The 71,523-nt window shown below is 47.6% G+C and overlaps 1 protein-coding gene and 1 pseudogene across 1 annotated transcript; both read left to right on the top strand.

Moving 5' to 3' along the window:
- The window catches only part of LOC136635839 (zinc finger protein 585A pseudogene), an 8,739-nt pseudogene extending 1,266 nt beyond the window's left edge, over window positions 1-7,473 (top strand).
- A 17,413-nt stretch (window positions 7,474-24,886) lies between these two features.
- LOC136635840 (zinc finger protein 850-like) lies at window positions 24,887-67,508 on the top strand. Its single transcript, XM_066610960.1, has 6 exons — window positions 24,887-24,970; window positions 25,453-25,535; window positions 28,503-28,629; window positions 30,447-30,557; window positions 36,488-37,877; window positions 63,571-67,508. The coding sequence occupies exons 2-6, from the start codon at window positions 25,512-25,514 to the stop codon at window positions 66,515-66,517; spliced, it is 4,599 nt and encodes a 1,532-aa protein (XP_066467057.1). The 5' UTR covers window positions 24,887-24,970; window positions 25,453-25,511; the 3' UTR covers window positions 66,518-67,508.
- Window positions 67,509-71,523: the final 4,015 nt, after the last annotated feature.

Here is a 71,523-nt window from a genome sequence, read left to right as displayed (position 1 = left end):
CAGGGAGAGCTGTGATGGTTCATGACTCTTCAGCTGAACTTATTGTTCTCTTCTCCTTCCCAAGGGCAATTTCCAGCCACCAAGCCTGACCTCATTGCCCGGCTGGAACGAGGGGAAGATGCGTGGGTGCCCGATGCTCACGGACTGGATGAAGAGGCCTCTGGCTTTTGTTGGGGTAAGCGATCAAAACCCAAAATAATAATGCAGCCATCCCTTTAGTGAAACATTTCAACTTGAGTTTTATGTCATTGTTTAACATAAGAACATGAGAAGAGCCCTGCTGGATCAGGCCATAGGCCCATCTAGTTCAGCTTCCTGTACCTCACAGTAACACAGGACAGCAAGAGACCTGCACTCTGGTGCCCTCCCCTGCATCTGGCATTCTGAGGTAGCCTACTTCTAAAATCAGGAGGTTGCACATACCCATCACGGCTTGTAGCCTGTGATGGAACTTTCCCTCCAGAAATTTGTCCAATCCCCTTTTAAAGGCATCCAGGCCAGACGCCATCACCACATCCTGTGGCAAGCAGTTCCACAGACCAACTACACGCTGAGTAAAGAAATATTTTCTTTTGTCTGTTCTAACTCTCCCAACACTCAATCTTAGTGGATGTCCCCTGGTTCTGGTGTTATGTGAGAGTGTAAAGAGCATCTCTCTATCCACTCTGTCCATCCCCTGCATAATTTTGTATGTCTCAATCATGTTCCCCCTCAGGCGCCTCTTTTCTAGGCTGAAGAGGCCCAAACGCCGTAGCCTTTCCTCATAAGGAAGGTGCCCCAGCCCCGTAATCATCTTAGTCACACTCTTTTGTTCCTTTTCCATTTCCACTATGTCTTTTTTGAGATGTGGCGACCAGAACTGGACACAATACTCCAGGTGTGGCCTTTCCATCGATTTGTACAACGGCATTATAATATTAGCCGTTTGTAATGGAAGATCAGAAGATCATCAGGTGGATGCTGTGGTGTTGATAGTGATTCCATGTTTTGACAGCTGGCTGAGAGCTCTGGGAAGGGCAGGGCTGGCTCCACAGTTGTAATCAGTCAAGGCCAGTGGAGACCTGGTTGGACACCTGAGCTTCATTTGACCTTGATGGGACTTTGAATGAGCTAAGGAGGTAGCTCACAGCTGAGCTGTATTTGCACTTAATGGGACACAAAGGATAAAAGGCAGCTTGAGAAGGACCAAAGGAGCCGGGAGAAGCAGGACGCTGATCCAGCCAGAAGCGGGATGCTGACCCAGAGGGAGAGCCGGACGCTGACCCAGCCAGGAGCAGGACGCTAACCCAGCCGGAAGCCGGACGCTGACCCAGAGGGAAACCCAGAACCTGACCCAGAGGGAGACGCTACCTGACCCGGAGGGAACCAGACCAAGAGGGCTACCTGACCCAGACATACAGGAGAAGGGGACTGCCAGGACTCTGCTGGAGGACACAGAAGAGAGGACTGCCAGGACCCTGCTGGAGGAGACACACTGCTGGAGAGGAGGGACTCTACTGCAGAAGACTGGACCGGGAAGACTGGACTGTGCTTTGGAGACCAGATTGGACTTGAATTGGAGGCTTCAGACCTTTACCCACTGAGTTAAGTGGAGTTTTGGGGAGGGAAAGCCTCTGGACAAGAGGACTTGCGGGGAGTGTCTGTGTTTATAGCAATAAATTTGGGTAGTTGCTATAGATAAGGAGTTCTGTGTTCATTCCTATACACACCACAGTGGTTGTTCTAGAGATAAAGAGGGTGTTAGCCAAAAAGCGGGCAATAGAAGGGAGTTGAGATATTTGGACGGGACAAATTGGCGTAGTCGGCAGGATTTGAAAATTAGGTTAGGACACCGTTTTGTTCTCAATACCTTTGCTAATGATCCCAAGCATAGAATTGGCCTTCTTCACTGCTGCCGCAAATTGGGTCGACACTTTCATCGACCTGTCCGCCTCCACCCCAAGATCTCTCTCCTGATCTGTCACAGACAGCTAGAACCCATCAGCCTATATGTGAAGTTTTGATTTTGTTCTGGAAGAACTGCCGGATCCTGGCCCCATCTTCTCCTGCCTGCCCACCTGCCTTCCGCAAGCCCCCCAGACTCCTGCGCCGGCCTGGAAATGCCAGTGCAAACTTATCTTCCTCCATCACTGCGGAGGCTAAATGCAAGCTCTGTGGTCCGGTGCACATTCCTGCACTAGCCTAGCTTACTTCCACAAAGGCGCAAATAGGCTTTACAACACATTTGCGTCCCTCCCGGGCCAGTGCAAAGGACTTGCGTAGGCCCAGGGTGCCATTAGGATTGCACCATAAGTGTGCTTTCTCCTTCTTTTACTCTCTTCCTCTGTTTAGTTTGGGCTCCTACTCTCAGGTGAACTCTGGTCAACTCAGAGTGGACCTGTTTAGACTTCAGCTTTAGCGCCCTGTCCAAATTATGCCTTCCTGCTTTGATGGATTGATGGCCCTCACTTAGCTCCTGTGTCCCAATTTACTGGACCTTTAAATTATGTTCTAACTTAGATTAAGTTCTAAATTGGGATAAGAATCAGGTAAATTTAAATGAAATAAAAAAAGCTTCCTTTCCTCTTTTTCCTCCTCTGTTTTGTTTACTTTCAAAGTGCCTCTGCCTTGAGCTCTTACTCTCCAGTAGACTCTGCTGCCCCTCAGAGTAGGCCTATGTAGACTTGGGATGTAACTCCCTTAAGAATCAGCTCCCTGTCTAAAGTCTGCCTTATTATTATTATTTTATTAATTTATCCCCCACCTTTTTGCCCAGCGGGCACACAAGGTGGCTTACAAACACCTTAAAAATACATTTAAAAACAATTTACAATAATTAAAAATCTAAAAACAAACAAACCCCATGGATTTTCATATAAAAAGCAAGAATGCCAGCCAGCCTGTCAACAATTAAAAGCTTTTGAAATAAAAAGGTCTTCAGTCCACGCCGAAACGTTAACAACGAGGGAGCAGTTCTCAGTTCTAAGGGGAGGGTATTCCACAGTTCGGGGGCCACCACCGAGAAGGCCCTCTTCTTGGCCGCCGCCCCTCTCACATCTCTTAGTGGCGGCACAGTCAAAAGGGCCCCCCCAGATGATCAAAGAGCACAGGCAGGATTGTAAGAAAGGAGGCGGTCCCTCAAATACCCTGGACCCGAGCCGTAAAGGGCTTTAAAAGTCAGAACTAGCACCTTGAATTGGGCCCGGAACAGAACCGGCAACCAGTGTAGCCACCGGAGCAATGGCTCGACAGAGTCAAACCGATGTGCCCCAGCAACCACACGAGCAGCTGCGTTCTGTACTAGTTGTAATTTCCGGACTGTCTTCAAAGGCAGCCCCACGTAGAGCACATTGCAATAATCTAATCTAGATGTTACTAGGGCATGGGTTACTGTGACCAGGTCTGCGCAGCTCAGGTACGGTCGCAGCTGGCGAATCAGCCGAAGCTGAGCAAAGGCTCCCCTGGCTGCTGCCGCCACCTGGGACTCCAGGAGCAGCTGTGGACCCAGGAGAACCCCATGCTGCAGACCTGCTCCTTCAGAGGGAGTGCAACCCCATTCAGAGCAGGACGATAGTCCAGCACCCAAGCTGTGGATTTCCGAATCAAGAGCACCTCTGTCTTACTGCTTTTAATTAAGTAAGCACTTAAGTATTACTTTTATTGTGCTCACCCAGCTCCTGTGCCCCAAATTACTGAACCTTAGAAGTCCTTCCTCAGGTGAGATGAAGTGCTAACTTTAGGTAAAGCTAAATTTGAAAATTGATTTAAGGTTAGAAAACTGAGAGTACACTTATCTTCTCTTACTCCTCCTCCTCCTGGTCTTCCTCTCCTAAACATAGAGAGTACATTTGGCTTCTCCTTCTCTTCCTCCTTCTCCTTGTACAGATGCTTAACTTGCTTTGTCTTACTTGGCACTTTGTTCCAGGAAGCACTTCATTCCAGGAGGCCACCATTCCTGTCCTGCCTTTCTGGGAAATGATCCGTTTATCTTAAATTCATGGCATTTGCAAAATAAACTACACTAGACCAGTCCAGTGCTTCTTAAACCTTTTCCCACTGGGACCCACATTGAAAGTGACACTCTGTTGGGACCCAGCTTTCTGAGCCTTAAGAAACAGTTTCATATTACCAGCCATTCAGGCCTCTGGTTTTTTCCTTTTAATATGATGAGGGGAGGATCCACCTTCTGGAGCGTTTGTAAAGCTCCACGTTTATCGGATCAGGACTGTACTCCTGGCCTTACTCAAGGCCCTTTGCCTTACCTTCAATAAGAGCTGAGGTACACGCACCAATCTCCTCTATGGAGAACTCGTGCAAGGAAAGCGCCCTACAGGTAGACCACAGCTGCGATACAAGGACATCTGCAAGAGGGATCTGAAGGCCTTAGGAGTGGACCTCAACAAGTGGGAAACCCTGGCCTCTGAGCGGCCCGCTTGGAGGCAGGCTGTGCAACGTGGCCTTTCCCAGTTTGGAGAGACACTTGGCCAACAGTCTGAGGCTAAGAGGCAAAGAAGGAAGGCCCATAGCCAGGGAGACAGACCAGGGACAGACTGCACTTGCTCCCGGTGTTGAAGGGATTGTCACTCCCGGATTGGCCTTTTCAGCCACACTAGACACTGTGCCAGAACCACCTTTCAGAGCGCGATACCATAGTCTTTCGAGACTGAAGGTTGCCAATACAAAATACACGCACCAATCCACGAGTAAATGTGCATCACTCAGTTTCACTTTCCATAGAACTCTAAACCTTTTGCTTGTCAGCTTGTGGGCGGGGGTGGAGAACTTCATGCTCAAGAGCTTGTTGGGGACTGTGTTCACAGAACTGAGACCATTTTGGTAGTATTGCTTCCCCCTCAGCCTGCTCTTCAGTGTTAACTAAGGTAGGTTTGCATACTCATGAGTAAACACGTACATGCTGCTCTGTCTCTGTGGGGCTTGATACATTTATCTTGTCAGCTATCAGCTTCTCAGTTTCATAACTGACAGTTATGAAAATCAGTTTCAAAAATCATACTGTCGCCCATAGTTTGGGAACCATTACACTTGAATAATTAACTCTTATCAGTGAATCAGTAAACAAAAATACTGAACTAACCAAGGACTGGGCAGAGGCTGGCAAGATTCTGCTTTGCTTGCCACCAAAACCCTGAATTCCACAAGCAGAACCAATTGCAAAATAGTGAATATATATACACAGAATGCCTCTGAGGACAAGGACTTAGACATGCCATTTCTCTATTCATAAGCTGAAAATATTTTCTTTTGTTCCAGGAAGCAGCAGACCAGATAATGAGGATCAGGGACAGCCCCACTGGATGTTTTCAAAAACTGTCATGCATGAGGTCCAAGACGTGACTTTCAGAGACCAAGACAGAAGAGAGAAGAAGGAGCAAAGATGGACAGGGAAATGGAGAAATCAGTGGGAAGCTTTTCAGGGTGGAAATGTCTTCCGGGTAGAACCAGAAAAAGAAAATGGAGAGAGCGAGGAACAAGGCTCTCAAGGTGCAAAAACTTTCAAGAGTACATCAAAATTGAGAAGTCATCAAAAAAACTACACAGGGGTGAAGAACTATAAATGCTTGGAGTGTGGAAAGAGCTTCATGTGGACCAAAACACTGACTGTCCATCAGAGAATCCACAAAGGGGAGAAACCATATAAATGTTTGGAGTGTGGAAAGAGCTTCAGTCAGAAAGCAAACAGGACTTTTCATCAAAGAACCCACACAGGAGAAAAGCCATATAAATGCTTGGAGTGTGGAAAGCGCTTCAACTGCAAGAAAAGCCTGACTTTGCATCAAAGATCCCACACAGGAGAGAAACCATATAAATGTTTGGAGTGTGGAAGGAGCTTCAGTCAGAGATCACACCTGGCTGTGCATCAAAGAACCCACAGAGGAGAGAAACCCTATAAATGTTTGGAGTGTGGAAAGAGCTTCAGACAGAGATCACACCTGGCTATGCATCAAAGAAGCCACATGAGAGGGAAACGCTATACATGTTTGGTATGTGGAAAGAGCTTCAGTCAGAAAAGAAACCTGACTTTTCATCAAAGAACCCACACAAGAGAAAAGCCATATAAATGCTTGGAGTGTGGAAAGTGCTTCAGGTGGAACAAAAGCTTGAATATGCATCAAAGAACCCACACAAGGGAGAAACCTTGTAAATGCTTGGAATGTGGAAAGAGCTTCAGTGAAAACAGCAGCCTGACTGTGCATCAAAGAACCCATACAGGGGAAAAACCCTATAAATGTTTGAAGTGTGGAAAGAGCTTCAGTCTGAACAGAAATCTGACTGTGCATCAAAGAACCCATACAGGGGAGAAACCCTATAAATGCTTGGAGTGTGGAAAGCGCTTCTGTTGGAACATAAGCCTGACTTTGCATCAAAGAACCCACACAGGGGAAAAACCCTATAAATGCTTGCAGTGTGGAAAGAGCTTCAGTCAGAGCTCAACCCTGACTGTGCATCAAAGAAGAATCCACACAGGAGAGAAGCCATATAAATGCTTGGAGTGTGGAAAGCACTTCAGTTGGAACAAAAGCCTGACTGTGCATCAAAGAACCCACACAGGGGAGAAATCCCATAAATGCTTAGAATGTGGAAAGAGCTTCAGTGAAAACAGCAGCCTGACTGTGCATCAAAGAACCCATACAGGGGAGAAACCCTATCAATGCTTGGAGTGTGGAAAGAGCTTCAGTCTGAACAGAAATCTGACTGTGCATCGAAGAATCCACACAGGGGAGAAACCCTATAAATGCTCTGAGTGTGGAAAGAGCTTCTGTTGGAATGTAAGCCTGACTTTGCATCAAAGAACCCACACAGGGGAGAAACCCTATAAATGTTTGGAGTGTGGAAAGAGCTTCATTCAGAAAACAATCCTGACTTTTCATCAAAGAATCCACACAGGGGAGAAACCCTATAAATGCTTGGAATGTGGAAAGAGCTTCAATCAGAACTCAAAGCTGACTGTGCATCGAAGAACCCACACAGGGGAGAAACCCTATAAATGTTTGGAGTGTGGAAAGAGCTTCATTCAGAAAACAAACCTGACTTTTCATCAAAGAACCCACACAGGGGAGAAACCCTATAAATGTTTGGAGTGTGGAAAGAGCTTCATTCAGAAAACAAACCTGACTGTTCATCAAAGAACCCACACAGGGGAGAAACCCTATAAATGCTTGGAGTGTGGAAAGAGCTTCAGTCAGAAAACAAACCTGACTTTTCATCAAAGAACCCACACAGGGGAGAAACCCTATAAATGCTCCGAGTGTGGAAAGAGGTTCACTGAACGTCGAAAACTAAATGTGCATCAAAGAACACACACAGGGGAGAAACCCTATAAATGCTTGGAGTGTGGAAGGAGCTTCAGTCAGAGCTCACACCTGGCAGTGCATCAAAGAAGCCACATGTGAGAGAAACCCTCTAAATGCTTGGTGTGTGGAAAGATCTTCACTCAGAGTGCAAAACCGACTGAGCATCAAAGAACCCACACAGGGGAGAAACCCTAGAAATGTACCAAATGGGGAATGCACTTCAGTCAGAGAGAGAACCTGAAATTGAATCAAAAGGAAAGTGTTAAGTGTTTCCTTAATCAAAAAGATGCAGTTATATTGGAGAACAGTAAAGAGATTAATACAAGAGATTGCTGAGTTTGTTATCCCTTTGAAAGCAAAATTATTTTTTGTTTATTATTATTTTAGATGTTATAAAGAAAATGATGTGTATTTAGTTATGATGGTATTAACAGTTGCTAGAATTTTATAAGTTAGATATTGGAATGATTTTAGAACTTCAATAAGAGATGAACTGATAGAAAAAATAATGAATATCGCGGAAATGGACAACTTTCAGAATTATTGTATTAACAAAAAAGATACAGATTGAGCAATGGAAGCCATTTTACACATGGTAGAAAGTGGATATTTATAAAATATAATATAGGGCCTTTTGAAAAATTTATGATGTATGATATGGATAAATGGATAAATGATAAGAGAAAAAGTAGAAGAGAAATTAGAGTAGGAGATATACTGTGATTAATTAGCAGAAGTGGCATATGGTATTCTGCCCTCCCAAAATATATGTGTATGTTTGTATTGTTTTGTATTGTTGATGTAATGTATTCTTGATGGTTGTGATAAAAAAATATAGAATAGAAATTAGGAATGTCTAGTTTATACTTGTACAGATTAAAATAATACTCAAGCATACAGTTGTGATGTTCCCTGAACCTTCCTCTCTCAGAGCAATAGAGAGATCATATAACAAAACCAATTGGACAAAAGGAGGTAGCTCTTCACACAGCGTGTAGTTAGCCTGTGGAATGCTTTGCCACAAGGTGTAGATAGGGTCACTGGCTTTGATGGCTCTAAAAGTGTTGTCATCCACGGAGTGGCCGTTTGCCATCACCATGCCAATGTGTTGCCAATCAACCAGTGTGATGGCACTTGGCATCAATGTCACTGCCGGGGCTGACTGACTCTACTGACCTAGAAAGACGGGTTTGGGGGCCCTCGTGCCAGTCAGTGATGTATTCAGATCTTTCACTTCAAGGCTAAAAGCTGGGAGCCAAAAAAGGAGGAGATGGTGGGGTGTGGGGATGGGGCAGGAATTTCAATAACTAGAGGGAGTTATAAGAGTGGAAGGAGTGAGCAGGGAGAGGGAGATCTGAGAGAGCTGCAACTGAGGACAGAGGCACACAGAAAGGGGGAAAGGAGAGGAGGAGGAAGTCCAAGAAAGAAGAGGGGGCATGCATCAGCAGCAGAGAGGGAAGTGTCTCTGCTCAGGTGCATGGAGGTTGCATATGGTCATCATGGCTGGTGACCTCTACAAAACAGTCCAATTGCCTTTTAAAGCCATCTAGGCCAGGTGCCATCACAACCTCCTGTGGCAAGTAGCTTGTAACAGCTGGTCCAAGGTCTGGCTGCCATCATCTTCTGTCTGCTGTCTGCTTTCCAACTGAGCTGTTCCCAGGAGAAGTTGGACTCGGAACAATGGCGAGAAGCCACACAGGTGTCTGAACCAGGAGTGTCAAACTTAAGGCCTGGGGGCAGGATGTGGCCTATGGAACATCTTTCTCTGCCCTCTGGGTCTCCCAGTACCACTGTCAGCTGCTGAGCTGTGGTGAGGTGTCACTGCTGAAAGGGCAGCCCCACAATAATTGGGCTCTCCCATGTCTTGAAAATATGATCAAGATTTGCGTATTTTCTCTTCTGTCATTTGCAGCTAAGCTCCTGAGTGAGTAAAAGTGCTAATTTCTGGTCATGATCTGCTTAATGACATCACGACGTAAGCACAACCACCTCTTTTTCCTATCCTCTCAAAGCTCCGAAACAACGAAGTGAAAAAAGTGAGGCCAGGGTAAGCTGCCTGTGAATGAATTCAATTCATACAATTACTCTAACAAGTTCCTGAGTGAGTAAAAAGTGCTAATTTCTGGTCACAACCTGCTTAATGACATCACTTACAGTCTGCAGCAGGCATCACGAATGCTATTTTATGCAACAAGTTTGACAGCCCTGGTTTGGACTTTGAGAAGTCCGTCAGCCAGAATTCTGGTCAGACATCTGAGAATCAATTTGGGCGAGAAACCACTCGGTTGCTCTTTGAGTGCGGGAAGAACTTCAGTCAAAGCTCCTTCCTGATGGCCCATAACCCACACAGGTGAGCATCCATGCCACTGCTCAGATTGGAAAAGCCTTCAGCTAGAGCTCTGACTTCTGACAACATCAGAGAATCCACCTGGTAGAGCAACCATTTTCAACCACTGTGCCGTGGCACACTGGTGTGCCGCAGATGATCTGCAGGTGTGCCATGAGAGTTTGGGGCAGGAACATTTGTTAGTATGGCCCCTGGGGGGTGCAAGCCCCTACTGTCAATGGGTGTGCCTTGTCAATTGTCAAAATACTGATGGTGTGCCTTGACAATTTTAGCACCTTGTCAGTGTGCTGTGAGATGAATAAGGTTGAAAATTGCTATGTCAGACTGCACACATCCTACAATACAAGGACAGAGCAAGTGTACAGAACAAAGAGAAAGAAGCTAATGCAGTCATGTCTCTTTAAGATGGACATTTTCAAGAAAAAAGGCAGGAAGAAGGCAGCTCCTGCAAGAATTCATAGTCAAAGAGAACAATGTAAAACAGAAGCATAACCACCTCTTTTCCTGTCCTTTCAAACTTAAGGAGCTCCTAGAGAAACAAGGAAGGGAAAAAAGTGAGGCCAGGGCACTTGTAAGCTGCCTGTGAATGAATTCCAGGGCATAGAATTACTCTAACAAGCTCCCAGCAAAAGGTCAGCATTGTACCCCAGCATTGCTGGGGTGTCAGCACAGTCTGCCATGGTTCTGCTCTCTCAGGAGGAAAGGGCTTTTTGTATGCTTTTAAGTACCAAGAGATGGTTTGAGCGAAGCAGCAGTCGTGTCCTGCTTGCCGCTTGCTTTCAACAGACAAAAAGGGTTTCCTGACCGAGGTGAAGAGAAGCACACCAAACAGATCTTGGGAAGAGCTGGGAATTTGTCCCAGCGAGACTCTCGTCCAACTTCCTTGGGCAAGACCCTTCGCCTTTTGTGGAGTCTTTCAAAACGATCATTTAATGTTTACAGTCATTGGGGAAGGAGAACAGTTCTGAAGAAAGGAATGCTGTGAGGAAATTGAGGATTCCAACTTGGGGAGATATGAATTAGAGCCGCGATTTTCAACTCCCTGGGCTCCCTGGGGCATTTGGTGGGCCACTGTGAGATACAGAAAGCTGGACTAGATGGGCCTATGGCCTGGTCCAGTGGGGCTCTTCTTATAAATTCTAACTGGTGTTCTGTAGCAGGTGGGTGTGCCATGTCTGCAGGTGTGCCACAGGAATTTGGAGCACAGGGGTGGAAAATCTGTGTGTAGGGGCCTTCCCCTGGAGGGGCCTGGAACAGGCTTGTTCCTCCCCAGGGAGGCCTCAGATTGGCTGGAGGGAGAGGGGGTTCCAGCACCCTTATCCTCCTCCCTAGCAGAGCTGCCAAACCTGGCCTAGGAGCAGGAGCTGTTGACCTCACAGCTCCCTGCTTCACACTGACTGCCTCTCATCCCTGGCCTCCCTGTTTTATGGAGCAAGCCTGCCCCCTTTGGCCCCTCCCCTTCCTCCAGGTGGGGCAGAAAAGGCCTTTCCTGTTCCTGGCTTCTTTCCTTCTGTGTTCCTTGTTTGCCCTGCCAGTGCCCTCTGGCTGGTTGAGGTGAGCCAACCTGCTTTGCCCCCTGTGGGGGCAGTGAAGCCTCCCCACCCTGGGCATGGGGTGCCTGCTCCCAGGTAAGTCGGGGGTCAGGGCACCTGGGAGGGGCCCCGACACACACACCCCCTGAGAGAACCGTTGGGTCTGCAGGGTCCCTGTCTTCAAACAGGCGGGAAAGGCAATCTGCGTTTTTGTGGAGCGCTCCCTTGCGGTGTTGGATCATGAAGGAGAAGGGTAGCAATGCCAGGTACCACCGCAACACTCTGTCGTTATGGTCTTTAACACGGTGGATCCACTGGAGGGGTGCATGGTCCGTGATAAGCACAAAAGGGTTGTCCGTGAGATAGTATTGCCAGGCAGTGACAGCCCATTTCACGGCCAGAACCTCCTGCTCTATCGTGGCATAGCGTCGCTCCGCAGGCTGCAGTTTGTGACTGAGGTACGCCATTGGTTTCTCCCCTTCTGGGTACCTTTGTGCCAGGACTGCTCCCAGCCCGGTGGCTGAAGCGTCAGCCTGGATGATGAACGGCCTGCTGAAGTCGGGGCTGTGCAACACCGGGTCCTCCAGCAGGGCTTCCCTGGAGGGCCTCTGGAGTCCACGGGACGGTCACCCGGGCAGGCCCCCATAAGAGATCCGTCAAGGGGCTGGCTCGGGTGGCGAAGTGGGGGATGAAGCGGCTGTAATAGCCAGCCAGTCCAAGAAACTATCGTAACTGTCTTTGTGAGCAAGGGGTGGGGAAGGTCCGTAAGGCCTCCACCTTCTGTTGCGGTGCCACCCTTCCCTGCCCAACCACGTGTCCTAGGAAGCGCACAGTTGTGGCGCCCAGGAGGCTTTTCTTAGGGTTGGCCCGCAGACCTGCCCCCCGGAGGGCATCCAGGACCTGGTGGAGGTGGTCCACATGCTCTTCCCAGGTTCGGCTAAAAACCAGTATGTCACTGATGTAAGCTACGCTGAAGGCACGACATGAGCTTAACACGCGGTCAACCAGCCGCTGGAAGGTGGCGGCGGCCCCATGGAGACCAAAGGGCATCACTGTAAAGTGGAAGAGGCCTCCTGGTGTAGCAAAGGCGGTTTTCTCTCTGTCTTGCAGATGAAGGGGAATTTGCCAATAACCTTTGGTTAGGTCCAAGGTGGACAGGTACCGTGCTTCCCCCACCTGATCCAGGAGGACTTCAGCCCGAGGCATTGGATAGGCATTGAACTTGGCCCTCTTATTTACCTTCCTGAAGTCAATGCAAAAGCGGACAGTCCCATCAGGTTTGGGGACCAAGACAATGGGGCTGCGCCACTCACTCCGAGACAGCTCAATCACCCCGAGGCGCAGCATGTCCTTTACTTCGTTCTCCACTATCTCCCACCGTTTCCATGGGAGTGGACGCCACGCAGTGCGGACTACAACACCCTCCTCAGTCGGGATCTCATGATGTATGGCTTGGGTCCGTCCTGGTGAGGTTGAAAAACCCTGAGGGAAGGCAGCCAACAGGGCCTTGAGTTGGGTCTCCGAATGGGGGACGCACGGGGGAGGCTGATTCCTGTGTAACCCATCCTCGGTCTTCCTCTTCGGGGTCAACCAGCAGCTCTGCAAAGGCGTGGTCGGGGTCAGGCACGGGATCCTGCCAGGCCTTCAGCTGGTTTATGTGGATGACCCGCCTTTGGATGGGGCGGGGCCCACAGCGGACCTCATAAGTATAAGGCCCCAAGACCCTTGAAATGGGGAAAGGAGCCTTCCAGGGCTCCGCAGGCTGGCCAGGAAAGAGGGATCCATGAACCAGGACCTGGTCACCCTGTTGGAATGAGCGAGCACGGGCAGACCGATCGTAATATCGCTTCTGTTGGTCCTGTGCCTGCTCCAGGTTCCTTCGGGCCACCACACGGGCCATCTCAAGTGTCTCCTGCAACCGATCCATATACTCGCCCACCGGCTGGGGCGTTCCTACCCCTGCAGGAGACCACCCTTCCCTTAACACTGCCAGGAGTCCTCGGGGTTGCCGTCCATACAATAAGAAAGGGGGCAAGACCGGTGGAGGCCTGGGGGGATCTCCCAGACAGCGAAGAGGATAGCATCCAAATATAAGTCCCACTGGGTAGGCCAGTCATGGGCGAGCTTGCGTATCATGGCCTTGAGCGTTTGATTAAAATGTTCTACTAGGCCATCTGTCTGGGGATGGTAGATGGCTGTGAACTTCTGGGTGACCCCGAGGGTCTGGCACAGCGCTTTCAGAACCCCTGATGTAAAGGGTTTGCCTCGGTCGGTCAAGATCTCCTTTGGCAGACCTACTTGCGCAAACAGGTGCATCAGGGCCCGCGCGACCCCAGTGGCGTGCATTCCAAGCAGGGGTACTACCTCAGGGTATCGGGTTGCATAGTCCATTACCACTAAGGCATACCTGTGCCCGCGGGCAGTCCTAGGTAGGGGGCCTATAAAGTCCATTGCGATACGTTCGAACGGGGTATCAACCACAGGTAAAGGGCAAAGGGGTGCCCGAGGGGGGCTTTGGGCATTGCCTTTCTGGCACACAGGGCATGCGCGGCAGTGTGCCTGGGCATCCCTGACCAGGGAGGGCCAGAAGAAATAGCGCAAGGCCTGACCAATGGTCTTCTGGGACCCAGGGTGCCCAGCCCAGTCAGCGTCATGCGTGAACCACAGAACCACCATTCTGAAGCCTTGGGGCACTACCAACTGCTTCTTGGGGTCACCCCCCCTTGAAAGGGCACCCTCCGCCACCAGAGGCCGGCCTCCCGTTCTATGCGAGGGTAGCGGGCGGCTCGGCGGGGATCTGTTACCTGCGCCTCCTCCACTGCGGTATTGGCTCTCAGATCTTCCAGGGTCGGGTCCTCTGCTTGGGCACGACAGAACTGCGGGTCTGAGACCAACCTGGTTGTGGGGGCGTCCAGGGTAAGGTCAGTTCTGGTTGCCTCTCCTGATGGCCCTTCCTCAGGATCCTCTTCCTCGGCGGTCAGCATGGCCTCCCCTTGTTGGTGCAGGACTTGGAGTACTAATTCCTGGAAGTTGGGGGCATCCCGCCCCAGGAGGAGGGGGTATGGCAATTCCTCAGTCTGTACCAAGTCCACGTCTTATGCCTGGCCGTGGTACTGCAGGGTGACGTGCACCACCGGGAGACGTTGGGTGTGGCGGTGCAGACACGCCACACTTGTCCAGCAGTGTGGCGGGCAGTTGGCTGGTATGAGGTGGGCCCGGATCATTGAAACCGCACTCCCAGAGTCCAGCATGGCTGTTACTTTGCGGTTGCCCAGGCCGACCTTCACTGTCATCGGGGGTTGCCAGGTTGCCCGGGCCTGGCCTTCCCCCATGACGACCCAAGGCAGGTCACATTCCATAAAGGGACATTCTCGTCTGTAGTGTCCCATCTGGCCACACGTGAAGCAGGGCCCCCTCTTTGCGTCTTCCCTGGGGCTCCCAGCGCTTTCCGGAGGTGTAGGGGGTTGGCTGGGCAATCCCATCCCCAGCGTGCGGTGCAGGGGAGGAAGGACCCCCGATGGCTTCCCACCTTCAGTCCGCCACTTGGCCCCAGGACCAGCCTCCGGGGTCACACCATAGAAGCGGCCCCGTGGGGCTGAACGAGCTCGCCCTTCTGGGGGGTGTCCTTCCCTCTTACTGCCTTCAGGGGGCTTGCTCTCCAGGTGGAGTTCCCGTAAGACCTCGGGTGTCTCGCATCGAGGAAATTTTCAAAGAGTCAGGTTGCCATTTGGAGGTCTGGCAGATGGTGTCTGCTGACCCAAACCCGGGCATCTGGAGGCATCACTTGATAAACTTGGTCCAGGACCACCTTTTCTACTATTGTGTGCCCTTCTGCTGTGGTTGGTTTCAACCATTGCAGCGCCGCCTCCTGTAATTCCGCTATAATGGCCCTGGGCCCTGGGCCGGCTGCCCCGGGTATAATGGCCCTGGGCCGGCTGCCCCGGGTATAGCGGATGGCCCTAAAGCGGATGCGGAAGGAGTCCTCTGAGATCCCGTAGCGATCCAATAAGGGAAGTCCATCCCTAAGGCCTTCAGATCCCTCTTGCAGATGTCCTTGTATCGCAGCTGTGGTCTACCTCTAGGGCGCTTTCCTTGCACGAGTTCTCCATAGAGGAGATCCTTTGGGATCTGGCCATCATCCATTCTCACGACATGACCGAGCCAACGCAGGTGTCTTTGTTTCAGCAGTGCATACATGCTAGGGATTCCAGCACGTTCCAGGACTGTGTTGTTTGGAACTTTGTCCTGCCAGGTGATGCCGAGGATGCGTCGGAGGCAGCGCATGTGGAAAGCGTTCAGTTTCCTCTCCTGTTGTGAGCGGAGAGTCCATGACTTGCTGCAGTACAGAAGTGTACTCAGGACGCAAGCTCTGTAGACCTGGATCTTGGTATGTTCCGTCAGATTCTTGTTGGACCAAACTCTCTTTGTGAGTCTGGAAAATGTAGTAGCTGCTTTACCAATGCGTTTGTTTAGCTCAATATCGAGATATCGATATCATGTCTAGTACAAGCAGAACTATTATCAATTTAATTTGATTTTCACATTTTTATGTTGCTCTTTCTCCAAGAAGCTCAGGGTGCAATACATGGTTCTTCCCCTCCTTCTCACAACAACCCGGTGAGGTAGATGAAGCTCTGTATGTACTACCCGGCAGTGAGATCGCGACACGAGCCTCCAGACAGCAGCAGAGGGCTCAGCACAGCAAAACCGTGCAGTGCAAAAGCCCTCCCACCTGCCCTGACCCTCTCACTACTGTTTAGAGCAGTCATTTTCAACCACCGTGCTGTGGCACACTGGTACACTGGTGTGCCGCAAGCAGTCCACAGGTGTGTCACAGGAATTTGGGGAAAGGTCATTCATTAGTGGGGCCAATGGGGGATGTGAGCCTCCACTGGCAGCATGGTGTGCCTTGCCAATTGTCAAAAGACTGATGGTGCGCCTTGACAGTTTTAATGCCTTGTCAGTGTGCCGTGAGATGAAAAAGACTGAAAATTGCTGTGGTAGAGAAACCAAATGTGTGCCCAGAATGTGGGCAAAGTTTCTGCCATCTCCCTGGTCTGACAAATCATCAGAAACTCCCTGCTAAGCAGAAGCCAGAAGAAGCTCACTCTAGGAGCTCTGCAGACCTGGATGTTGCCACGAAGCTCACTGGGCCAGTCTCCATCTCTCAGCTCAGCCTACATCACAGGGTTGTTGTGAGAAAAGCATGGGGTTGGGGAGAGAACCTCAGGTCCTGAGGGAATGTACCATGTAACCAGCCTCTCACTGTCAGGCTCTGGAGACCAAAAAAGCTTAAGAACTGCTGATCTAGAGGACTGATCTTAAGTCTGTGAGTTTGTGCAAGCAGAAGTTGCTATCTTATCATTGTTACATATCTTTTTTTAAAAAAAGTGTGTAGAACTCACAACTGTGAAGGGAAACCTGAAATTGTGCAAGTAACAGCTGGTGAACTCTCTGGATCCATGAAGGGGTGAGAATCGGCTGGACCAACCTTTACATCTTGGCAGTGATCTCAGTGTGTGTCAGTGTAGCACAAAATACTGCCAAAAAGTACAGATTCCGTGAGCAAAATGCAAGTTCCGTTTGGCTGAAACACCTGGGAGGAAGGAGGGGCAGTAGCAGCTGCTCTTAAGAGGTAGGTGGCCTCTGCCGATGGGAAAATCTTGAGATGGGTCAAACCACTAGAAATTAATACAAAGCCAATGTGGATATGGGAATCACAAAATAAGAGATATGACGACTTATTAGACGATAAAGCAGATCTTTATTCAAAAGAAGAGTTATTGGAGAAAGGGATTAAATTGGATTGGCTGACAGAATTACAAGTTAAAACAAGATGGATGGAAGATAAAAAAGAAGGAATTTACCCAGGGGAGACAGAATTTGATAAAATATTCTTATCAAATGAGGAACACTGTATTAAGATGTACCAATATTTGTCAAATATTGGCCTTTTCAGCCACACTAGACACTGTGCCAGAACCACCTTTCAGAGCGCAATACCTTAGTCTTTCGAGACTGAAGGTTGCCAATACAATTTGTCAAACATGAAAATGGAAGATGAGTCGGTAAAAGAGGTGATGATCCTGTGGGCAAAGAATATTGGACATAATATAACAATGAGCAATTGGGAACAGATCTGTAAAAGAAATATGAAGATAATCAAAGCAACAATGATGAAAGAAAATATTTATAAAATCTTTTATAGATGGTACCTACCTCCAGACAGGTTGGCAAAAATGTATTCTGGTACATGCAATAAATGCTGGAAATGTAAGGAGGCGAAAGGATCTTTTTATCACATGTGGTGGCTCTGTTTTAAGGCAAAAGAATTCTGGAGAAAAATACATATGAATATTCAAACTATTTTTAAATGTGTTATACCCTTCGAACCAGAGATATTCCTATTGAACATTTTTCCTGAAAGCTGTAATAATGATACAAGACATATTCTGTTGTACACAATTATTGCAGCAAGATTAACTTATGCTCAGATGTGGAAGAGCTCAGAAATTCCCACTATAGATATATGGATCAAGAAAGTATATGAAATTATTGAAAGGGATGTCTTAACTGAAAGATTGAAAGATGGTAAGATAGAAATAATACAGCAATTATAGAATCCGTTTTACAGATCGATAGACAAACGATTATGAGTTATTTAAGTAAAATCAAAATAGACGAAAGTAAAGTAAATAGACAAAAGTATATATATTAAGGTTGATGATAATTATAGACTAGATTGAAATTTTTGTTAAATTGGTATTGTCATTACAGAATGGATTAAAGTAATAATTAATGGTTTCTTTCTGTTTATGGTAATTTAAAATGGTATTAACTACAGTTCTGTGATTTCCCAATGTTTTTTCCCCCTTTGTACTACCTTTAACCTATGTATATTTGGTTCCTCCTGTACCCATATCTTTACTCAAATAAAAAAAACAAAAACACTTAAACACGGGTGTGAAGACCTTATTTGGTAGAACTTCTGGCCTATTTATTGACTTATATTCCTTTCAAACCCTTCCTAATTAGGATGGCCTTGCTTGAGCCACCTATCTTATCTCTTCTGCATCTCTTCTCCTGGTTTTAGTAAAACACTTTGGGCACTCTGCAAACCTCTGCGAAACAAAGTCTTTTAAACTTCCTTTCAACAGTTTTACTCTATGTCTTAATTCTACATGACTATTGTGACTAGAGACACTTGGCCAACAGTCTGAGGCTAAGAGGCAAAGAAGGAAGGCCCATAGCCAGGGAGACAGACCAGGGACAGACTGCACTTGCTCCCGGTGTGGAAGGGATTGTCACTCCTGGATCGGCCTTTCCAGCCACACTAGACGCTGTGCCAGAACCACCTTTCAGAGCGCGATACCAGAGTCTTTCGAGACTGAAGGTTGCCAACACAAATACAAATTGTGACTAGTTACTTTGAGTACATTGGTATTGAGGGCTCTATAGTGGTGTATATAAGCGACCCCTTCCCTTTTGTGGCTGGCTAAGGTTTCAGCCAGCTTCTTGTGATTTTTCATATATTTTAACATAAAACAAGCCAGACTTTCACTCTATCACATTTTCTTTTTAAGAAATCCTTCTCCCGTTTACCTTCAAACAAGTGACTCAGACATTGCATGCCAAGCAAACTGCTTGAAGCAATCCTGCACTAGCCCCCTCTAATCATTCATTTCTCCATTTCAGTTGCAATTCAAAGACTGATTCTCAAGGATCTTCTTTGCTTATCTAATTATATGTATTCTTTTTCTAAATTCGTCTCTTGCAGGTGTCTGTGTCTAGCTTAGCTAAACTGTGTCTAGCTTAGCTATATAGTTTGCCAAAAAGCCTTGCCAACTGATAAGGATGCTACTTCTTTCTGTCTGTTTTCTTGATTTCTTTCTAAAATCAAGCTTTTTGGTTCTTCAAGACTTACTTCTAATAACTACCATGGCCCCGTATGTCCCCATATGTTGGTTATACTCTAAGGCAAAGACTATTTTACCTATATGTGTCTTTTCCTTTGAAAGCATAGAAGAATAACATAAGTGAGCCTTGGCACCTGGCATCATAATGTCTTTGGCAGACATATGCTTCTGCCAAGAAGGAGTCTTACCTATCTTTACTTTAGATGCAACTCTTTTTTCCAAATTCCAAGAATGTATCAACGCAAGACTTTGAGGCCCCAAGGTCTCTGCTAGCAAAACAGCTTTCTAAGCAGCTTTTCTGTGAGACTAACTTATGATTCTTTTAGATGAAAACAGCTTCTCTATTCTATGTGCCTTTATGCTTTAGCAGTGTGGCTTTTAAGCTTTTGTTTCTAAAATCAAGCAGCTCTCTTCCATTGTGTGTTATGCTATAATATCTCTGGGCTAAAAGGCTTTTAAAATAATTCTTAGTACTCTGCTTATACTTTACTGGGCTATCCAGTGACTTTACGGTCTATGGGTCAAAGGTCACCGTGCCTCACATTCACACATCAGTCCATTAGCAGTTCCAGCAGTCCATTAATCCAGTCTCCAGCTTTCCTCCTCCAGCTACCCACACCAAACACTCCCTTTTATGCCTGAGAGCCCTATTGCCTTCAAGTGGCTGCAGCTGTGCGCACACTCTGCTGGATGCCCAGGCCTTACCCTTCAGGGGCCACTGCCTCCTCGCCAGATCTTCCTCGATTCCAATACAACCCAGAAGCCTCCTTCCTCCCCATAGGCTGCACAACAGATGATGGGAGCATCTTTTGCAAAAGCAAGGAAGAACTAGACCTCCTATGGACCAGGAGGAGGGCAGAGCGGCCAGGCGTTCTGTGGGTCTCCTGGTTCGCCTCTCTTGCTTGATTGGAGAAGGTCTTGGCAATGGACGCAAAGGGTCCTACTGCAGCCCCCAAGGTGCCAGAAGATTGCTTGTCTTAACAACATTAATAAATAAATGAAAGAACTATGGCTATTGTCCAACAGCCAGGGATGTGGGGTGGGTTGGGAGGCTGGTGAGGCAGAGCCTCCCCACCAAACATAAGAACATAAGAACATAAGAACAGCCCCACTGGATCAGGCCATAGGCCCATCTAGTCCAGCTTCCTGTATCTCACAGCGGCCCACCAAATGCCCCAGGGAGCACACCAGGTAACAAGAGACCTCATCCTGGTGCTCTCCCCTACATCTGGCATTCTGACTTAACCCATTCCTAAAATCAGGAAGTTGCGCATACACATCATCGCTTGTACCCCATAATGGATTTTTCCTCCAGAAACTCGTCCAATCCCCTTTTAAAGGCGTCTAGGCTAGATGCCAGCACCACATCCTGTGGCAAGGAGTTCCACAGACCGACCACGCGCTGAGTAAAGAAATATTTTCTTTTGTCTGTCCTAACCCGCCCAACACTCAATTTTAGTGGATGTCCCCTGGTTCTGGTATTATGTGAGAGTGTAAAGAGCATCTCCCTATCCACTCTGTCCATCCCCTGCATAATTTTGTATGTCTCAATCATGTCCCCCCTCAAGCGTCGCTTTTCTAGGCTGAAGAGGCCCAAACGCCGTAGCCTTTCCTCATAAGGAAGGTGCCCCAGCCCCGTAATCATCTTAGTCGCTCTCTTTTGCACCTTTTCCATTTCCACTATGTCTTTTTTGAGATGCGGCAACCAGAACTGGACACAATACTCCAGGTGTGGCCTTACCATAGATTTGTACAATGGCATTATAATACTAACCGTTTTGTTCTCAATACCCTTCCTAATGATCCCAAGCATAGAATTGGCCTTCTTCACTGCCACCGCACATTGGGTCGACACTTTCATCGACCTGTCCACCACCACCCCAAGATCTCTCTCCTGATCTGTCACAGACAGCTCAGAACCCATCAGCCTATATCTAAAGTTTTGATTTTTTGCCCCAATGTGCATGACTTTACACTTACTGACATTGAAGCGCATCTGCCATTTTGCTGCCCATTCTGCCAGTCTGGAGAGATCCTTCTGGAGCTCCTCACAATCACTTCTGGTCTTTACCACTCGGAAAAGTTTGGTGTCATCTGCAAACTTAGCCACTTCACTGCTCAACCCTGTCTCCAGGTCATTTATGAAGAGGTTGAAAAGCACCGGTCCCAGGACAGATCCTTGGGGCACACCGCTTTTCACCTCTCTCCATTGTGAAAATTGCCCATTGACACCCACTCTCTGCTTCCTGGCCTCCAACCAGTTCTCAATTCACGAGAGGACCTGTCCTCTAATTCCCTGACTGTGGAGTTTTTTCAGTAGCCTTTGGTGAGGGACCGTGTCAAACGCCTTCTGAAAGTCCAGATATATAATGTCCACGGGTTCTCCCGCATCCACATGCCTGTTGACCTTTTCAAAGAATTCTATAAGGTTTGTGAGGCAAGACTTACCCTTACAGAAGCCATGCTGACTCTCCCTCAGCAAGGCCTGTTCGTCTATGTGTTTTGAGATCCTATCTTTGATGAGGCATTCCACCATCTTACCCGGTATGGATGTTAGGCTGACCGGCCTATAGTTTCCCGGGTCCCCCCTCTTTCCCTTTTTAAAAATAGGCGTGACATTTGCTATCCTCCAATCTTCTGGTACCGTGGCCGTTTTGAGGGACAAGTTGCATACCTTAGTCAAGAGATCTGCAACTTCATTCTTCAATTCCTTAATAACCCTTGGGTGTATGCCATCAGGGCCCGGTGACTTATTGATCTTTAATTTATCAATGAGGTCTGAAACATCTTCTCTTTTAACCTCTATCTGACTTAACTCCTCGGTTAGGAGGGGCCGTTCGGGCAGCGGTATCTGCCCGAGGTCTTCTGCCGTGAAGACAGATGCAAAGAACTCATTTAATTTCTCTGCCATCTCTAAGTCTCCTTTTATCTCCCCTTTCCCTCCCTCACCATCCAGAGGGCCAACCGCTTCTCTGGCGGCTTTCCTGCTTCTAACATATTTGAAGAAGCTTTTATTATTCCCCTTAATGTTGCTGGCCATGCGTTCCTCATAGTCTCGCTTGGCCTCCCCTATCACCTTCTTACATTTCTTTTGCCACAGTTTATGTTCCTTTTTATTCTCTTCATTAGGGCAAGACTTCCATTTACGGAAGGAAGCTTCCTTGCCCTTCACAGCCTCTCTAACTTGGCTGGTTAGCCATGTGGGCACTCTCCTGGATTTAGTGGAACCCTTCTTTCTTTGCGGTATACACCTCTGCTGGGCCTCTATTACTGTTGTTTTAAGCAGCCTCCATGCACTCCGGAGAGACTGGACTCTTTTTACCCTCCCTTTCAACCTCCTTCTAACCAGCCTCCTCATTTGAGGGAAGTCCGCCCGTCGGAAGTCAAGGGTTTTTGTTAGAGATTTGCCTGGTATTCTTCCCCCAACGTGCACGTCAAAACGGATCGCAGCATGATCACTGTTCCCCAATGGCTCAGTAACGTTTACATCTCTAACCAGGTCCTGCGTACCGCACAAAATTAAATCCAGAGTCACCTGTCCTCTGGTGGGCTCCGTGACTAGCTGATCTAAGCCACAGTCATTTAGCACGTCAAGAAATCCGGTTTCCTTATCGTGACCAGAACACAAATTGACCCAGTCAATATGAGGATAATTGAAGTCCCCCATGATTACAACCCTGTCCTTCCTTGTCACCTCCCTGATCTGTTTCCTCATTTCAAGGTCCCCATCAGATTTCTGGTCTGGAGGACGATAGCACACCCCCAGTATTACATCGCTGCTCAAGCCTGGTAATTTAACCCACAGAGATTCTACGGTGGAGTCGGACCCACCTTCAATCTCTACTTTGCTGGATTCTATCCCTTCCTTAACATAAAGGGCCACCCCACCTCCAACACGCCCCTGCCTGTCCCTCCTGTAGAGTTTATAGCCCGGGATTGCGGTATCCCACTGATTCTCCGCATTCCACCAGGTTTCCGTTATGCCCACTATGTCAATATTTTCCCTTGTCACCAGACATTCCAGTTCTCCCACCTTTGCTCGTAGACTTCGGGCATTCGCATAAAAGCATTTATACACGGAATGCCCCAGGACGGGCTGCTTATTCGCTCCTTTGTCCCCGCATCCTCTCATTGTGCCAAACTGTCTATCACATCCCATCTCCCTACCTTTCCCAATTTCTTCTCCTACCCTGCCTTTGTCTTGTTGTTCTCTAACCTCCCCATCCTCATCCCATAGGGATGAGGAGTCCCGAACCGGATGCCCCTCGGCTCCTGTCGGCCTTCCCCCAGGGATCAGTTTAAAAGCTGCTCTGCCACCTTTTTAATGTTATGCGCCAGCAGTCTGGTTCCGTTCTGGTTCAAATGGAGCCCGTCCCTCTTGTACAGGCCCCGCTTGTCCCAAAACGTTCCCCAGTGCCTAACGAATCTAAACCCCTCCTCCCTACACCACCGTCTCATCCACGCATTGAGACCCCTGATCTCCGCCTGCCTAGCTGGCCCTGCGCGTGGAACAGGTAGCACTTCAGAGAACGCTACCTTTGAGGTCCTGGCTTTCAGCTTCCTGCCTAAAAGCCTAAATTTGGCCTCCAGGACCTCCCAGCTACACTTGCCCACGTTGTTGGTGCCGACATGCACCACAGCCGCTACCTCTCCCCCAGCACTGTCTACTAGCCTGTCTAGACGAGAAGTGATGTCCGCAACCTTCGCACCAGGCAGGCAAGTCACCATGTGGTCCTCACATCCGTCGCAAACCCCCCTCTCTATGTTTCTAATAATCGAATCCCCCACTACAAGAAGCCCCTGACCCCCCTCCCGCCGAGGAGTATCCCGAGTGCGCTCGGATACGGGCCCATCCCCTGGAGAAGGGATCCCCCCTAGGGGATTGTTTCCCTCCTCTCCAGGATGACGTCCTCCAGTCCCGAGACTTCCCACCCGGGCAGCCGAGGAGCTGCACGCCTGAGGTTGGGACGAAGCCTGATCGTCCCCAGAAGTCTCCCCACGGTCCTCCTCTGGCTGCCTGCGCTTCTCCAGGTCGGCCACCAAGGCTTCAAGGGAGCGGACACGTTCCCTGAGAGCCTGGAGCTCCTTGCACCGAGGACACACCCATGACTTATGCCCCAGAGGCATATAATCATACATGTGGCACTCGATGCAGAACCAGAGTCCTTTGAGAACCGCCGCCACCATGTGAGGCACCCAGGAATGCACAAGCCATGCGCTCTGCCTGCCTGTTCCTCTGCCCTCCCTGCTCTGCGCGTGGTTTGTGGGTGCTTGGGTACCTCACACGGCAGGAGTGCTTTTCAAAGGACTCTGGTGGGGAGGCTCTGCCTCTCCTGCCTCCCTACCCACTGCACCTCCTTGCTAACAGTACATGCTCTCAGATGCTCTCAGATCTGTGTCCCACTGTATCCAGAGACACATACGGTGAAGCAGGAGAGCAAACAATTGTGAATTGTGTTTTGTGGGAGGGAAGTATAAATTGTGGCTCAAGCCCATCTGGGCCATGTGCTGCTGGGATGTGTGAGCACCATCAAGAATAAGCTTCTGAGCTTCTGCCAAAACAGACCAGAGGTGCCACATGCAGGCCAGCAGCTGTGGGAGGCAACCAGAAACCTCCTCCCTCCCCAAAGCCTGCAGCAAAGGTAGTGAGATCATCTTTTGCAAAGGCAACAAAGAACTACATCTCCCAGCATGCTCTGGATCCAGGGGGAGGGCAGTGCTCAAGCATTCCTGGGGACTCATGTTCCGCCTCTCTTGCTTGATTGGAGGAGGTCTTGGCGGAGGCTGGCAAAGGAGAAGGACCCTGGTTGCTCTGCTACCCCCAAGCACAGGCAGGATCTTCCCTTTGCACTCTGCACTGGAGGAGAGTCTGTGGCTGCAGAGGTGGGTGGTCTGTGCGACACGCAGGAATAGTGCAGTGGGGAGGGGAGGCTCTTCCATTCAGAGTCCCTGGCCTGTTGCACTGGGGAGGGGGGAGTGGCTCGCCTGTGGACCTCCCTGTGCTGGAGGAGGGAGGGAGAGGACGATCCCCTGTCCTGAGCGCAGATTCTCTGTGGGGAAACTTGCTAGAAATGGCTGCGCCAATGAACACAACCACAAGGGCGATTGCAGTTGGAGTCGGGGGTGTTTAATAGTGCACAAGAAAGGCATTTATGGGCCACCTCTGGTTCTATCACACATTTTCCAACACAACACCTGATGCTAGAATTTCTTCAGAGGTTGGGGAAGAGAGGAGCCAAAATCCAGACCTCCCCTGGAGACTTTCACTCCAGAATGTCTCAGTCTTCTGCCTTCCAGGCTTTGAGACAGGACGTGATGCTGAGAAGACCCAGCCCTGACCTGCCTTTTTCTTTCTGCTCCCACAGACTGCAGACTGGCAACCTGGATTCAGTGTGGATCAGCTCTTCCTCTCTCAGACTTCCAAATGGGTACCGCAGATCCAGCTCAGGTATGAAGTTTTAGGAGCACATTGGTAGTTTTGTGGTGGGGAGCCACTAGCAGGACAGTTGCTACACGTGTAAAAGTCTGTTGCAGCTTACAGACAATACAGCAAAAGGCCACTGTGAACATTTAAAATGATGATCAAGTATCTCAATGGAAAAAATTAAGATTGAGTCATTTCTGCCCAACATTGCATCTACGCAACAAGGATCACACAGGCACACCTGTGGGTTGGGCAGAAACGGGCTAAGGAAGGAAGGAAGTTGAAAAAAGGAGTTCTAGAAAAGCTATGGTAGTTTCTCAAACTGTGGTTCAGGACCCACTAGGCCAATTTCAGGTGGGTCCCCATTCGTTTCAATATTTTATTTATAATCCATTAGACTGGATGCTCCCCTGGGATGTGACTGCATTTGGGAAAATGTGATAGACCTGTACTTTTAACAAGCTACTATGTATATTCATTTAACAATGATAGTCAGTGGGACTTACTCCTGGGTAAGTGTGGGCAGGATGCAGCCTAGGATTGTTAAAAATTTCCCTGCTTGATGATGTCACTTCCGGTCATGACATCATTTCCGGTGGGTCCTGATAGATTCTCATTCTGAAAAGTGGGTCCCGGTGCTAAATGTGAGAGCCATTCTTGTGGTATTTACATGCACAAGGTTTTGAGAAGCCTTGGCAAATGTGGCAATAGCAGAACACATTCTGCACCTGTGCAGCAAGAGCAAACTCTTGGCCTTGGTGATGACTCTGAACCCAGTGCTGTGGACAACAGAATCATATCTAGGAATGTGGATTGCGGTTAAGGTAGAACTAGCTAGTAGGCAGCCAGTATAATCTTATTAACCTTTAATAACCCTTAATGTTGTAATAGTATTGTGTCATGTTTTTAAGATTCAATAAAGGCTGAGCGGGCTAGCCAGGAGCAGCGCATTTTCTCTTGGTCTCCCAGCATTGTGCTTCGAGCTCTCCTGCCAGCATTATACCCTTTGAATCTATGACTGCCGCCTCATCCTTGCTCTGATTCCTTGCTATTTCAGTTCCTACTAACCCTTCAGTGCATCTGCTTTCTGTACTCCCAGCAAGCCACAAGGCCCTAGGCCTTGTGGGCTTCCCAAGCAGCATCCAAACTGCGACATCTTTCAGTGCTCTGCACTCCCACCAAACAACAAGGCCCCAGAAGCCTTGGTTGTTTCCCAAAGCAGCATCATGCGCTGCTACAATTCTGGTCTACTGGTCTAAGCAGTATTGTCTTCAGTAGGTCTGTAGCCTTAACAGGAAGCTACACACCTCCTGCTGTAAAGTTTTCCACGACAAATCCACGTTCACCGTCCAGGGCAGGAATACTCTGCTTCACGCATAGGAGGCTGAGATATGGAGTCAGACCCTCAGTCTGCCTCTCCAGGCTGTGTATTCAGACTGGCAGCTACACCCCAAGAGTCCCAGGCAGGGCCTGGCTTGGCTGAAATCCTGGACACTAGTTGGAAATTTCACAGATTGACAGCACAATCTTAAATTGTGCCTGCAGTGGTCCCTGCACTGGCCAAAGGTGTTTCACATGTCCATAAGAGTTGGCAGTGCCGGTGGGGGGACCTGGTACCCTGCTGATGCTCTATCCAGGCCACTGGCAGAGGTACATACACTGCTGAGCGGTGCAGCGGCTTTGGGAGGGTGGTGAAAGTTCCAGGGGGGGGAAGGGGGTATTTCTAGGCAGGGGCAGTTTGGGGAGGTGAATTGGGCCCGGGACGGGGGCAGGATCAGCAGGTGCCTCCTTTGCCATACCCTAACCCCAGTTGAGGGCAAGCCAGTGTTACACTAGGATGCTTGGACTTCTGCTAGCTATATAGCTGGTGGAGATTTGAGTAACCCCATAGGTCTGGCTGGGATGTTACTTGTTGTAGGAGGAAAAACGCCCCTCTAGCCACCTCCTCACCTGTGCTGGCTGCTGCGCAGGCCTTGGTTGTACCAGTGCAGGTGAGGACTGGGCTGCCCATCACTGAAGAATAAGGCCTCCCTCCTTGAAACCCTCCACAGCATATTGATGAGAACTGTCCTCTCCCAGCAAATCATCCGAAATCTTCCCTCCTGACAGCAGCCATGTAAGTAGAAGAGCAGACAAAATACCAATGAGAAGAGCTAATGCCCAACTTCAGCTTTCCCGAAATGTTTTACATGTACATCAGCGGAGTCTAAACTGATGACAAAACGATCTGGATACATGATTAGGAAAAGATTACTAAGATTACTAATTACTAAGATGATTACGGGGCTGGGGCACTTTCCTTATGAGGAAAGGCTACGGCGTTTTGGCCTCTTAAGCCTAGAAAAGAGACGCCTGAGGGGGGACATGATTGAGACATACAAAATTATGCATGGGAAGGATAAAATGGATAGAGAGATGCTCTTTGCACTCTCACATAACACCAGAACCAGGGGACATCCACAAAAATTGAGTGTTAGGAGAGTTAGGACAGACAAAAGAAAATATTTCTTCACTCAGCGTGTGGTCGGTCTGTGGAACTCCTTGCCACAGGATGTGGTGCTGGCATCTAGCCTAGGCACCTTTAAAAGGGGATTGGACAAGTTTCTGGAGGAAAAATCCATTACAGGGTACAAGCCATGATGTGTATGCGCAACCTCCTGATTTTAGAAATGGGTTATGTCAGAATGCCAGATGCAAGGGAGGGCACCAGGATGAGGTATCTCGTTATCTGGTGTGCTCCCTGGGGCATTTGGTGGGCTGCTGTGAGATACAGGAAGCTGGACTAGATGGGCCTATGGCCTGATCCAGTGGGGCTATTCTTATGTTCTTATTATACTTGATGCCTGAAAATACTTGCAGGCTTCTTCTGGTGAGGAAAGGAAGTGCGGATGTTTTGTCTGGCTTGAGAGCCACTCATTTCCTGCCTGTGCCGGAGATGCGGAGGAAGGTCTAGGGTCCTGGACACTGTCTGAGGGTGTTTTGTTCTTGCAGGGTCCGGTGATTTTCGAGGATGTGGCCGTGCATTTCACTGAGAAAGAGGCAGCTCTGCTGGACCCAGACCAAAGAGCCTTGTACAGGGAGGTCATGCTGGAGAATTACCGGAATGTGGCCTCTGTGGGTAAGGGGGTGTTCTGCCAGATTCCCAGTCCAAGCTCCCCCTAGAGAATTATGCCCACTTTTAGCTAATTAGCTCCCCTTCTTTCCTCAAAAATGACCCTGGTTCTGCTTTGCAGTACTGCTGGACCCCCACCACCAAAGTAGCTCACCTGTTTAACCTACAGAGGTCCTCCTTCCTGCCAGCAGCCTCCCACCACTACAGCAGCCCCTTGGTCCTCAGCAGGTCTTGGGCACAGCAGCCTAACAACAGTCTTAGTGTCTCCACTAGTTTCTGCTCCAGCAGCTTTCAAAGTCCATTCACACATCAGCAGTTCCAGCAGCCCATTAGCCATCAATTCCTCAGTCTGTCCTTCCTCAAGCTTTCCTCCTTCTGCTACCCACATCAAACTCTCCCTTCATCAGGTGCTTTTATGCCTGAGGGCCCTATTGCCTTCAAGTGGCTGCAGCTGTGCAGCACACTCTGCTGGATGCCCAGGCCTTACCCTTAAAGGGGCCACTGCTGACACCACACCGACCTCCTTGCCAAATCTTCTGTGATTCCAATACAGGGGGCTCCTTCCATCATATGGCCAATGGCTTTTTCTAGCCCTTTTCCTTTTCAGGAAGACTTTTTTGCTGCCTCTAAAACAGGAATTGGCACCCTATGGCCCATGAGCTGTATCTGATCTGCCAAACAAGGTCACCCAGCCCTGTGAGGCCCCAAAGCCAGTGGAAGGCCCCAGCCCCAAAGACCATGCTGTGCCTCCCTCTCCCCTTCCTTGATATATGGCAGCTACAAGGTAGGGGGGAGTCGATATCATGATCATGGGGTTAAAGCTTTATGCTAAGCAGAGGGTGAAGCCATTCAGCACATAACTGGGGCACTGATGGCACTTCTGCTGCAAAGCTCATTGGGGGAGGGAGAGCAGCCCCACCTGAGAACTCCAGCATTCATCTCTCTGTAGTTCAGGCCCTGTGATTCTGAGGTTTGCTCAGAACAGAATATGGGTAGCATACAGCTGGCTTGCTATGCTGCGCTGCTCACGTGTCATGAGGCTCCACACCACTGAGATAAAACTTAACTGGGACTCCCCAGCATCACCTCTCATGCAACAGGGCAAGACTCCAAAAGACCCTGAGAAGGAGCAGAGGGAGGTGAGCCCAGCAGCCTGGAGCACCAGCATCAAACAGGTCGAGCCCGCTTAGATTGCAAAGTGCCCACAAAGTGAGGAACACGAGACGGAATCAGGGTCAAGTGCCCACTGCTTTGGGGGTGCAGCACTCACAGAGCCAAGCCAGATGGATCAGCCTCCTGTATGAACTTGAGCGGATCTTAACTGCACCCCTAAACTGAATTGGAGCAGGATTCGGTGCACATCTATTCAGAAGTGACTCCCACTCTGTCCAGTGAGGTTTCTCTCCAGAAAGAAAAGGAGTGCATCCTGCAGGCATAAACTGGATTAAACTGGTCTGTGTGCATGACTGTGGTCATGGGGGGGGGGAAGAAGAAGGGCAAATAACACAGGTCTACAAAATTGAGGGTCAGAAAAGTTTTCCCCAAACTTTATGGTGGTTTGATATGAATTTGGGGTGCCGATTCCAAAAATGGCATCCGTTTTGCCCTATCACATCTAGTTTTGGAGATATAGTATAACCTCCTTAGTGAATGGTTCAAGCAGCTTCCTCATGAGGCCTTTGGCCATGGTCCAGAAGAAGCTTGCCGAGCCCTGCTGTCCAAGAATGATTTCACTCCTTTGGTTTCTTCTCTGCCTTCACAAGGAGAGCTCTGAGGGGACATGGACCTTCAGCTGAACTTATTCTTCTCTTCTCCTTCTCAAGGGCGATTTCCATCCGCCAAGCCTGACCTCATTGTGCAGCTGGAACGAGGGGAAGATCCGTGGGTGCCCGATGCTCAGGGACTGGATGAAGAGGCCTCTGGCTTTTGTCAGGGTAAGCGATCCAAACCCAAAATAATAATGCAGCTATCTCTTTAGTGAAACATTTCCACTTAACTTTTATGTCATCGTTTAGCATAAGAACCTGAGAAGAGTCCCGCTGGATCAGGCCATATGCCCATCTAGTCCAGCTTCCTGTACCTCACAGTGACACAGGTCAGACCTGAATCCTGGTGCCCTCCCTCGCATCTGGCATTCTGAGGTGGCCTACTTTGAAAATCAGGAGGTTGCACATACCCATCACAGCTTGTAGTCTGTGATGGAACTTTTCCTCCAGAAATTTGTCCAATCCCCTTTTAACAGCATCTAGGCCAGATGCCATCACCACATCATGTAGCAAGGAGTTCTCAGACTAATTACCCACTGGTTAAATAAATGTTTTGTCTTCCCTCACTCTCCTGACACTCAATATGAGTGGATGTTCCCTGGTTCTGATGTTGTGTGAGCGGGAAAAGAGCCTCTCTCTGTCCACCTTGTCCATCCCCTGCATAATTTTGTACGTCTCAATCATGTCCCCTCTCAGGTGTCTCTTTTCTAGACTGAAGAGCCCCAAAGGCAGCAGCCTTTCCTCAAAAGGAAGGTGCCCCATCATTTTGATTGCTCTCTTCTGCACCTTCTCCATTTCCACTATATTCTTTTTGAGATGTGTCAACCAGAACTGGACGAGATTGAACCTTTCTCCCTGCTGTGCTGTTTCACATTCCCCCCTTCTGTGGCAATGCATTCAAAACCTTTCCTGGCCTGCCCCAGCTACAGTGGCACTGCCACTCTAGCACTGGCTGGATTCCTACCAACTCATCCTGCTGGGGGTGGAGACCAGGCTAAGCAGCCTAATCTGTGTGCTTGTTGAGATGGAAGGTGGGCACCAGACAAGGCAGCCCTTCTCCAGTGAGCCTTGGTGGACATTCTGCCTTCTCTGTCATCACAACTGCCAAAAGTATTAGCAGAACTCACAGATGTCAGGGCCACAAAATGTGATGGTGGTTCAAAGCAGATCGCTTTAAAAGCAGTGGGAAAGATCCTTGGGAACAGGTCTTATCCATTACTACTAGTCACAATGGCTGTGTGGAACCTCTAGGTTCAGGATTACTTTTGAAATCAGAAGCAACAACAGGAGAGGACTGTTGGCCAAGACGATCTGCCTTGGTTCCCCTGGGCCCTCTTGTCTGGCCAAGGCTGGAAGCAGGAGGCTGGGCTCTGCAGACCTGTGGTTGTGTCCAGCAGGGCTTTTCTTTTCTATTTTTAAAGTGTTTTTGCAACTGCATTTTCCTCTTAATAGATGCTGTTTAAAATTTATATTGTGTTTTGATCTCTATGAGCTGCCTTGGAGGCTCTTATTAAAAGATGTCCTATGAATTTTTGTAATGTATAAATCATAACGCTGCGGTGGGATAAGAACATAAGAACAGCCCGACTGGATCAGGCCACAGGCCCATCTAGTCCAGCTTCCTGTATCTCACAGCGGCCCACCAAATGCCCCAGGGAGCACACCAGATAACAAGAGACCTCATCCTGGTGCCCTCCCTTGCATCTGGCATTCTGACATAGCCCATTTCTAAAATCAGGAGGTTGCGCATACATATCATGGCTTGTACCCCGTAATGGATTTTTCCTCCAGAAACTTGTCCCATCCCCTTTTAAAGGCATCCAGGCCAGATGCCGTCACCACATCCTGCGACAAGGAGTTCCACAGACCAAACACATGCTGAGTAAAGAAATATTTTCTTTTGTCTGTCCTAACTCTCCCAACAATAAGTCACCGGGCCCTGATGGCATCCACCCAAGAGTTATTAAGGAATTGAAGAATGAAGTTGCAGATCTCTTGACTAAAATATGCAACTTGTCCCTCAAAACGGCCACAGTGCCAGAGGATTGGAGGATAGCAAATGTCACGCCTATTTTTAAAAAGGGAAAGGGGGGGACCCGGGAAACTATAGGCCGGTCAGCCTAACATCTATACCGGGTAAGATGGTGGAATGCCGCATCAAAGATAGGATCTCAAAACACATAGACGAACAGGCCTTGCTGAGGGAGAGTCAGCATGGCTTCTGTAAGGGTAAGTCTTGCCTCACGAACCTTATAGAATTCTTTGAAAAGGTCAACAGGCATGTGGATGTGGGAGCACCCGTGGACATTATATATCTGGACTTTCAGAAGGCGTTTGACATGGTCCCTCACCAAAGGCTACTGAAAAAACTCCACAGTCAGGGAATTAGAGGACAGGTCCTCTCGTGGATTGAGAACTGGTTGGAGGCCAGGAAGCAGAGAGTGGGTGTCAATGGGCAATTTTCACAGTGGAGAGAGGTGAAAAGCGGTGTGCCCCAAGGATCTGTCCTGGGACCTGTGCTTTTCAACCTCTTCATAAATGACCTGGAGACAGGGTTGAGCAGTGAAGTGGCTACGTTTGCAGACGACACCAAACTTTTCCGAGTGGTGAAGACCAGAAGTGATTGTGAGGAGCTCCAGAAGGATCTCTCCAGACTGGCAGAATGGGCAGCAAAATGGCAGATGTGTTTCAATGTCAGTAAGTGTAAAGTCATGCACATTGAGGCAAAAAAATCAAAACTTTAGATATAGGCTGATGGGTTCTGAGCTGTCTGTGACAGATCAGGAGAGAGATCTTGGGGTGGTGGTGGACAGGTCGATGAAAGTGTCGACCCAAAGTGCGGCGGCAGTGAAGAGGGCCAATTCTATGCTTGGGATCATTAGGAAGGGTATTGAGAACAAAACAGCTAGTATTATAATGCCATTGTACAAATCTATGGTAAGGCCACACCTGGAGTATTGTGTCCAGTTCTGGTCACCGCATCTCAAAAAAGACATAGTGGAAATGGAAAAGGTGCAAAAGAGAGCGACTAAGATGATTACGGGGCTGGGGCACCTTCCTTATGAGGAAAGGCTACGGCGTTTGGGCCTCTTCAGCCTAGAAAAGAGACGCCTGAGGGGGGACATGATTGAGACATACAAAATTATGCAGGGGATGGACAGAGTGGATAGAGAAATGCTCTTTACACTCTCACATAATACCAGAACCAGGGGACATCCACTAAAATTGAGTGTTGGGCGGGTTAGGACAGACAAAAGAAAATATTTCTTTACTCAGCGTGTGGTCGGTCTGTGGAACTCCTTGCCACAGGATGTGGTGCTGGCGTCTAGCCTAGACACCTTTAAAAGGGGATTGGACAAGTTTCTGGAGGAAAAATCCATTATGGGGTACAAGCCATGATGTGTATGCTCAACCTCCTGATTTTAGAAATGGGTTATGTCAGAATGCCAGATGCAAGGGAGGGCACCAGGATGAGGTTATCTGGTGTGCTCCCTGGGGCATTTGGTGGGCCGCTGTGAGATACAGGAAGCTGGACTAGATGGGCCTATGGCCTGATCCAGTGGGGCTGTTCTTATGTTCTTAACACACAATTTTATTGGATGTCCCCTGGTTCTGTCAATCATGTCCCACCTCAGGCATCTTTTTTCTAGGCTGAAGAGGCCCAAACGCTGTAGCCTTTCCTCATAAGGAAGATGCTCCAGCCCAGTAATCATCTTAGTCACTCTCTTTTGCACCTTTTCCATCTCCACTATGTCCTTTTTGAGATGTGGGAACCAGAACTGGACACAATACTCCACGGGTGGCCTTATCATCGATTTGTACAACAGCATTATAATATTAGCTGTTTTGTTCTCAATACCCTTCCTAATGATCCCAAGCATAGAATTGGCCTTCTTCACTGCTGCTGCACATTGGGTCGACACTATCATCGACTTGTCCACCACCACCCCAAGATCACTCTCCTGATCTGTCACAGACAGCTCAGAACCCATTAGCCTATATGTGAAGCTTTGATTCATTGCCCCAGTGTGCATGACTTTACACTTACTTACATTGAAACACATCTGTGATTTTGCTGTCCTCTAATTCCCTGACTGTGGAGTTTTTTCAGTAACCTTTGTTGAGGGACCGTGTCGAAAGCCTTCTGAAAGTCCAGAAATATAATGTCCACAGGTTCTCCCGCATCCACATGTCCAGTTCTGGTCGCCGCATCTCAAAAAAGACATAGTGGAAATGGAAAAGGTGCAAAAGAGAGCGACTAAGATGATTACGGGGCTGGGGCACCTTCCTTATGAGGAAAGGCTACGGCGTTTGGGCCTCTTCAGCCTAGAAAAGAGACGCTTGAGGGGGGACATGATTGAGACATACAAAATTATGCAGGGGATGGACAGAGTGGATAGGGAGATGCTCTTTACACTCTCACATAATACCAGAACCAGGGGACATCCACTAAAATTGAGTGTTGGGCGGGTTAGGACAGACAAAAGAAAATATTTCTTTACTCAGCGCGTGGTCGGTCTGTGGAACTCCTTGCCACAGGATGTGGTGCTGGCGTCTAGCCTAGACGCCTTTAAAAGGGGATTGGACGAGTTTCTGGAGGAAAAATCCATTATGGGGTACAAGCCATGATGTGTATGCGCAACCTCCTGATTTTAGAAATAGGTTAAGTCAGAATGCCAGATGTAGGGGAGAGCACCAGGACGAGGTCTCTTGTTATCTGGTGTGCTCCCTGGGGCATTTGGTGGGCCGCTGTGAGATACAGGAAGCTGGACTAGATGGGCCGATGGCCTGATCCAGTGGGGCTGTTCTTATGTTCTTATGTTCTTATGTTCTGTTGACGGTTTCTCCTGTCAGTTCCCTGTCAGAATCAGCTCCCTGTCTAAAGTCTGCCTTATTGCTTTTCATTAAGGAAGCACTTCAGTATTACTTTTATTGTGCTCACCCAGCTCCTGTGCCCCAAATTACTGAACCTTAGAAGTCCTCCGTCAGGTGAGATGAAGTCTTAACTTTAGGTAAAGCTAAAATTGAAAATTGATTTAAGGTTAGAAAACTGAGAGTACACTTACCTTCTCTTACTCCTCCTCCTCCTCTCCTAAATATATAGAGTACATTTGCCTTCTCCTTTTCTTCCTCCCTCTCCTTGTACAGATGCTTAACTTGCTCTGTCTTACTTGGCACTTCATTCCAGGAGGCCACCATTCCTGTCCTGCCTTTCTGGGAAATGGTCCATTTATCTTAAATTCATGGCATTTGCAAAATAAACTACACTAGACCAGTCCAGTGCTTCTTAAACCTTTTCCCACTGGGACCCACATTGAAAGTGACACTCTGTTGGGACCCAGCTTTCTGAGCCTTAAGAAACAGTTTCACTTTACCAGCCATTCAGGCCTCTGGTTTTCTCCTTTTAATACCATGAGGGGAGGATCCACATTCTGGAGCGTTTGTTGAGCTCCTCGTTTGTCAGATCAGGACTGTACTCCTGGCCGTATTCAACGCCCTTTGCCTTACCTTCAATAAGAGCTGAGGTACACGCACCTACCCACGAGTAAATGTGCATGCATCACTCAGTTTCACTTTCCATAGGGCTCTAAACGTTTTGCTTGTCAGCTTGGGGGGGGGGGGAGAACTTCCTTCTCAAGAGCGTGTTGGGGGCTGTGTTCATAAAACTTAGACCATTTTGGTAGTATTGCTTCCCCCTCAGGTTGCTCTTCAATGTCAACCAAAGTAGGTTTGCATACAAATGAGTAAACATGTACATGCTGCTGTGTTTCCGTGGGGCTCAGTCCATTTATCTTGTCAGCTATCAGCTTGTCAGTTTCATAACTTAGCAAAAATCATGTTGTGGCCCATAGTTTGGGAACCAGTGCAGTACAACAATTCAATCTTATCAGTGAATCAGTAAACAAAAATACTGATCTAACCAAGGACTGGGCAGAGGCTGCCAAGATTCTGCTTTACTTGCCACCAAAACCCTGAATTCCACAAGCAGAACCAATTGCAAATAGTGGCTGGATATATACACAGAATGCCTATGAGGACAAGGACTTAGACATGCCATTTCTCTATTCATATGCTGAAAATATTTTCTTTTGTTCCAGGAAGCAGCAGACAAGATAATGAGAATCAGGGGCAGCCCCACTGGGTGTCATCAGAAACTGTCATGCATGATGTACAAGACGTGACTTTCATAGACCAAGGCAGAACAGAGAAGAAGGAGCAAAGAGAGACAGGGAAATGGAGAAATCAATGGGAAGCTTTTCAGGGTGGAAATGTCATCCTGGTAGAACCAGAAAAAGAAAACAGAGAGAGCGAGGAACAAGGCTCTCAAGGTGCAAAAACTTTGAGGAGTAAATCTAAATTGAGAAGGCATCAAAAAAAATACACAGGGGTGAAGAACTATAAATGCTTGGAGTGTGGAAAGAGCTTCAGTCAGAGCTCAGACCTGACTTTCCATCAAAGAACCCACACCGGAGAAAAGCCGTATAAATGCTTGGAGTGTGGAAAGCGCTTCAGTTGGAACAAAAGCCTGACTGTGCATCAAAGAACCCACACAGGGGAGAAACCCTTTAAATGCTTGCTGTGTGGAAAGCGCTTCAGTTGGAACAAAAGCCTGACTGTGCATCAAAGAACCCACACAGGGGAGAAACCCTTTAAATGCATGCTGTGTGGAAAGAGCTTCACTGATAATCAAAAACTGATTGTGCATCAAGGATCCCATACAGAGAAGAAACCCTATATATGCTTGGAGTGTGGAAAGAGCTTCAGTCAGAGCTCAAATTTGGCAGTACATCAAAGAATCCACACGGGAGAGAAACCCTATAAATGCTTGGTGTGTGGAAAGAGCTTCACTCAAAGTGGAACACTTACTGTGCATCAAAGAACCCATACAGCGGAGAAACCCTATAAATGCTTGGTGTGTGGCAAGAGCTTCAGTAAGAGCTTGCACCTGGCAGTACATCAAAGAATCCACACGGGAGAGAAACCCTATAAATGCTTGGTGTGTGGCAAGAGCTTTGCTGAGAATCGAAAACTGATTGTGCATCAAGGATCCCATACAGAGGAGAAACCCTATAAATGCTTGGAGTGTGGAAAGAGCTTCTGTAAGAGCTCAAACCTGGCAGTACATCAAAGAATCCACAGGGGAGAGAAACCCTATAAATGCTTGGTGTGTGGAAAGAGCTTCACTCAGAGTGGAACACTTACTGTGCATCAAAGAACCCACACAGGGGAGAAGCCCTATAAATGCTTGGAATGTGGAAAGAGCTTCAGTAATAACTTTCACCTGATAGTACATCAAAGAATCCACACGGGAGAGAAACCCTATAAATGCTTGGTGTGTGGAAAGAGCTTCACTCATAGTGAAACACTAACTGTGCATCAAAGAATCCACACAGGGGAGAAACCCTATAAATGCTTGGTGTGTGGAAAGAGCTTCATTCGGAATGGACAACTTACTATGCACCAAAGAACCCACACAGGGGAGAAACCCTAGAAAGGCACCAAATGGGGAAAGCACTTCAGTCAGAGAGAGAACCTGAAATTGATTCAAAGAACCCACACAGGGGTAAAGCCATTGAAATTAGGAGTGAGGTGGGAGCTTTCACCATAGAGCAGAGGTTCCCAAACTTTACCACCTGAAAAATTTTTCACTTTGCCAGCTATTGAAGCCTCTGTGGCTGTAATGGTGATTGGGCATCAGTGCTGCCCCCAGAAGCAGTTTTTTAACCCTTGATGCACATACCCTAATCTGCCCTGTCAGCTTCACGAACCACCAGAAATTGGGTCATGACCCTCTGGTGGGCCACAGGCTCACAGTTTGAGAACCACTGCAGTAACCTATAAGACACAGCAAGTTAGCAAAGTAGGATCAGAACCACATCAGTGCTTTGAGTGAGGAAAGAACCTCCATTCACTCAAGTACTTCTGGGTACCAAAATCATGAAACTTGGTTGTCACTGTATTCAGCAGAAGATGTACACATGGGGCCTCGGTATCTGCAGGGTATACTTCCTGGGGCCCGTGGATACCGAAATCCTCAGGTAATCAAATCCACGTTTGGCCCATTTAAGCCCTCCACAGGGGACTGCAGCTGTGTCACTTCTGGAGAGCTCAGGTGCCACCAAGTCTGGCTGCCCGCAGGACCTTGGAACCTGCATGGAGACAGATTCATGGATGAAGACCACGGATATCGAGGCCCCAGCTGTATGTCAATATTGAGTAGAAATGAGGGAGGAGGGGCAAGCAGTGAGTGAGCAGACGTGTTTTTAGGGGCTCCTGAAAACAGTCTGGTTCTCCCCAAAATCTGTGGGCCTGAGAAGATCCGAGGATCACTGTCAGGAGAGACGTGACCATCCAGACGGTGTAAGGAACCTGGGAGAACAAAGCCCAACTGGTGGGGGGGGGGCTTTTTCTCAGGAGAAACCCAGCTGTCTAATGGCAATAATTGGGGAGGCTGTGGTGAAGCTACAATTAAGCATACCAATTGTTTTATTGTATGTGGGGGTCATGTGAAAAAAAGATGTAATTATATTGGAGAACGGTAAAGCGTTGTATTAAACGCTTTACCGTTCTCCAATATAATTACATCTTTTTTTTCACATGAGATAGTTGACTTTGTTAACCCTTTGAAAGCAGAATTATTTTTTGTTTAATATTATTTTAGATGTTGTAGATAAAGAAAATGATGTGTAATTAGTTATGATGGTATTAACAGTTGCTAGTATTTTATATGTTACATCAGCCATTTTCAACCAGGAGCAGGAACAGGAGGACTCTGAGCAGGAGCAGAGTCCTACTTGTGAGTAAAACAGAGGAGGATTAAGTGGAAAGCAAGTTTTTCTACTTGGTTTAAATTAACCCTATACTTAACCTAAGTTAAACTTAATCTAAGTTAGAACATAATCTAGAGGTTCAGTAAATTAGGACACAGGATCTAGGTGAGAGAAATAAATAAATGGTGCACACTTAATGAAAGCAGGATTTTAGCAGGGTTAAACAGGATTTAAACCTTAGTGTGTAAGTTCTGCCAAGGCAACTCTTAAATCAGTGCAGTTCAAACTCATAAAAAACCAGCTTGAGGTTAAAAAACAATCTAGCCTCACAGAACTGAAGTAGGAGGGTAAGAACCTAGGTAGGGCCAGTTCCCGCCCAGTCAGGGCAATTTAGCATAGTCATTGTCCTTTAGGTCATAGCAATTGACCTTTAGGAGTTGATAAGAGCCCCATTAGGCAAATTCAAGCACCCCATTCAGGGAAATCTCACCTGGGAAGACCAGCCCCTTTCAATCAGCAAGGAGGGAGGGAGGAGGAGCTAGCTAGGAGTATAAAGCTAGGGTCTGCCACCACATGAACTTCTCTGCAGAAGTGCGCGTGGCCTCTGGGACACCCAGTGCCTCGGGAACTAAGTGCCAGGTAAGGTACCATGAGTTTAGCATCTGTGCGAGTTCAGCAGCAGGGTGAGGAGGCCAGGGCCCCCGTCCTTCACTTCCCTTGAGAAGAGGGCTGCTAACCAGTGTAGGGTTTTTAGGTACCCCTAAACAACAACAAAACAAAAAAAAAGCTATGCAGTCAGACAGCCAGCAGCAGGGTGGGGGCTATGCAATGTTCTGCATCGAGTGCCACATGTATGACTATTTGTCTCTGGGGCATAAGTCATGGGTGTGTCCTCGGTGCAAGGAGCTAGAGGGACTCAAGGAACACGTCCGCTCCCTTGAAGCCTTGGTGGCCAACCTGAAGAAGCAGAGGAAGGCAGAGAAGGACCATGGAGAGACTTATGGGGATGATCAGGCTTCATCCCAACCTCAGGTGTGCAGCTCCTCAGCTGCCCGGGTGGAAAGTCTCAGGGCTGGAGGACATCATCCTGGAGAGGAAGGAAACAATCCCCTAGGGGGGACCCCTTCTCCAGGGGACAGGGCCCGTATCCGAACACACTCAGGATACTCCTCAGCGGGAGGGGGGTCGGGGGCTTCTTGTAGTGGGGGATTCGATTATTAGAAACATAGAGAGGGGGGTTTGCGATGGATGTGAGGACTGCATGGCGCCTGCCTGGTGCGAAGTCTATATGAGGATAATTGAAGTCCTCCATGATTACAACCCTGTCCCTCCTTGTCACCTCTCTGATCTGTTTCCTCATTTCAAGGTCCCCTTCCGGTTTCTGGTCTGGAGGACGATAGTACGCCCCCAATATCTTGACATGCTAAATGACTGTGCCTTAGAGCAGCTAGTCATGGAGCCCACCAGAGGACAGGTGACTCTGGATTTAATATTGTGCAGTACACAGGATGTGGTTAGAGATGTCAGTGTTACGGAGCCATTGGGGAACAGTGATCATGCTGCGATCCGTTTCGACATTCACAATGGAAAAGGTGCGAAAGAGAGCGACTAAGATGATTACTGGGCTGGGGCACCTTCCTTATGAGGAAAGGCTACGGCGTTTGCGCCACTTCAGCCTAGAAAAGAGGCGCCTGAGGGGGGCATGATTGAGACATACAAAATTATGCATGGGGAGGATAATGTGGATAGAGAGATGCTCTTTACACTCTCACACAACATCAGAACCAGGGGACATCCACTCAAATTGAGTGTTGGGAGAGTTAGGACAGACAAAAGAAAATATTTCTTTACTCAGCGTGTGGTTGGTCTGTGCAACTCCTTGCCATAGGATGTGGTGATGGCATCTGGCCTGGACGCCTTTAAAAGGGGATTGGACAAGTTTCTGGAGGAAAAATCCATTACGGGTTACAAGCCATGATGTGTATGTGCAACCTCCTGATTTTAGAAATGGGCTATGTCAGAATGCCAGATGCAAGGGAGGGCACCAGGATGAGGTCTCTTGTTATCTGGTGTGCTCCCTGGGGCATTTGGTGGGCCGCTGTGAGATACAGGAAGCTGGACTAGATGGGCCTATGGCCTGATCCAGTGGGGCTGTTCTTATGTTCTTAACCACTGTGCCTTTGCACACTAGTGTGCCACGAGTGGTCCACAGGTGTGCCACAGGAATTTGGGGGAAGATCATTTATTAGTAGGGCCAATGGGGTTGTGAGCCGCCCCCTGGCAGCAGGGTGTGCCTTGTCAGTTCACAAAAACCTGATGGTGTGCCTTGACCATTTTAGTGCCTTGTCAGTGTGCCATGAGACGAAAAAGGTTGAAAACTGCTGTGTTAGATATTGGAAAGACTTTAGAACGTCAATGAAAGATGAACTAATAGAAAAAATAATGAATGTCGTGGAAACGGACAGACTTCCAGAAATATTGTATTAACAACAAAAATAGATACAGATTGAGCAATGGAAGCCATTTTATGCATGGTTGAAAGTGGACATTTAGAAAATATAATATAGGGCATTTGGAAGAATTTATGATGTATGATATGGATAAATGATAATAACAGGTGAAAGTAGAAGAGAAATTAGAGTGGGAGATATACTGTGATTAATTAGCAGAATAATAATAAAAAATAATAAAACTTTATTTCTATCCCGCCTTTCTCCCCAAGGGACCCAGGGCGGCTAACAACATATAAAACAGATTAAAACATAATTTCACAAACAGATAAAAACACATTAAAAAACACATTAGCAGAACCCATAAAAACAGTAGTCAGATAAAAGTCAGAATAAAAGAGCATAAAACAGCAATACTTAGAGGAATCAAGCCTGTAAAAAGCAACTAAAAGATGTTTAAAAGGCCATGAAGTCAGAAGGCTTGATTAAACAACAAGGTCTTCAAGCCTCGCCGAAAAGTCTCCAGAGAGGGAGCCATTCTCAAGTCAAGGGGAAGGGAGTTCCACAACGTTGGTGCCACTACTGAGAAGGCCCTATTTCTTGCCGCCGCCCCACATACCTCCTTAGGCGGCGGCACTTGTAAAAAGGCCTTCTCTGATGACCTGAGAGGACGAGCCGGATTGTACGGGAGTAGGCGATCTCTAAGATAGCCTGGCCCAGAGCAGTATAGGGCTTTAAAGGTCAAAACCAGCACCTTGAATTGGGCCTGGAAACGAATGGGCAGCCAGTGCAGCCCCCGGAGAAGCAGACTGACAGAGTCAAACCGTCTAGCTCCAGTGACCACACTGGAGCCGCCGCATTCTGCACTACTTGCAGTTTCCGAACCGTCTTCAGGGGCGGCCACACATAAAGCGCGTTACAATAATCTAACCTCGATGTCACCGTAGCATGGATCACCGTGGCCAGGTCTGCACGATCCAAGTACGGACGCAGCTGGTGCACCAGCCGAAGCTGAGTGAAGGCCCCCCCTAGCCACAGCCGCCACCTGGGAATCCAGGAGCAGCTGCGAGTCCAGGTGGACCCCCAAGCTGCGGACCTGCTCCTTCAGAGGGAGTGCAACCCCATTCAGAGCAAGCTGATAATCCAGCACCTGCATCGAGGATATGCAGTGGCATATAGTATTCTGCACTCCCAAATCTATGTGTATGATTGTATTGTTTTGTATTGTCGATGTAATGTATTGTTGATGCTTGTGATAAAAAATTTTGAGTAGAAATTAGGGATGTCTAGTTTATATTTGTACAGATTAAAATAATACTCAAGCATATAGTTGTGATGTCCCCTGAACCTTCCTCCTTCCTCTCTCAGAGCAATAGAGCTACTGGTCATATAACAAAACCAATTGGACAAATGGAGGTAGCTGTTTACACAGCGTGTAGTTAGCCTGTGGAATGCTTTGCCACAAGGTGTAGATAGGGTCACTGACTTTGATGGCTCTAAAAGTGTTGTCATCCATGGAGTGGCCGTTTGCCATCACCATACGAATGTGTTGGCAATCGGCCAGTGTGATGCACTTGGCATCAATGTCATTGCCGGGGCTGACTGACTCTACTGAGCTGGAAGGATGGGTTTGGGGGCCCTGGTGCCAGTCAGTGGCGCATTCAGGTCTTTTACTTCAAGGCAGAAGGCTGGGAGCCAAAAATGGAGGTGATGGTGGAGTGTGAAGGAGGGGCAGGAGTTTCAATAACTGGAGGGAGGCGTAAGAGTGGCAGAAGTGAGCAGGGAGAGGGAGACCTGAGAGAGCTACAACTGAGGACAGAGGCACACAGAAAGGGGGAGAGAAGAGGAGGAAGACCAAGGGGGAAGAGGGGGAATGCAGCAGCAGCAGTGAGGGAAGAGTCAGAAGTCTGTGCTCAGGTGCATGGAGGTTGCATGTAGTCATCATGGCTTGTGACCTCCACAAAACTGGCCAATCGCCTTTTAAAGCCATCTAGGCCAGGTGCCATCACAACATCCTGTAGCAAGAAGCTTGTAGGCTGTTACGAGGTCTGGCTGCCATCATCTTCTGTCTGCTGTCTGCTTTCCGACTGAGCTGTTTCCAGGAGAAGTTGGACTCGGAACACTGGCGAGAAGCCACACAGCTGTCTGAACCAGGGGTGTGAAGCATAAGGCCTGGGGGCAGGATGTGGCCCATGGAACATCTTTCTCTGCCCTCAGGGTCTCCCAGCACCACTGTCAGCTGCTGAGCTGTGGTGAGGTGTCACTGCTGAAAGGTCAGCCCCACAATAATTGGGCTCTCCCATACCTTGAAAATACGTTCAAGATTTGCGTATTTTCTCTTCTGTCATTTGCAGCTAAGTTCCTGAGTGAGTAAAAGTGCTAATTACTGTTCACAACCTGCTTAATGACATCAGTTCTGGCCTGCAGCAGGCATCACGAATGCAATTTTATGCAACAAGTTTGACAGCCCTGGTTTGGACTCTGAGAAGTCCGTCAGCCAGAATTCTGGTCAGACATCAGAGAATCAATTTGGGCGAGAAACCACTTGGTTGTGCTTTGAGTGCGGGAAGAACTTCAGTCAAAGCTCCTTTCTGATGGCCCATAACCCACACAGGTTATGCCATGCCACTGCTCAGGCTGTGGAAAGGCCTTCAGCCAGAACTCTGACCTCCGACAACATCTGATAATCCACCCGGTAGAGAAACCAAATGTCACAGTCCCCCTCTGCACTGGGGCTCCTGAATCTATTCAGCAGCCCTACGGAGATCACGGGACAGTGCCATGCAGGGTGCTTGCGGCATTTCACTTCCAGGTCAAGGGCAGGAACTGATGTGCAAGCTTCCAACAGGTACAAAAGACTGCATATTCCTCTAGCTAGGTGCATGGCTGCATGTTCATCATGATGCCTTCATGCCTAGTACAAGCAGAACTATTATCAATTTAATTTTCACATTTTTATGTCGCTCTTTCTCCAAGAAGCTCAGGGTTCTTCCCCTCCTATTATATGCTGATGATGCGGTTATTTTATCTCGTTCTAGCTTGGGGTTGAAACGCTTGATTAGGAAGTTATTGAATTTTTTTGCTCTATTGAGCTACAAATTAATTACTCCAAGTCAAAAATTGTAGTTTTTGAAAGGTCCTGGAGACCAAGAGAGTGGAGATTTAATGGACAAACTGTAGAACAGGTTAGGGCATTCAAATACCTGGGCATTCTTTTTTGCATAATTTAGCATGGACGTGCCATCATTATATAGCTCGCTCCCTTGCTAAAGCCTCTTCGCAAGCCATTGTTAATTTTTTCCATAGCGAAGGTGGCTCGTATATTCCAGCGGCGTTGAAGGTTTTTAATGCGAAATGTTCCCCCCAACTTCTATACGGGGTGCCACTCTGGATCCGATCGTTTAATAGCTCCCTGGAGCAGATTCAGTCAGTCTTCTTAAGAAGTACACTAGGTTTGCTCTGGTGCGTTTCTTATGAGGTGCTCTGTATAGAATCAGGTCAAATCCAACTTGAAACTTTGGCGTGGATTAGAGCGACTAAATATTGGTTTAAAATTTTCTACAACACCAATTCCAACACTCTTCTATATCATCTTCTTGATGACCCTTATTTTACAGATAAATTTTGGAGTACAAAAATAAAACAATTGGGAGTCGAGACTGATTTACTTGGCCATTTGTCACAAGACGAGTCATTTAGGCTCATCAAAGAGAGACTCCTGGACATTCATACTTCCAATATTTTATCTGCTGCCAACAAAATTTGTTCACCATTACACTTTCATTTACTGGTTAGAGTAGGGGAAATCCCCAACTATTTATATATTTTGGAATGTCCACAAACTAGAAGGGCCTTTTCTATGGCCCGTAGTAACTCCATTCCATCTGCTGTTCTCTGGGGCAGATTTAATGGTACTCCTCTTCATGAAAGAATTTGTCCATGTTCTCAGCATGTTGTAGAAACATTAGCCCATCTTCTTTTCCATTGTCCACTTCATTATGAGGCCAGGAGGAAATGTCCAGCTCTCCAACCCTATCTCAATTTTTTCTTGGAGGAGTCTATTATATTGCAAGCCTTATTAGCTTCCACTGACCCTAACACCTTTTTCAGATAGCCACATTTATCTCGCAAATTGTGGCGTTTAATTTGAAGCATGCCCCCATTTCTTTGAAGTCTCTGAATTCTGGGAGTTAATTGCAAGTTGGTATGTTATAAGTAAACGAACTTTTAGTTGTATGAAAGTGTTTAATGATTTCTTAACTGTTGGTGCGCCGTGACAGTTTTAATGCCCTGTCAGTGTGCCCTGAGATGAAAAAGACCGTAAATTGCTGTGGTAGAGAAACCAAATGTGTGCCCAGAATACAGGCCTCAGGTCCTGAGGGAATGCACCATGTAACCAGCATCTCACCGTTAGACTCTGGAGACCAGAAAAGCTTAAGAACTGCTGATCTAGAGCAAGGGTGTCCAAAGTTTTTGGCAAGAGGGCCACATCATCTGTCTGGCATTGTGTTGGGGGCTGGGGAAAAAAGAATTAATTTACATTTAAAATTCAAATAAATTTACATAAGTTTACATAAATGAATATATTAAAGATGAAATTATATGAATGAATGAAGGTCTTGCAATAGCTCAAGACCTATAAAAGGCCTTGCACAAAGCAAGGCCAGCTTTCCTTTGCTGCCGTACTGCTTCACAGACATGAAACAGCAAGCAGTGGAGGGAGCCCTCATCACACAGCTCAAATGAGAGGTCAAACAGTCACCCTCACGCTGAAAGCAGTTGCGTTGGGCCAGTGTGGGCTCCAACAAAACTCCAGAGGGCCAGAGGCTCATTGGAGACTGGGGGCTCCCTTAGGGCCGCACTGAGAGTTGAGGGCCACAAGTGGCCCCAGGGCTTGGGTTTGGGCACCCCTGATCTAAAGGACTGATCTTCAGTCTGTGAGTTTATGCAAGCAGAAGTTGCTATCTTATCATTGTTACATATCTTTTAAAAAACGTGTCTAGATCTCATGACTGTGAAGGGCAAGTAATTGTGCAAGTAACGGCTGGTGAACTCTCTGGATCCATGAAGGGGTGGGAATCAGCTGGACCAACCTTTACATCTTGGCAGTGATCTCAGTGTGTGTCAGCGTAGCACCAAATAGTGCCAAACAGTACAGATTCCGCGAGTGAAATGCAAGGTCCGTTTGGCTGAAACACCTGGGAGGAAGGAGGGGCAGTAGCAGCTGCTCTTAAGAGGAGGTGGCCTCTTCCAGTGCTAATATCTGCCTGTAGTTCTCACCTCCATGCATTAGTCAGATGTTTTAGCTCTACGCAAGTCACTGGCTATCAGCATATCACGTGGCAGAGAGTTCCATAGTTTAAGCACATGCATTTGCTACTTCATCTGTTCTAATTTTACCTACAGAGCCACTTTATTTCCCTTCTGGCACCACCCCCAGAACATCCTAGTGTGATGCTGAAAACAGACTTGACTAGAACTAGATGAGGATAAGAAGCACCCTGTGGAATCAGACCAAGAGTCCATCTCCTGCAGGAGTTGGCTCCTAACCATGGCCAGCCAGATGCTTCCAGCGGAAGGGAAGGCAACAGTCTTTCCTTGCTGTATGTTTATTCACTGACACCTTGACAGCTCTGAAGTGTTTTTGTCACTGCAGGTCCAGCTGCAAGGAAAGCTTCCCCTGGAGGCCTTCTGCCTGTCACCCAGCTATTGACAAGCCCAGGAGATCAGTCAGAAAAGAGGGGGGGGCAGCTTCACCTGGAGCCTTGCCCCTTTGATCCAAGGTCCAAGGCTGGAGAGAGAAAAGGGGGGGGGGATTTGACAGGAAGGGGTCTTTCCTCTCTCTCTCATTCTACTCTCTCTCATTCTCTCATTCTCTATCCCCTTAACCCTTTTCTGGCTCAATTAGGAAAGCATTTTAAAGTTTAAAGAAAGAAGAAGTCAGTTTTTCCTCCTGTCCCACCTCCCTCTACTCTGTCCTTGGGAAGGGAAATGGCATGTCCCTCTCTCCCTCCCTTCCCGGCATTGGAGCAATGGGGCAGATTCTGAGATCTCAAGGAGAAGGTGAAGAGTCATTGGGGAGAAAATATATGAAGCGGGGGAGAGGGGAACATGCAAACAGCAGCGAGGCTGATTCTGGATCCATCCAAAGACTCATGGAGTCGGCAGCATTCCAACACTGGCCACCAGAAAGCCCCAAAGCAGCTTCTTTGTCCCCACTGGTATACTGCTGCTATCCATGGAGGCTCTACATTACAGGGCCAAGAGTTCATTTACTTCTCTTCTTCTTTATTAGAATGTAAGAACTCAGGCTGGATCAGACTCAAGGTTTGTCAAGTCCAGTCAGATGTCTGTGGGTGGCCCCCAAACAGGGCAGGGAGGAAGGTTCTCCGAGAGGGATTTTATCAGGGGGTAGAGAGCTTCTTTTCGGCCCCTTCGCAAAGGGGGAGGGAAAAGGATGAAACAGAGAGCAGGAGGGTGGTGACAAGGGTGGGCAAGCCTTTCCCCAAAGGCTGCAGAGAAGATCCCTTCAGCATCTCTGGCCGGGATCCCAGGAGAGGCAGATGCTTGCAGGACAGAGCTGAACCTGCCACTCTCCCTTCATCCCAGTCGAATGCCCATAACTCGTCCTTCTTTGCACTGGTTCCAGCGGTGGCAGCACATCAGGGGCAACCAGAAGCTTCCTCCCTCCCCAAAGGCTGCAGCAAAGGTAGTGTGAGCATCTTTGGCAAAAGCAACACAGAACTACACCTCCCAGCATGCTCTGGATCCAGGGGGAGGGCAGTGCTCAAGCATTCCTGGGACTCATGTTCCACCTCTCTTGCTTGATTGGAGGAGATCTTCGCGGAGGCTGGCAAAGGAGAAGGACCTGGTTGCTCTGCTACCCCCAAGCACAGGCAGGATCTTCCCTTTGCACTCTGCACTGGAGGAGAGTCTGTGGCTGCAGAGGTGGGTGGTCTGTGCGACACCCAGGAATAGTGCAGTGTGGAGGGGGGAATGGCTCGCCTGTGGACCTCCCTGTGCTGGAGGAGGGAGGGAGGGGACGATCCCCTGTCCTGAGCACAGATTCTCTTTGGGGAAACTTGCTAGAAATGGCTGCACCAATGAACACAACCACAAAGATGGTTGCAGTTGGGTCGGGGGTGTTTAATAGTGTTCAAGAAAGCCATTTATGGGCAACCTCTGGTTCTATCACACATTTTCCAGCACAACACCTGATGCTAGAATTTCTTCAGAGGTTGGGGAAGAGAGGAGCCAAAATCCAGACCTCCCCCTTGAGACTTTCACTCCAGAATGTCTCCATCTGCTGCTTTCCAGGCTTTGGGACAGGACGTGATGCTGAGAAGACCCAGCCCTGACGTGCCTTGTTCTTTCTGCTCCCACAGACTGCAGACTGGCGACCCGGATTCAGCTCTTTCTCTCTCGGACTTCCAAATGGGTACCGCAGATCCAGCTCAGGTATGAAGTTTTAGGAGCACATTGGTAGTTTTGTGGTGGGGAACCACGAGCAAGACAGTTGCAACATGTGTAAAAGTCTGTTGCCGCTTATAGACAATACAGCAAAAGGCCACTGTGAACATTTAAAATGTTGATTTATCAAGTATCTAAATGAAAAAATTAAGATTAAGTCATTTCTGCCCAACGTTGCATCTACACAACAAGGATCACACAGGCACACCTGTGGGTTGGGCAGAAACAGGTTAAGGAAGGAAGGAAGTTGAATAAAAGATGTTCTAGAAAGACTATGGTAATTTCTCAAACTGTGGGTCAGGACCCACTAGGCCAATTTCAGGTGGGTCCCCATTCATTTCAATATTTTAGTTTTAATATAAAGACTTGATGCTCGCCTGGGATGTGACTGCATTTGGGGAAATGTGACAGACCTGTACTTTTAAGAAGCTACTATGTATATTCATTTAACAATGATAGTCAATGGGACTTACTCCGGGGTAAGTGTGGGTAGGGTTGCAGCCTAGGAGTGTTAAAAATTTCCCTGCTTGATGATGTCACTTCCGGTCATGACATCATTTCCAGTGGGTCCTAACAGATTCACATTCTAAAAAGTGGGTCCCAGTGCTAAATGTGTGAGAACCATTCTGGTCTACTGGTCTAAGCAGTATTGTCTTCAGCAGGTCTGTAGCCTTAACAGGAAGCTACACACCTCCTGCCATAAAGTTTTCCATGACAAATCCACGTTCACCATCCAGGGCAGGAATACTCTGCTTCACACATAGGAAATGGAGATATGGAGCCAGACCCTCAGTCTGCCTCTCCAGGCTGTGTATTTAGACTGGCAGCTACACCCCGAGAGTCCCAGGCAGGGCCTGGCTTGGCTGAAATTCTGGACACTAGCTGGAGATGTCCCAGATTGACAGCACAATCTTAAATTGTGCCTGCAGCGGTCCCTGCACTGGCCAAAGGTGTTTCAAATGTCCATAAGAGTTGGCAGTGCCGGTGGGGGTACCCTGCTGATGCTCTATCCAGGCCACTGGCAGAGGTACATACACTGCTGAGCGGTGCAGCGGCTTTGGGAGGGTGGTGAAAGTTCTGGGGAGGAGGTATTTCTGGGTTGGGGCAGTTTGGGGGGGTGGATGAATTGGGCCCAGGAGGGGGGCAGGATCAGCAGGTTTCCATGACAAATCCACATTCACTATCCAGGGCAGGAATACTCTGCTTCACACATAGGAAGTGGAGATATGGAGTCAGCCCCTCAGTCTGCCTGTCCCAGGCTGTGTACTCTGACTGGCAGCAACACCGTGTCTTAAACTCCCAGGGTTTTGGGGTGCTCAGAGTTCTTGGTTCTTGAACCCTAGAGTCCTCAAGGACCTCTGTTCAGTAGTACTGCCGCCACCCTGTATGTGCCAGTGTCTCAGTCCAGGCTGCAGTCTGGGCTGAGACCCTCTAGGCTTAATTCTATCCCTTGCAGGCACTGAGCACTTTCTTTAATTAAAGCCTCAGCCCTCAAGTTACTAGTCCTCAATGAGTATTTGGTAGCTTGCTGAATGGCTAGGCAGGATTCTGAACCTTTGTCCCCAACAGACAATGAAACAATGTAGTAAAAGGATGTTTACTTTATTGAGTACATAGGGTTACACAGTGCTTTACTTGTTAAAAAAAAAAAAAGGTGCAGGAACTCACAACTTTTATTTATTTATTTATTTATTTATTTATTTATAAACCTTTTTATCAGAGAAATAAGTAATAAGCTACAACTAGATGTAGTCATTAACTACTACTACTACTACTACTACTACTACTACTACTACTACACACACATACCCCGTGTGAGCTCCCTGATAGCAAAAGCACTCCTGCCACAGCTGGAGTGAAACACCCCATTTTTTTTAGGTGGGGAGGTGCTCCATTGGGCTACAGGAAAGCCTATAGTTAAAGTGTTCAGAACTAATATAAGGTCTTGAGCCCAGCTGGTGGCCATCAGCGCTTCAAGTATTAGTTCCAAACACTTTGAGCCTAAAAGCTCTTATGGCTCAATGGCTAAAGTGCTGGTCTGTGGAGCCAGAGGCTTGGAGTTCAAATCCCTATGAGGAATAAATTTTTTTTTTTTAGGTGGGAAGGTGCTCCATAGCTGCAAAATATAAAGGTTGGTTGCCAGTTGCCAAAAGGGGGGGCCAGTTGAGGCTGCAAAACTCCTCAAAGTTCAGTCCCAGGCAGGCTCTTTTTTGACCTTTCTTTTTTTAAGTCCCAAGTAGGACTTAACCCACAGTTAAGCTCCTGGAGTGAGCCCCCTGCTGGAGGCTGTGGGTTAAGTCCTACCTGGGACTTAAAAAAAAAAAAGGTCACCAAATACTCTTCACACACAACCACAATGAGAGCTAGGTACATTGAATTCAAGCATTAGGACCAAGCAATATACACTTATCATTTCTCCATGTGCAGTATGTTTACCTTTGTGCTTTTGTAATAAAACTATAATCTTTTATTGAAAGTTATCTTTCTCTCAGTCTCCTCTTTAAGCAAATAACAGGCGCAGATTGGAGGGTGGGTGAATTGGGCCTGGGAGGGGGGCAGAATCAGCTGACGCCTCCTCTGCTGTATCCTAACCCCTCTTCAGGGTGAGCCAGTGTTACACTAGGATGCTTGGACTTCTGCTAGCTATATAGCCGGTGGAGATTCGAGTAACCCCTTAGGGCTGGCTGGGATGTTACTTGTGGTAAGAGGAAAAACTCCCCTCTAGCCCCCTCCTAACCTATGCTGGCTGCTGCGCAGGCCTTGGTTATGCCAGTGCAGGTGAGGACTGGGCTGCCCATCACTGAACAGTAAGGCCTCCCTCCTTGAAAGCCTGGACAGGATATTGATAAGAACTGTCCTCTCCCAGCAGATCATCCGAAATCTTCCCTCCGTGTAAGCAGAAGAGCAGACAAAATGCCAATGACAACAGCAAATGCCCAACTTCCTCATTCAGCTTTCCCCAAACATTTTACATGTACATCTGCAGAGTCTAAACTGCTGACAAAACTATCTGGATACATGATTAGGAAAAGATTATTCTTGATACCTGAAAATACATACTTGCATGCTTCTTCTGGTGAGGAAAGGAAGTGTGGATGTTTTGTCTGGATTGGGAGCCACTTATTTCCTGCCTGTGCCGGAGATGCGGAGGAAGGTCTGGGGTCCTGGACAATGTCTGAGGGTGTTTTCTTCATGCAGGGTCTGGTGATTTTCGAGGATGTGGCCGTGCATTTCACCGAGAAAGAGGCAGCTCTGCTGGACCCAGACCAAAGAGCCTTGTACAAGGAAGTCATGCTGGAGAATTACCGGAATGTGGCCTCTGTGGGTAAGGGGGCTCCTTCCATCATGCGGCCAATGGCTTTTTCTAGCCCTTTTCCTTTTCAGGAAGACTTTTTGCTGCCTCTGAAACAGGAATTGGCACCTTACGGCCCATGAGCTGGATCTGGTCTGCCAAACAACATGAGACCCTAAACCAAGTGGACGGCCCCAGCCCCAAACACGGTGCCATGCCTCCCTCTCCCCTTTTCTTCCTTGATATATGGCAGCTACAAGGCAGGGGGGAGTCGATATCATGATCATGGGGTGAAAGCTTTATGCTAAGCAGAGGGTGAAGCCATTCAGCACATAACTGGGGCACTGATGGCACTTCTGCTGCCAAGCTCATGGGGGGGAAGAGCACTCCCACCTGAGAACTGCAGCATTCATCTCTCTGTGGTTCAGGCCCTGTGATTCTGAGGTTTGCTCAGAACAGAATATGGGTAGCATACAGCTTGCTATGCTTGACGGAGTGCGCTACTCACGAGTAATGAGACTCTGCACCACTAGATCAAACTTAACTGGGACTCCCCAGCATCAGCTCTCATGCAACAGGGCAAGACTCCGAAAGGCCCTGAGAAGGAGCAGAGGGAGGTGAGCCCAGCAGCCTGGAGCACCAGCATCAAACAGGTTGAGCCAGCTTGGCTTGCAAAGCGCCCACAAAGTGTGGAACACGAGACGGAATCAGGGTCAAGTGCCCACTGCTTGGGGGGTGCAGCACTCACAGAGCCAAGCCAGATGGATCAGCCTCCTGTATGAACTTGAGCTGAACTGAACTGCATCCATCAACTGAAATGGAGCAGGATTCGGGGCACGTCTATTCAGAAGGAAGTCCCACTGTGTCCAGTGGGGTTTCTCTCCAGAAGGAAAAGGAGTGCAGCCTGCAGGCCTAAACTGAACTCAAGGCATAAACTGGACTGTGGGCATGACTGTGGTCATGGCAGGGAGAGAGGAAAAGGGCAAATCATTTTCCAGAGAGGAGGTTTAAGGGCTGGTCATTGTTAATACTGTGACCTGTTCTTGCCCCACGTTTTAAGAGGGACGTGGAGAAGCTGGCGCAGGATGCACACCCCCCATTTGGATTCCTCGGAAATGGCTGAGTTTTGTCTGCCACACAGTTATGTGTCTGTCTTGTCTTTCCTACTTGTGGCGCAATGTATAGCTAAACTGCCAGGCGTTCTCCTTCACTTACCATCCATAATTTAAATTGTGTGTCTAATTCAAATTAGAAGCTGTGCTTTGTAATAATAAAATTTACAGTATTTATTACTTAAGTGAAACAAACTTTCATAGTTAGTTGGGTTTTTTATTCTTCCCTTCATTTATTAGATATAGGGATGAACGCAGCTCACTCTCCACTCCCAGACGCGGCCCTTGGCCATGCTCCAGAAGAAGCTTGCCGAGCCCTGCTGTCCAAGAATGATTTCACTCCTTTGGTTTCTTCTCTGCCTTCACCGGGAGAGCTCTGAGGGTTCATGGACCTTCAGCTGAACTTATTGTTCTCTTCTCCTTCCCAAGGGCGATTTCCAGCCACCAAGCCTGACCTCATTGCCCAGCTGGAACGAGGGGAAGATCCGTGGGTGCCCGATGCTCAGGGACTGGATGAAGAGGCCTCTGGCTTTTGTGGGGGTAAGCGATCAAAACCCAAAATAATAATGCAGCTGTCCCTTTAGTGAAACATTTTCACCTAAGTTTTATGTCCTCATTTAACATAAGAACCTGAGAAGAGCCCCGCTGGATCAGGCCATAGGCCCATCTAGTCCAGCGTCCTTGTGTGAGAGGGAAAAGAATGCATTCAAAACTTTTCCTGGCCTGCCCCAGCTACGATGGCACTGCCCACTCTAGCACTGACTGGATTCCTACCAACTCATCCTGCTGGGGGTGGAGACCAGGCTAAGCTGCCTAATCTGTTTTCTTCTTGAGATGGAAGGTGGGTGCCAGACAAGGCAGCCCTTCTCCAATGAGCCTTGGTGGATATTCTGCCTTCTCTTTCACCACAACTGCCAAAAGTATTAGCATTGACTCACAGAATTCAGGGCCACAAGATGTGGTGGTGGTTCCAAGCAGATAGCTTTAAAAGCAGTGGGAAAGATCCTTCGGAACCGGTTGTATCCATTACTACTAGTCACAACAGCTGTGTGGAACCTCTAGGTTCAGGAGAGGACAGGAGAGGACTGTTGGCCAAGATGATCTGCCTTTGTTCCTCTGAGCCCTTTTTTCTGGCCAACGCTGGAAGCAGGAGGCTGGGCTCTGCAGACCTGTGGTTGTGTCCAGCAGGATTCTTCTATTTTTTAAGTGTTTTTGCAGCTGTGTTTTCCTCTTAACAGATGTTGTTTAAAATTTGTATTGTGTTTTGATCTCTATGAGCTGCTTTGGAGCTTCTTATTAAAAGATGGCCTATAAATATTTGTATATAATTCATAAGGCTGCGATGGGTTCTGGAAGAACTGCTGGATCCTGGCCCCATCTCATGCTGCCCGCCCACCCGCCTTCCCCATGCCCCCCAGACTCTTGCTCCGTCCTGGAAATGCCAGCGCAAACTTATCTTCCTCTATCACTGCGGAGGCTGGATGCAGCCTCTGTGGTCTGGTGCATATTCCTGCACTGGCCTAGCTGACTTCCATAGAGGTGCAAATGTGCTTCACAACATGTTTGCGACTTGCGTCGGCCCAGGATGCCATTAGGATTGCACAGTAAGTGTGATTTCTCATTTTACTCTCTTCTTCTGTTTAGTTTGGTCTCCTACTCTCAGGTAAACTCTGGTCAACTCAAGAGTGGACCTGTTTAGGCTGGAGCTGCAGTGTCCTGTCCAAATTATGTCTTCCTGCTTTGATTGATTGATTGATTGATGGCCCTCAATTAGCTCCTGTGTCCCAATTTACTGGACCTTTAAATTATGTTCTAACTTAGATTAAGTTCTAAATTGGGTTAAGAGTAAGGTAAATTTAAATGAAGTAGAAAAGCTTCCTTTCCTCTTTTTCCTCCTCTGTTTTGTTTAGTTTCAAAGTGTCTCTGCCTTGAGCTCTTACTCTCCAGTAGACTCTGCTGCTCCTCAGAGTAGGCCTATGTAGACTTGGGATGTAACTCCCTTCAGAATCAGCTCCCTGTCTAAAGTCTACCTTACTGCTTTTAATTAAGTAAGCACTTAAGTATTACTTTTATTGTGCTCACCCAGCTCCTGTGCCCCAAATTACTGGACCTGAGAAGTCCTCCCTCAGGTGAGATGAAGTCCTAACTTTAGGTAAAGCTAAAATTGAAAATTAAGGTTAGAAAACAGAGAATACATTTACCTTCTCTTATTTGTCCTCATCCTGCTCTTCCTCTCTTAAACGCAGAGAGTACATTTGCCTTCTCCTTCTCTTCCTCCCTCTCCTTGTACAGATGCTTAACTTGCTCTGTCTTACTTGGCACTTTGTTCCAGGAAGCACTTCCTTCCAGGAGGTCACCATTCCTGTCCTACCTTTCTGGGAAATGGTCCATTTATCTTAAATTCATGGCATTTGCAAAATACATAAAGTCCAGTCCAGTGGTTCTTAAACTTTTCCCCACTGGGACCCACATTTAAAGTGACACTCTATTGGGGCCCAGCTTTCTGAGCCTTCAGAAACAGTTTCACTTTACCAACCATTCAGGCCTCTGTTTTTCTCCTTTTCTATACGGTGAGGGGAGGGTCCACATTCTGGAGCCTTTGTTGAGCTCCAAGTTTATTGGATCAGGACCATACTCAGGGCCTTGCATTCACCTCTGCCTTACCTTCAATAATAGCTGAGGCACATGCACCTACCCACAAGTAAATGTGCATCACTCAGTTTCACTTTCCATAGGGCTCTAAACCTTTTCCTTGTGAGCTGGGAGTGATAGAAGGTGACAGAATGACTGGGGTAATACGGAATGACCTGGGTAATATACCATTAGGGCAAATGCTTAATAGGGAAAATGCTTAAAAAGCTTAAAAGCCATATTATTTTCTCTTAGGGAAAAAGCATGGAAATTGAAAGCAGGCAGTTCCACTAAGAATTGGCAAGCTCTGCTGAATTGGCAAAATGTCAAGGTTGCTCTTGGCAGCATAGCAAGGTGTCTAGTAAGAGATAAAGTTTAGAACAACACATATTGAATACAAGGCATTCGCTTTGAACGTAGGGAGGATGGGAGTAGATGGGGGGATACAGGGAAACTCCCGTCATGATGGCTCTCTGTTTGCAAGGCAAACTAAAGACAGATAACAATGGGCAGAAAAATGCCCATCTTAGCAAAGACGGTTTATTATTAATATTATTAACTTTATTTTTACCCCACCTTTTCCCAGAAGGGACTCAAGGCAGCTTACAAACAAGGTTAAAAAACAACTTACAAAACATAATTTAAAAACTGTTGCAGTACTCAGCCGACACCGCAGCTCCAGAGACTCAAGGTCAGGCAGATACTCCCGGTAAATAACGAGACACACGGCAGTGCTCCACCACCAGATGTCCTTTACTTGAAGTATGTATAATATTTACAGTGCAAAGGCAGTTCCGAAAGCAATCAGCAAAGATAGCACTTTTCTCAATTCTCCGATCACCAACTCCACCGACGTAGCTTCCCGCAGACACTCCACATAACATCTCCCATGCAGTGGCTTGCACATGCTGCAATATATATTGGCACTGGCCAATGAGAGGCGGGCTACAATCTGGTGATCCTATGACTCATTGTCTGGTGACATGTCTGGTGACATGGTATTGCTGGGTATTGCATCAGCCAATCCCATGATGCATCAGTGCTACACTGCATGTATGCAGGCCAAGACATCAGGGCCTAGCCTTGCTCTATCCAGCCTGTAAATTGACTATAGGCCTGGGGCATATATCATAACAAAAACAGAAAAAAAAACATAACATATAAGAACAGTAGTCAGATAAGAAAAAAAAAAACCAGGTAAAAGAGCATAGCGAAGCAAATTAGAAAAGGATCAGGCCTGTAACCAGATGTTAAAAAAGATATTAAAAGATGTTTAAAAAGATGTTAAAAAGGCCAGGAACTCAGAAGGCTTGTCTAAACAGAAGGGTCTTCAGGCCTCGACGAAAAGTGTCAAGAGAGGGAGCAATTCTTAAGTCAAAGGGAAGGGAATTCCATAGTGTTGGTGCCACTACTGAGAAGGCCCTATTTCTTGCCGCCACCCCACATACCTCCTTAGGCGGCGGCACTTGTAAAAAGGCCTTCTCTGATGTCCTAAGAGGACAAACCAGATTCTACAGGAGTAGGCGATCTCTAAGATACGCTGGCCCAGAGCAGTATAGGGCTTTAAAGGTCAAAACCAGCACCTTGAATTGGGCCCGGAAACAAATGGGCAGCCAGTACAGCCGCTGGAGAAGCGAACTGACTGAGTCAAACCGCCTACCTCCAGTAACCACACGGGCCGCCGCATTCTTCACTAGTTGCAGTTTCTGAACCGTCTTCAAGGGCAGCCCCACATAGAGCGTGTTACAATAATCTAGCCTCGATGTCACCGTGGCATGGATCACTGTGGCCAGGTCTGCATGATCCAAGTATGGCCGCAGCTGGCGCACCAGCCAAAGCTGAGCAAAGGCCCCCCTAGCCACAGCTGCCACCTGGAAATCCAGGAGCAGCTGCAAGTCCAGGTGGACCCCCAAGCTGCGGACCTGCTCCTTCAGGGGGAGTGCAACCCCATTCAGTGCAGGCTGATAGTCCAGCACCTGCATCAAGGATTTCTGAACCAGGAGAGCCTCTGTCTTATCTGGATTTAATTTCAACTTTTTAGCCCCCATCCAGATCCTCACTGCCTCCAGACAGCGCTCCAGGACCTCAGCTGCCACCCTGGAGCCTGGAGGAAAGGAGAGATAGAGCTGGGTGTCATCGGCATATTGATTGCACCCCACTCCAAACCCCCAGATGACCTCTCCCAGTGGTTTCATGTAGATGTTAAATAGCATGGGGGACAGAATTGAACCCTGTGGCACTCCACACCTCAAGGGCCAGGGTGTCGAACAGGCATCCCCCAGCACCACCATCTGGGACCAATCCTCCAAGTAGGAGCGGAACCACCGCAAAACAGTGCCTCCAACTCTCAGCTCGGCCAATCTGCCCAGAAGGATACCATGGTCGATGGTATCGGAAGCCGCTGAGAGGTCCAGCAAGACCAACAGGGGCGCACTCCCCCTTTCCAGTCCCCAGCATAGGTCATCCACCAAGGCGGTTTCCGTCCCAAAGTCTGGCCTGAAACCAGATTGAAAAGGATCCAGATAATCCGCTTTATCTAAGACCCTCTGGAGTTGAGACGCCACCACTTGCTCAATTACCTTGCCCAGAAACGGGATGTTGGAGACTGGCCGGTAGTTGTCTAATACAGTGGAATCCAGGGAGGGCCTCTTCAGAAGGGGGCGAACCACCGCCCATTTCAAAGCACATGGCAATGTCCCCTCCATCAAGGAAGAGGTGACCACCCTCCTTGTCCACTCAGCCAGTCCACCCCAGGCAGCTCTTATCAGCCAAGCTGGGCAAGGGTCAAGCAGGCAGGCCGACGGCCTCACACTCCAAAGGAGTCTGTCCACATCCTCAGGCTGTACAGGCTGAAAAGAATCCCACAACACCAGATAAGCAGTTGCCAAGGGAACATCGTCAGACATTGTCAATGTGGCATCCAAGTCGTGACGAATACGATTGATTTTATCTGCAAAATGTTGTGCAAACACGTCACAGCAGCTGACCGTGTGTTCCTCCTGGTCTACTGGAGGTGCCTATGAAGAAGGCCCTGTACCACACGGAACAGCTCTGCCGGACGGTTCTCAGCAGACACAATGGTAGCAGAGAAAAAAGATCTCTTCAATGCTACCACCGCCACGGAATAGGCTCTGTAATGAGCTCTACTCTGTGTCCGATCAGATTCATCACAAGTTTTCTGCCACCGTTGCTCTAGACGTCTACCCTGCCGCTTCATCATTCGCAGCTCCTCAGTGAACCAAGGAGCCGCTCTGAGTCTGCAACGTGGCAGAGGTCACTCCGGAGCAATCTCATCCACTGCCCTAGTCATTTCCCCATTCCAGAGGTCAATCAGAGCCTCAGATGAGATGCCAGTCTTGGCAGTGGGAAAATCCCCCAGAGCCCTCAGGAAACCTTCAGGATCCATTAGCCTCTGGGGGCGGACCATAGAGTGCGGTCCCCTGCCTCTGTGAAGGTAAGAAGCCGCAACAAGCCTAAACCTTACCAGGAAGTGATCTGTCCATGACAATGGAGTGATCTTAACCTTCTCTACACTACCCCCGTGCCCAGCTGTAAACATCAGGTCCAGCACGTGTCCTGCAGTATGTGTTGGGGCCAAGATCTTCTGGGACAGGCCCATGGTTGTCATGGCAGCCATGAAATCCTGAGCTGCACCTGCTGCAGGGGCCTCGGCATAAACATTGAAGTCCCTCAGCACTAATAGGCGGGGGGCCTCCAATGCCATCCCCGAGATCACCCCAGTCAGCTCAGGCAGGGAGACTGTTGGGCAGCAGGGCGGGCGGTACACCAACAGAATCCCAATCCTGTCCGGCCCTCTCAACACAACATGCAAGCACTCGAACCCAGCAAACTGCTGAACAGGGCACCTGGTAAGGGAGATGGACTCACAATAGACCATTGCAACTCCCCCTCCCCATCCCTGCAATCTTGGCTGCTGCAACACCTGGAAACCTGGTGGACAAAGTTCGGAGAGATTAACTCCTCCCGCCATGTCCAACCAGGTCTCCGTAATACGTACCAGGTTGGCTTTCTCATCCAGGATTTAATCCTGGATGATGCAGGTTTTATTATTCACCGACATGGCATTCAAAAGCAGCAGCTTCCCAGGGACTCACTGCCAAGACCACCAGGCATCCGAGAGTTGGGGGAAGGAACAGAAGGAGAGATGATCTGCCTATGATGGGTTCTCCTTCTCCTGTAATGGCCTGTCCAATCCCCACCGCCATATCTCCCCTGGCCCGTCACTCTCTTGATAGTGGCAACCTTCCCCTCCCCTGAGCTCCCTCCTAAGAAAAAACACATGTGGCGAGGCCCACCTTCTGAGACTGGCCTGTACAGACAGAGACAACCAGTAGAGCTGCTTGTAAAAAGATAAAAGCAGGCCAAGCCTAATACTGGATGTCTCACAGGCCACTCCTCTGCTGGAAATAGACTGTGCTGCCCTGAGGGTTTATGTTGCTCCTCTCCCCTGCCTTTAAACAGAAGGGGAGGAATAATCCAACCACTGTTTCAGTTCGCCATGCAGGAAGGAACCTCGGTCCTCTGGGCACGATCCCCCTGCTAAGAGCCATGGGCCGAGAGCCCTTTGGCTCTTGCCCTTAGGCTCAAGCCAGAGGCTTTAGCATGTTACTTGCAGATAGAAGGAGCCAAACGTCAGTCTCTAGAGTCCAACACAGGTGTTACTAATAACACCTAATTTACTCATTTACAGTTTAAACTTATTATTCTTTCATGCTTTTTAGAGCAAAGGACAGTGTTACATGCATACAAACACTAGAAGAGTTATTCTAGTTGATATTCACACAAAATCTCATAGAAGTGCCAAAGAGATCACCATGTCTGCTTGCCTGTCAATTATTCTTCAATGCTTTAAATTAGTCTCTGTCTTTAAAGTGTAACCAACATATAGAGAGAGAGAGAGATGGTAGCATTAGAAGTGAGTTTTACCTGTCTGATATTAAAATTGTTTAATAAAATCAGAGAAACACATAGAATAATGAAAGCCATTTCCAGTTAGAAAAAATCATTGTCAGTCTCACAGGGAAACAGCTTAGAAGGCTGTTTTGCTAAAGTTCACAGGCTTTGGAATTTGGAAAAGTTGCTTCTCAAAGATAAAAACTCCTTCTTGGCAGTGGTATATGGGCAAACCAAAATGTTACAAACGGGAGAAACATATATGGTTGCAACATTGTAGTAAGGGAAAGCTTTATTTGGCAGGCTGAAATAGGGTTTTTAGCAAAGATACAAAACACCTGCAGAAACAGAAAAGATAAGGCAAAACATCCATGAGAAAGCCTCTGTTTGAGCTGCAACTGACATAGAAGCTGTAATTTGTTTAAAGGAAAATGAGAAAAGGATTTCTTTTAAGGATCCTTTTCTTAAAAGAAATCCTTTTCTCATTTTCCTTTAAACAAATTACAGCTTCTATGTCAGTTGCAGCTCAAACAGAGGCTTTCTCATGGATGTTTTTCCTTATCTCCTTAAAAGAAATCCTTTATATAGTGAAAGTTTGTTTTGTTTTGTATTAAAATATATGAAAGTACACCACTATAGATCCCTTAAATGTATTCAAAGTAACAGATCACAAATAGAATCAAGGCAGAGAGTAAAAGCAAGTTCAAAGGTCTTTGCTTAACAAAGGTTGGCAGAAAGCTGCACAGTGTTTGGCTGAGAAGGAAGGAATGTGGGAGAAGAGATAACACAGGTGGCTCCTTGCAACACATGCAAGGCCATCTTAATCAAGAAAGAGATGCATGCCAAGAAAAAAGCTCTGAAGACTTGCCAAAAGGCCATTTCTGAATAAAAATAAGGTTACAGTGCACTATGCTGGTTCTTGAAAACTCTGTATTCCATATGTTTAAATGTAAAATTTTGCCTTATTTGGAACCTGTAACTTGAAGCTCACCAATCAAATGTCTCTAAGGCTATCTACAGCCTATGAAGAGTGAGCCCCTTCTATGATGTCAAACTTCAGCCAATGGGAAGTTCAAAATCTTCAGCCAATGGGAAGTTCAAAATGGGAAGTTCAAAAACAAAGGACCCAAAATGTTATAAAAGGTCTGGCTAAGATTGACACATGCTCTCAAAGCTGTGGACAGGAGTTCCTTGAGACGCTGGTTGCTGGCAACATAATAAAGGCTTGCAGACAATCACCCTGACTACTGAGTCTTGCTTTTGAACCTTACAACACCTTGCAATGGGGGGGGGGGGACTTCCTTCTCAAGAGTGTGTTGGGGACTGTGTTCATAGAACATTTTGGGAGTATTGCTTCCCCCTCAGGCTGCTCTTCAATGTTAACCAAGGTAGGTTTGCATACTCATGAGTAAACATGTACATGCTGCTCCACTTCCGTAGGGCTCAATACATTTACCTTGTCAGCTATCATCTTGTAAGGGAGCAATCCTAACCCATTATGTCAGTATTTTCCAGCACTGGCATAGCGGTGCCAATGGGACGTGTGCTGCATCCTGCAGTTGGGTGTCACTCACGGAAGCCTCCTCAAAGCAAGGGAATGTTTGTTCCCTTACCTCAGAGCTGCATTGCCCTTAAGTCAGTGCTGGAAAGCACTGACATAAGGGGTTAGGATTGCGTCCCAAGTTACTAAAAATGAAAAGCTGACAAACTCACCAAAATTCATATTGTAGCATCACTCAGTTTCACTTTCCATAGGGCTCTAAACCTTTTCCTTATCAGCTGGGGGGGGTGAACTTCCTTCTCAAGAGTGTGTTGGGGACTGTGTTCATAGATCATTTTGGTAATATTGCTTCCCCCTCAGGCTGCACTTCAGTGTTAACTAAGGTAGGTATGCATACTCATGAGTAAACATGTACATGCTGCTCTGTCTCTGTGGGGCTCAATACATTTCTCTTGTCAGCTCTCAGCTTGTCAGTTTCATAACTTAGCAAAAATCATATTCTGGCCCATAGTTTGGGAACCAGTGCAGTACAACAATTCAATCTTATCAGTGAATCAGTAAACAAAAATACTGATCTAACCAAGGACTGGGCAGAGGCTGGCAAGATTCTGCTTTGCTTGCCACCAAAACCCTGAATTCCACAAGCAGAACCAATTGCAAACACTGTCTGGATATATACCCAGAATGCCTCTGAGGACAAGGACTTAGACATGCCATTTCTCTATTCCCATGCTGAAAATATTTTCTTTTGTTCCAGGAAGCAACAGACAAGATAATGAGGATCAGGGGCAGCCCCCCTGGGTGTCATCAGAAACTGTCATGCATGAGGTACAAGACCAAGGCAGAACAGAAAAGAAGGAGCAAAGATGGACAGGAAAATGGAGAAATCAATGGGAAGATATTCAGGGTGGAAATGTCTTCCTGGTAGAACAAGAAAAAGAAAACAGAGAGAGTGAGGAACAAGGCTCTCAAGGTGTTAAATCTTTCAGGAGTACATCAAAATTGAGAAGGCATCAAAGAAACTACACAGGGGTGAAAAAGTATAAATGCTTGGAGTGTGGAAAGAGCTTCAGTCAGAGTGCAAACCTGACTATGCATCAAAGAATCCACACAGGGGAGAAACCCTATAAATGCTTGGAGTGTGGAAAGAGCTTCAGTCAAAACATAAACCTGACTGTGCATCGAAGAATCCACACAGGGGAGAAACCCTATAAATGCTTGGAGTGTGGAAAGAGCTTCACGTGCACCAAAACCCTGACTGTCCATCAGAGAATCCACAAAGGGGAGAAACCATATAAATGTTTGGAGTGTGGAAAGAGCTTCAGTCAGAGCTCAACCCTGACTGTCCATCAGAGAATCCACAGAGGGGAGAAACCATATAAATGTTTGGAGTGTGGAAAGAGCTTCAGTCAGAAAACAAACCTGACTTTTCATCAAAGAACCCACACAGGAGAAAAGCCATATAAATGCTTGGAGTGTGGAAAGTGCTTCAATTGCAAGAAAAGCCTGACTTTGCATCAAAGATCTCACACGGGAGAGAAACCCTATCAATGTTTGGAGTGTGGAAAGAGCTTCAGTCAGAAAGCAAACCTGATTTTTCATCAAAGAACCCACAGGGGAGAGAAACTCTATAAGTGTTTGGAGTGTGGAAAGAGATTCAGTGAGAGATCACACCTGGCTGTGCATCAAAGAAGCCATGTGGTAGGGAAACCCTATACATGCTTGGTATGTGGAAAGAGCTTCAGTCAGAAAAGAAACCTGACTTTGCATCAAAGAACCCACACAGGAGAAAAGCCATATAAATGCTTAGAGTGTGGAAAGTGCTTCAGGTGGAACAAAAGCTTGACTATGCATCAAAGAATCCACACAGGGGAGAAACCCTATAAATGCTTGGAATGTGGAAAGAGCTTCCGTGAAAACAGCAGCCTGACATTGCATCAAAGAACCCACACAGGGGAGAAACCCTATAAATGCTTGGAGTGTGGAAAGAGCTTCAGTCAGAGCTCAACCCTGACTGTGCATCAAAGAAGAATCCACACAGGGGAGAAGCCATATAAATGCTTGGAGTGTGGAAAGTGCTTCAGTTGGAAGAAAAGCCTGACTGTGCACCAAAGAACCCACACAGGGGAGAAACCCCATAAATGCTTAGAATGTGGAAAGAGCTTCAGTGAAAACAGCAGCCTGACTGTGCATCAAAGAACCCATACAGGGGAGAAACCCTATCAATGCTTGGAGTGTGGAAAGAGCTTCAGTCTGAACAGAAATCTGACTGTGCATCGAAGAACCCACAAAGGGGAAAAACCCTACAAATGCTCCAAGTGTGGAAAGTGCTTCTGTTGGAACATAAGCCTGACTTTGCATCAAAGAACCCACACAGGGGAGAAACCCTATAAGTGCTTGGAGTGTGGAAAGAGCTTCATTCGGAAATCAATCCTGACTTTTCATCAAAGAACCCACACAGGGGAGAAACCCTATAAATGCTTGGAGTGTGGAAAGAGCTTCAGTCGGAACTCAAATCTGGCTGTGCATCAAAGAACCCACACAGGGGAGAAACCATATAAATGCTTGGAGTGTGGAAAGGGCTTCATTCAGAAAACAAATCTGACTTTTCATCAAAGAACCCACACAGGGGAGAAACCCTATAAGTGCTTGGAGTGTGGAAAGAGCTTCAATCAGAACTCACACCTGACTGTGCATCAAAGAACCCACACAGGGGAGAAACCCTATAAATGCTTGGAGTGTGGAAAGAACTTTAGTTGGAAGAAAAGCCTGACTGTGCATCAAACAACCCACACAGGGGATAAACCCTATAAATGCTCTGAGTGTGGAAAGAGCTTCATTCAGAACTCACAGCTGACTGTGCATCAAAGAACCCACACAGGGGAGAAACCCTTTAAATGCTTGGAGTGTGGAAAGAGCTTCATTCAGAAAACAAACCTGACTTTTCATCAAATAACCCACACAGCAGAGAAACCCTATAAATGCTTGGAGTGTGGAAAGAGCTTCAGTCAGAACTCACAGCTGACTGTGCATCAAAGAACCCACACAGGGGAGAAACCCTTTAAATGCTCCGAGTGTGGGAAGAGCTTCACTGAACATCGAAAACTAACTGTGCATCAAAGAACCCACACAGGGGAGAAACCCTATAAATGCTTGGATTGTGGATGGAGCTTCAGTCAGACCTCACACCTGGCAGTGCATCAAAGAAGCCACATGGGAGATAAACCCTATAAATCCTTGGCATGTGGAAAGATCTTTACTCAGAGTGGAAAACTGACTGAGCATCAAATAACCCACACAGGGGAGAAACACTGTAAATGCTCTGAGCATGGAAAAAGCTTCACTGAATATGGAACACTAACTGTACATCAAAGAAGCCATACAGAAGAGAAACCCTATGAATGCTTGGAGTGTGGAAAGAGCTTCAGTAGAAGCTCACACCTGGCAGTACATCATAGAATCCACACGGGAGAGAAACCCTATAAATGCTTGGTTTGTGGAAAGAGCTTCACTCAGAGTGGAACACTAACTGTGCATCAAAGAACCCACATAGGGGAGAAACCCTATAAATGCTTTCAGTGTGGAAAGAGCTTCAGTAAGAGCTTACACCTTGCAGTACATCAAAGAATCCACACAGGAGAGAAACCCTATAAATGCTTGCTGTGTGGAAAGAGCTTCAGTGAGAATCGAAAACTGATTGTGCATCAAAGAACCCATATAGAGGAGAAACTTTATAAATGCTTGGAGTGTGGAAAGAGCTTCAGTCAAAGCTCACACCTGGCATTACATCAAAGAATCCACACGGGAGAGAAACCCTATAAATGCTTGGTGTGTGGAAAGAGCTTCACTCAGAGTGGAACACTAACTGTGCATCAAAGAACCCACACAGGGGAGAAACCCTATAAATGCTTGGTGTGTGGAAAGAGCTTCATTCGGAATGGACAACTGACTGTGCATCAAAGAATCCACACAGGGGAGAAACCCTAGAAATGCACCAAATGGGGAATGCACTTCAGTCGAGAGAGAACTTGAAATTGAATCAAAAGGAAAGTGTTAAGTGTTTCCTTAATCAAAAAGATGCAATTATATTGGAGGACGGTAAAGAATTTAATACAAGAGATTGTTGACTTTGTTATCCCTTTGAAAGCAGAATTATTTTTTGTTTAATATTATTTTAGATGTTTTAGATAAAGATAAATGATGTGTATTTAGTTATGATGGTATTAACAGTTGCTAAAATTTTATGTTAGATATTGGAAAGATTTTAGAACTTCAATGGAAGATGAACTAATAGAAAAAATAATGAATCGCGGAAAAGGACAACTTTCAGAAATATTGTATCAACAATGACAATAGATACAGATTGAGCAATGGGAGCCATTTTACGCATGGTTGAAAGTAAATATTTAGACAATATAATATAGGGCATTTGGAAGAATTTATGATGTATGATACGGATAAATGGATAAATGATAATAAGAGAAAAAGTAGAAGAAATTAAGAGTAGGCGACATACTGTGATCAATTAGCAGAAGTGGCATATGGCATTCTGCACTCCCAAATCTATGTGTGTTTGTATTGATTTGTATTGTCGATGGTTGATGGAAATAGAATTAAAATATTGAAGCATGTCCCGTGGAGAATCAGAGAGAAGCGAAAGAAGATTGAAAACTTAATAAAATTCATAAGAGGAAAGGGAAACTCATAGAGGTTGCTTTTACGGAAGGTAAATGGATAAATGATAATAAGAGGTAAAAGTAGAAGAGAAATTAGAGTAGGAGATATAGTTTGATTAATTAATTAGCACGATACCATAGTCTCTCAAGACTGAAGGTTGCCAACAACGAATTAATTAGCAGAAGTGGCATATGGTTTTCTGCACTCCCAATTATATGTGTATGTTTGCATTGTTTTGGATTGTCGATGTAATGTATTGTTGATGGTTGTGATAAAAAAAAGATTGAGTAGAAATTAGAAATGTCTCGTTTATACTTGTATAGCTTAAAATAATACTCAAGCAGTCAGTTGTGATGTTCCCTGAACTTTCCTCCTTCCTCTCTCAGAGCAATAGAGCTACTGGTCATATAACAAAACCGATTGGACAAAAAGAGGTAGCTCTTCACACAGCATGAGGTTAGCCTATGGAATGCTTTGCCACAAGGTGTAGATAGGGTCACTGGCTTTGATGGTTCTAAAAGTGTTGTTATACAGGTACTGACCGTTTGCCATCACGATGCCAATGTGCTGCCAATCGGCCAGTGTGATGCACTTGGCATCAATGTCATTGCCGGGGCTGACCGACTCTACTGAGCTGGAAGGATGGGTTTGGGGGCCCTGGTGCCAGTCAGTGATGTATTCAGGTCTTTCACTTCAAGGCTGAAGGCTGGGAGCCAAAAAAGGAGGTGATGGTGGGGTGTGGGGGAGGGGCAGGAGTTTCAACAACTGGGGGGAGGTATAAGATTGGAAGGAGTGACCAGGGAGAGGGAGACCTGAGAGAGCTGCAACTGAGGACAGAGGCACACAGAAAGGGAGAGAGGAGAGGAGGAGGAAGACCAAGGGGGAAGAGGGGGAATGCAGAAGCAGCAGTGAGGGAAGAGTCAGAGGTCTGTGCTCAGGTGCATGGAGGTCATCATGGCTTGTAACCTCCAAAAACCGTCCAATCGCCTTTTGAAGCCATCTAGGCCAGGTGTCATCACAACATCCTGTGGCTAGAAGCTTGTAACGGCTGGTCCGAGGTCTGGCTGTCATCTTCTTCTCTGTTCCTGGGAGCTGTCTGCTTTCCGACTGAGCTGTTCCCAGAAGTGGGACTTGGAACAATGGCGAGAAGCCACACAGCTGTCTGAACCAGAGTTGTCAAGCATGAGGCCTGAGGGTAGGATGTGGCCCGTGGAACATCTTTCTCTCCCTCAGGGTCTCCCAGCACCACTGTCAGCTGCTGAGCTGTGGTGAGGTGTCACTGCTGAAAGGGCAGCCCCACAATAACTGGGCTGTCGCATATCTTGAAAATATGGTCACAATTTGGTTATTTTCTCTTCTGTCATTTGCAGCTAAGTTCCTGAGTGAGTAAAAGTGCTAATTTCTGGTCAGGACCTGCTTAATGACATCACTTCCGGTCTGCAGCAGGCATCATGAATGCTATTTTATGCAACAAGTATGACAGCCCTGGTCTGGACTCTGGGAAGTCCTTCAGCCAGAATTCTGGTCAGACATCAGAGAATCAGTTTGGGCGACAAACCACTCGGTTGCGCTTTGAGTGCGGGAAGAACTTCAGTCAAAGCTCCTTCCTGATGGCCCATAACCCACACAGGTGAGCATCCATGCCACTGCTCAGGCTGTGGAAAGGCCTTCAGCCAGAGCTCTGACCTCAGACAACATCAGATAATCCACCCGGTAGAGAAACCAAATGTATGCCCAGAATGTGGGCCAAGTTTCTGCCATCTCCCTGGTCTGATGAATCATCAGAAACTCCCTACCAAGCAGAAGCCAGAGGAAGCTGACTCTGGGAGCTCTGCAGTCCTGCAAGTTGCCATGACGTTCACTGGGCTAGTCTCCATCTCTCAGCTCAGCCTACATCACAGGGTTGTTGTGAGAAAAGCATGGGGTTGGGGAGAGAACTAAGGTCCTGAGGGAATGCACCATGTAACCAGCCTCTCACCGTCAGGCTCTGGAGACCAAAAAAACTTAAGAACTGCTGATCGAGAGGACTGATCTTCAGTCTGTGAGTTTATGCAAGCAGAAGTTGCTATCTTATAATTGTTACATATCTTTTTTTTAAAGTGTATAGACCTCATGACTGTGAAGGGAAAGCTGAAATTGTGCACGTAACGGCTGGTGAACTCTCAGGATCCACGAAGGGGCGGGAATAGGCTGGACCTACTTTTACATCTTGGCAGTGATCTCGGTGTGTGTCAGCGTAGCAACAAATACTGCCAAACAGTACAGATTCCGTGAGCGAAATGCAAGGTCCATTTGGCTGAAACACCTGGGAGGAAGGAGGGGCAGTAGCAGCTGCTCTTAAGAGGCATTCTCTGCCATTGCCAACATCTGCCTATAGATCTCACCTACATGCATTTGTATTAGCTCCAGGTGAGTCACTGGCTATCAGCATTTCAAATGGCAGAGTTCCATAGTTTAAGCACATGCATTTGCTACTTCATCTGTTCTAATTCTACCTCACAGAGCCAGTATTTCCCTTCTGGCACCACCACCACTCCCCCAGACATCCTAGTGTGATGCTGAAAACAGAGTTGACTATAACTAGATGAGAAGAAGCACCCTGTGGAATCAGACCAAGAGTCCATCTCCTGCAGGAGTTGGCTCCTAACCATGGCCAGCCAGATGCTTCCTGCGGAAGGCAACAGTCTTTCCTTGCTGTATGTATATTCACTGACACCTTGACAGCTCTGAAGTGTTTTTGTCACTGCAGGTCCAGCTGCAAGGAAAGCTTCCCCTGAAGACCTTCTGCCTGTCACGCAGCTATTGACAAGCCCAGGAGATCAGTCAGAAAAGAGGGGGGGGCCAGCTTCACCTGGAGCCTTGCTCTTTTGATCCAAGGTCCAAGGCTGGAGAGAGAAAACCGGGGGGGGGGGGATTTGTCAGGAAGGGGTCTTTCCTCTCTCTCTCTCTCTCTCTCTCTCTCTCTCTCATATTCTCTGCATTCTAGGAACTCTCTGTCTCCTTAACCCTTTTCTAACTCAATTAGGAAAGCAAACACATCTGACTCTGAGAGGGGCAGAGGGAGAGAAGGCGAGCAGATGCGCTGATTCCAAGAGAAGGTCCAGAGAGTGAGATGGGAGGATGTTTAAAGAAAGAAGAAGTCAGTTTTTCCTCCTGTCCCACCTCCCTCCACTCTGTCTTTGGGGAAGGGAAATGGCATGTCCCTCTCTCCCTCCCTTCCTGGCATTGGAGCAATGGGGCAGATTCTGAGATCTCAAGGTGAATCGAGTAGTTGGGGAGAAAATATATGAAGCGAGGGAGAGGGGAACATGCCAACAGCAGCGAGGCTGATTCTGGATCCATCCAAAGACTCATGGCAGCATTCCAACACTGGCCACCAGGAAGCCCCAAAGCACCTTCTTTGTCCCCAGTGGTATATTGCTGCTGTCCATGGAGGCTCTACATTACTGGGCCAAGAGTTCATTTACTTCTCTTCTTCTTTATTAGAATGTAAGAACTCTGGTTGGATCAGACTCAAGGTTCGCGAACTCCAGTCAGATGTTTATGGGTGGCCCCCAAGCAGGGCAGGGAGGCAGGTCTTCCAAGAGGGATTTTATCAGGGGGTAGAAAGCTTTTTTGTGCCCCATTCCAAAAGGGGAGGGGAGAGGATGAAACAGTGCAGGAGGGTGGTGACAAGGGCGGGCAAGCCTTTCCCCAAAGGCTGCAGAGAAGACCCCCTGAGTATCTCTGGCCAGATTACCAGGAGAGGCAGATGCTTGCAGGACAGAGCTGAACCTGCCACTCTTCCCTTCTGCACCCCAGTCCAATGTCCAGAGCTCGTCCTCCTTTGCACTGGGTCCAGGGGTGGCAGTGCATCAGGTGCACCCAGAAGCGCCCTCCCTCTGCAAAGGCTGCAGCAAAGGTAGTGTGAGCATCTTTGGCAAAAGCAACACAGAACTACACCTCCCAGCATGCTCTGGATCCAGGGAGAGGGCAGTGCTCAAGCATTCCTGAGGATTCATGTCCTGGGGAAGCCACTCACTGCCACAGAACCCACCCCCTTCCCCCATCCAATTTCCTCTCCATTCCACTGCCTTCTTGCCTCCCTCCAATTCCTTATGCAATCGAACCTACAGCAGTGGGTGTCTCTGGTTCGTCACTGCTTCGACTTGGCAGTTTCCTTCTGGGGGCAGCCAGGCCACACTCTCCATCACATTTAGATGGGTGTCGATTTTGCGACAGCTGGAAAGCATGTGACATTGCCAGAACATGTGTTCAAGCGGTGTAACTGGGGGAGAGGATTGAGCCAAAAGGACAAACTAGGCATTGTGCAGGAG

The sequence above is a fragment of the Tiliqua scincoides genome, unplaced genomic scaffold (genome assembly GCF_035046505.1).
Source record: "Tiliqua scincoides isolate rTilSci1 unplaced genomic scaffold, rTilSci1.hap2 HAP2_SCAFFOLD_107, whole genome shotgun sequence".
NCBI lineage: Eukaryota > Metazoa > Chordata > Lepidosauria > Squamata > Scincidae > Tiliqua > Tiliqua scincoides.
The sequence above is the reverse complement of the archived record's forward strand: the minus strand, read 5'-3'. Positions and strand labels throughout refer to the sequence as shown.

Excerpts from the sequence above, each read along its gene's own strand:
- LOC136635840 (XM_066610960.1), top strand. The coding sequence starts at position 25,512 with ATGGGTACCGCAGATCCAGCTCAG. Across the intron at positions 25,536-28,502 it reads GTACCGCAGATCCAGCTCAG|GGTCCGGTGATTTTCGAGGA; the intron begins GTATGAAGTTTT and ends TTGTTCTTGCAG. Across the intron at positions 30,558-36,487 it reads GGCCTCTGGCTTTTGTCAGG|GAAGCAGCAGACAAGATAAT; the intron begins GTAAGCGATCCA and ends CTTTTGTTCCAG.